The 60,948-nt window shown below is 36.3% G+C and overlaps 3 protein-coding genes and 1 pseudogene across 3 annotated transcripts; 3 read left to right on the forward strand and 1 right to left on the reverse strand.

Moving 5' to 3' along the window:
• The first annotated feature begins 26,922 nt into the window (after positions 1-26,922).
• On the forward strand, positions 26,923-27,100 carry LOC121737504 (annotated as a pseudogene).
• A 1,833-nt stretch (positions 27,101-28,933) lies between these two features.
• LOC121737117 (retinol dehydrogenase 12-like) lies at positions 28,934-29,942 on the forward strand. Its single transcript, XM_042128669.1, has one exon. It carries the CDS (start codon positions 28,966-28,968, stop codon positions 29,935-29,937), a length of 972 nt encoding a protein of 323 aa, XP_041984603.1. The 5' UTR covers positions 28,934-28,965; the 3' UTR covers positions 29,938-29,942.
• A 5,877-nt stretch (positions 29,943-35,819) lies between these two features.
• On the reverse strand, positions 35,820-39,461 carry LOC121737432 (venom carboxylesterase-6-like). The gene is made up of 3 exons (XM_042129110.1): positions 39,310-39,461; positions 37,026-38,284; positions 35,820-35,994 (listed from the first exon to the last, which is right to left on the reverse strand). Exons 1-3 carry the CDS (start codon positions 39,430-39,432, stop codon positions 35,820-35,822), a joined length of 1,557 nt encoding a protein of 518 aa, XP_041985044.1. The 5' UTR covers positions 39,433-39,461.
• A 3,704-nt stretch (positions 39,462-43,165) lies between these two features.
• Positions 43,166-59,254, forward strand: LOC121737433. Its single transcript, XM_042129112.1, has 9 exons — positions 43,166-43,342; positions 44,112-45,448; positions 47,060-47,139; positions 48,357-48,496; positions 48,704-50,061; positions 50,743-50,938; positions 55,380-55,583; positions 57,012-58,348; positions 59,014-59,254. Exons 1-9 carry the CDS (start codon positions 43,166-43,168, stop codon positions 59,231-59,233), a joined length of 5,049 nt encoding a protein of 1,682 aa, XP_041985046.1. The 3' UTR covers positions 59,234-59,254.
• The last annotated feature ends 1,694 nt before the right edge of the window (positions 59,255-60,948 follow it).

Genomic DNA, 60,948 nt, shown 5'->3' on the forward strand with positions numbered 1-60,948 from the left:
CCGCGCCGCGACCGACACAGGGCCCCGCGCCCCCCTACTCGCGGGCTGTATAGTGTAAGTGACAGTCAGGAATTGCGTCGTAGTTTTGTAGGTGCCCGGCGCCGTGGAGTCCTTTTAATATTTTAATGTAACGTTTTAATTATACACGATCGCGTCTATGGTAATCGATAAATGAAATTATTTACATACTTTATTTAGACCTAGCGGGGGTAGAGAGAGGCGCCGCGCGGCGGGGCCCTCCGGGGGCTGTGTCCGACACCGGCGGGGCCCCGGCCGCGCGGGGCACAGTATTTATTTGATATTTTGGTGTTAGTCGCTGTCGGTGTCGTTGGATGTTCTAGTGTATTCCAATATTTTATTGTTTGTATTCCAGTATTTACAGATTATTTATGATAAAGTTTATACGTGCGTTGCGAATGTGCCGTGTTGTTTTCGGTGTTATTTATGTATAAAGTTTACGAATATACGTGCCAAAATAATATTGTAGCTAGCTATGTATCTGACTGTTCCAGTCCTCGTGTTTCCTTGTGACGTCACGTATGACGTAACTCAACCTATACGTTACGGTAGTCTGTCCTAGTAACGTTATATTAAATGTCTTAAAGACTGTAATATTAGGATCAGCCCGCAGGCGGTATTTTAAAGAGTGGTTTAAAATTGTGCTTTATTTGCTGCAAGATAAGATACACAATCCTTTGCAAATGCGGGCGTGCCACTGGAAACTGATTTGACAAGTCATGTTTATGCTAATTTCGTACCTGCCTTCTATAGATTATACATTATTATTTTATTTTAACAGTGGCTACTCTGAAGTGAATTCTATCTATTGTCATTTTCACATTATATTTTCATTTTCTAATTTTTCTACAACGTAATTACTTTCCCTTAAAATATATAAAATTAATTGATACTATGGTGAGAAACATAATTCTAGGTGTAGGTTAGTTAGGTAGGATTAATCAAAATATAATACACGTAAGGTTAACTACATTCAAAATATTATATTTCCGGTGCAAATCTTTAGAGTTTATTAAGAGTTTCAGTTTCGTACAAAACAAAATAAATTTCTTAATTTCATGGTGATACAAAACATAGTAATTTCCGCAAACCGTTAATAAAATGAGATTATAATTATAATAAATATATTTTAAAGCATACAAAATGAATGCCGGAGGACTTTAGCATAATTTAATTAATCGGGCCGCAGGTTTCGTTTATATGTGCATCGTTTAATTATAATTAATTATTATCAACACACAATAAAATTTAACCATCACGGTTTTACTGAATGCTGAAATTAAATTAAGCTATTGGAAAATATTAATGATCTGGGAGTTTTTTAAATTTTGGAATATATAATTTAAAAGTACTTTAGATTAAAGAAAGAGATAAGACAAAAGTTAAAAATTCGCGGTTTCACGTGGATTGTCTCGCTAAAAGGAGAATAAGTCCTTCTCTAATCTCTATACACCTTTTGCATAAAGTTGGATTTATATGCGTCCGCCCTCCATCCGCCCGAACTCGCGGTTAGGCGGCTACAACGCGAGATCACAAGCAATTGTATGTATATCAATACGCGAGCGAAAAACTTTGGATTCCTTTTGACGAAAAATGCGGAAAGTAGGTGATTGAAATTTTGCACAGTTATAATTAAATATGGTGAAAAAGTGCACTGAGCTATAATATTATTTTGAAATTATGCTTTTATCTAGCTTTTATCATACATTTTTTAACAAATAAAACCTCACACACACTACAATGTGCACACTTCCATCTTTTTGAATGACAAGCCTATACATACGCATTATACTCTTTTGTTTATGGTTGAAGTCTGTTGTCAAATTAAAAATGGATTGTTGTTTTTTTTTTTATTAGATCTGAAATAATCAATAGTTTAAACGGGGAGCCAAAAGAAGAAGATGATTAAATTTAAGGTCGAATTTCGACCATTGGGCGATCTCTAGTCTAAGTAAATCTTTATATACGATTGCTTGTGATCTCGCGGTGAAAAAGCCAAACCACGCGTTCACGCGGACGCATATAAATCCAGTCTAAATTATTACAGCATTGAAAGTGTCTGTTTAAAAATAACCATCGTAATTTCACTCTCAAAGGAAATCGAATTTCGAATCAACAGGTTTCAAATGAATTTTTTATTACGTTCCAAATTCAATTATTTTTCTTTGATGGCGTGGAACGTTTTATATTCTTTATTCAAAGGGATCGTTAACGTCCTATAAAATTAATTTAAAATCATTACTTACATGCAAAAAACGATTCGGTACTAGAAACTTTAAATAATATTAAAACTTAAACTCAGCAGTTTGTAATTTATTTGGCAAATGCTGAACAATATTTCTTATTGCGATAATCAATATCACGATTCGTTTTCGTCGAATTACGTATGCGATAAATATCGTGATATAATAATGTTGAGAGTAGCCCTCTTCAAAAAGCTACGGCGTAATAATGCTACGTCCTTCGCAGACCACGAGCTACAGTAGAGCTTCTACGAAATAAGCAAAATAATGATAAACCATTAAGAGCTCACCTGACTCTAAAAATCAAACATCGTCCTTCTCTCCTCACACTCACGCCCGTCTTTCATATGCCAGGTGAAAAAGGACGGCGCGGAATCATCGCCGAGTTAGTTTTACTTGAATAAAAGACGAACTATAATGATTATGAAAAAAGTGTTTTGAGCAAATTTAGGTTTTATCAATACCTTTTTAGATATTAAAAAATATTAAAGAAAAGACAGCAAACTTCGAAGATCCAAGCAAAAATGTGTCTAAAACAAGGTTTTTTGTAAAAAAGAAACTATCGAGCATTTTTTGAGTAATCGTGTTTTCGTCTTGAGCATTTAATCTTTATGAACTGAAGTTACTTGTGTCAAAAAATCAGTTTTCTAGACCTTACAGATTTTGAGATCTAGGTTAAAGTATGTAGTCAAGTTAGGGTCATATGGGCTCTTAGGCGAGCACTTACCTCAATTCCAAAACGATAACCTTGCACACAACCGAAGTCGTGTACGCATCATATTAAGAATAATTTTAGCTTAGCATAAAATTGTAGTTTCGAGGAGCGGATCTTCTCTATATTATTTTTCATGTGTTTTTTTTTTATATATTTGGAAATAAATATAAGGAACAAAATTGTTCGGTTCAGACCTTTTTAATATAGATTCACTAACAATTTATTCAAACAAAATGTATGTTATTGTAGTTAATACTTATATTTCGATGATAAAGATTTTTGTCGGAGGTGAGTTTGTAAATTAATTACAGCCAAAGTATTACGTTTGATTAAAATATTTATGATTTAAACCCTTTTAAATGTTGAGTTTTATCTCATTTTTTTTACTTTTCGTTATTATATTGGAACTAGGTAAACCGATAGTCAATAAATAACAAAATGGGGTTTGTCCCCGCCTTAATATAAACTGATGGACAGATTAAAATCAAATTTTTGGTTTGTGTTCAATGAGTTCAAGAATAACACAAATTCACAATTGAAAACGGCTGGACCGATTTGATGATGATGTGTTTAAATGAGAGGGATAAACAATTATTCGGTCAACTATGTAATGTTTTTTCACTTAATTGCAAATCCATCCTGAGCCTAACAGCATTAAAAATAAGCTATTGTGTCTGCTAGTGATAAAAATAACCAACAAAACAATTATATTGCTATATTTATAATATTTAGAGAATTTGTTTCCTCCGATCATCATCCCTATAGAAGCTCGTTTCTATAGGGATGGGACGGATAAGGAAGATTATTCAAAAAGGTATACAGCGGTAAAGTAGGTATTGTTTTCAAAGTATAATGAGGGCTTAGGTTTATGAGATTAAGTGATAATACCCAACTCGAATAGCTTCTGAATATTTAGAACACAATTTTGTATTTAAACTCGTAAGAAGCTAGATACATAAGGAGGTTGATTCATAGGCAGATGGCGGATATACGTAATTTGGTCGCGTTATGTCAAACCCAGCCACGGATCACGACTTATATTTGTATTCTCATAATTCAACCAAATAACAACTGCCTATGATTAAAGAGCAAGGAACCTAATTGGTATGAGGTATTTTTCAAAATTTCCAACTTTAGGACGTATACCCATAACTACCGGAATAGAGAAACAAAGGCCTGAGCAAGAGAGATGTCACTATCAGTAACACTGCGTGGTAAAAAGAGACGTGTGATACACGACAGCAGCACTCTTTTTTTGACGTCCAGTCGGCACGTGCCGCACGTTGACAATTCAATCATGCTTGTGAAACCTATTTCATTTGACAGCTCGAGATTGTTGCTCTATTCCGCTAGGTATATTAACTTTATGGGTATACGTCCTAAACTTGGAAATTTTGAAAAATACCTCATTTTGGCTTCAAGAGATGAAACATATGTACCAATCGATAGTACAACAAAATATAAACTCTTTGGTAAAATGTCGTAACTGACACTGTTTCGGAATATATAGGAGTTAAAAAAGAGTTTCAATTTTTTTTATTGAATTAGGTCACTGGATTTGAATAATGTACACTGGTCATAATAATATAATCATATAAATATTTATTGCGGTGCTAGTAACGCTAACATAACACTTTGAGTGAGGGCTCTGTAAATAACATATATAACGTCAAATGTTGTATAAATTTTTCACTGAAACACTTTCAAATACACCAGAGGCAGCCAAATGTAATCATTTGTATTGTATTGCATTTTGTATAAATTTTTGCACCTTTACGCGGGGCATTTGACACGGCTTTTAAAATTTTTAATATTGTACAATGCTAAGGAATTCGGAGTTCTGTTACACTTTGCTGCGGTGCTGAATTCAGTGGGTGTAACAGGGCTTTTAGATAAAGGTGACTTTCCGATCTTTCCTACAATTAGTGACCGTGACTGACAAAATTTAAACCAAATGCCCTTTTATGACTTATGCTATAGGTTTAGTTATCTACCGACATTGGTCTAGCGACCCATGCCGCCGCCGCTTCTTTGTATTGGCTTAGAGCCAAATGAAACCTTATAGCCTAGGTCATAAAGTAGCATTTTATTTTAATTTTTGTCGGTCGCGGTAGCATTGTGATCTTAATCGGAACGGAACCTTAACGAATAACGACGCACAACCTACTCAGTTCTAAACTTAAATGTAATAGGTAGATAGCGTGCGGTCTCTTACATTTTAACCGACTTTCCAAAAAGGAAGGTCCTGCATATTATATTATATTATTTATTTAGATCACTGTCATTCACATACAATTGCTTGTGATCTCGCATTGTACCCGCCAAACCGCGTGTTGGGGCGGACGTACATATTACATAGAGCCTTACAAGCCATAACAAAGCTTAATAGTACGATAGACCCACTTTTTCCCACAAAGAACTGGGATAGTTTTTCCCAACTGGCAACATCGTGGGACACTTAAAATATCATCCATCAACTCCCAATCTAATTATGCTAGCCATCTGCTGCTAATTCTTATGCAATGTTGAAAAGGGTTTTGACACTTTTCCCCTATTATTATGTTTCTTATTTACAGAGCGCCATTACAGATTTTGCCCCATTAACTTCTTTTTAAATTCTGTAAAAAATATGCTAAACAAATTTTATTTTTACGGTAACTTATCTCTCAAAAGTGTCAAAACTCACATAAATTGTGCCACAGTTAAACACAGTTTCTATCCCAGTTTTAACGAAATATAAACTCAGGAAGTTACTATATATACAACATAATTATATTATACAACATTAATTATAATACCAATTTTAAAGTGAAGAAAAATGTAATAGACCGCATATATTTTACAATTTTGTAAGAGCATTTTAGAGTTACGCTTACAAAACGTAGCGTAGGATCTGGAGTCCAAATTAGTTTAAATTAAAAGACAATTTATCTTTTACCAACAATTGTATAGTACGGATAGTACTAACATAGTATAGCACTAATATAAAATAGCACAAAACGTTATGTTATATATTTTAAAGAGCTTTTTTGCTGTAATCGATAGTATTCCTAATAAAGTAAAATTAATAAATTATGTTATTTAACAATATTTAAGTATAATTTGTTAAAATTTTATATATATATATATATATATATATATATATATATGTTTTCAAATGTATAGAGTTTTTATTATATAGGCTGAAATGCCTTGACCTAAGTTCTTCGCAAACGGGCGATTGTTGCGGCCCAGCTAAATGACTGCTAAGTCTACTGATAATTTTACTCGTAGTAAACGACGTTACGTGTGAGTGTAACAGGTAACAGGTTATACAAATGTATAAGTTTATTAGAAAAAAAGGTTTTTAATTCCTGGGAATAATATTTTTATACCAGACAACTATTTCACGCGAAGCCACAGGCAAAATGTTGTATATGATAGAGCTGTCGCTTGCCATTAGTATTGCAGTGACTCGTTTGCGCCAAACTTTTAACGAAACAAAGGGTAGTTAGCAAATAATTCTATACAATAGGCTATGTCCAATGTTAGTTTTACAACACAATAGAGTTAAATTATTATCTCTAGCGTATGGCGCTTCGTAATTTTAAATGGCAACACAAAATAGTCGCGGAGTCGTATCGTTAACTGTGAAATACAACATGGCTGGCTTTTCCCTGATATACGGCGGTAATTCTTACTAAATACGAGCAAGCTCTCATTTTGTACATTTCAGACGATTTAGCCCCAATTTCACCAACGACTGTTAAAGTTAACGCCGGAATTAGTATCACGTTACCTCTTTCGATTTTCATATGAATGAATGAGAAGACATTACATTTCAACAAGCTGTTAACACTAACAGACGTTGGTGAAATTGGGGCTAAACTTAACAATTTTATTCGAGTATATTGACGTACAACTTCTGGGGATGTTGCATTCGCATCCATTATAAAAAATCCATTTTTTCATTTCGCTTTTACTCTACAGAATGTAACAAAACGATGTTGAACTTATATTGAGTTCACTGTGAGAGTAGCACTGCTGAAAGAGCAATTTTTTGTGATTTGTATGGGCAAGAGCCCTGACGTCGTGAATTTGCACATACTTTTGCAGTTTACTCTATACAGGCGACTCACACACACCCTTAAGTATTATTACTTTATTTTGTTACATCCTGTATTTATATACCTTTACCTTATAAGGTGAAATTTCTTAATCGAATTTATTCTTTCTTAATCGAGTTTTTCATAACTTTTATCTTTTTCCTTTATTATAATATAAATATTGTTATAAAGTATGCGATGCAATTTTCTTAGGTGAAGCGTGCGATTAAATTTATAACGTTTGTTCAATTATTATGTTGTATGAGCGTCAAACATTTGTCTCGGCTTAGCGAGGGTATTATAGAGTTAACTTTGAATATTTAGATTATTTTCAAGTTCGGTGCAGACGGGCCACAAACCTCCACATAAACTCACAATCCTTTATGATGTTCCAATCAGCAACACGTTTGCGGTCACTAAAAGCACGGAAACCTTCCTAGAACTGCTGAAAGAAATTGCTATTGACATAAGCAGTAATTGAGTGCTGATTCAAAATGACGTATTCGCTAGTTTCGATAACAAAGTTATATGACAAAAATTTGTGGGATTTAAAATAACGCATCACAAGCGTGATTACACTTAACGAAGCGTTATGTCAAATCACATACATTTTTGACATCTAACTTAGATATCGGAAAAAGCGAATGCGTTTTGACTTAGCAATATGTTGTGTGGTCTTTCTTTACTGAGTTTTTTTTCTGTGTTACAATTTTGTGTGTGCAATAACTTTTAAATAAATAAAACAAATAAAAGCATGTAGTTGTAGCCCGTCTGCACCGCACCTCATAAGAGATATAATATTTTGTCTCGTACGTTTTATCTACTGTGGATTTTATTAATGTAAGATTTAGTTGTAACGCTTTTTTTGAAATGTCATGTGGACCATATTGTAATTATGAAATAGACACTCTTTATTTCGTAGGATAACGCACCTACTGTCTTGTAAATAACACTAGTACCTAGTACTTATATACCAAAGTGTAAGTGTATACTATATACAAATATTCGTAATTAAATAGAAACTTATTATATTGAATTCTATAGAGAAATTGTGATTTCATGTTTTCAACTTCCGAAGTGTAAATTATTGTTGTCATGAATGTTATTTAAAAAGTAATTTTAAAATTTATACATGGAACTTAATGGAAAATATATTTATTTGTTGTATTCGTGTGTTTTATTGTACTTTCTTCCCAAACTGAAAAATCTCAACTTAAGCCGAAAAACAAATTTTTCTTGAACTACGTTGAGGTCAAAAGTGTTATGAATTTTTGGTCAGTTTTGAATGTAACACATGACAAGTTCAAATCATAATATTTACTGTTTTACCTTATATTAGGTTCATTTCTAACATATCCGTTACGTTACGATTCGAGACATGACAATAGGATATTATATTACTGCAGTGTTTTCATGCGATACGGCATGCAACACCAGCATAGACAGTAGGTAGACAAAAAGTTCGTTCGAAGTTTGATAACGTTTCTGTCAATATTATATTCTCATAATTATATTATGACGTGTGCAATAAGTCGGATTTTGGTCGGATATTATATTTTATGTTCTGGTAGTGCCCTTTGCTCCGTGACCTTTGCGTAATATTCCCTATTCATATTATAAGGGTCAATTTATAATAGCGTAGAGTCGAAGCGAAGCGAAGCGAATTCCCAAAAACTGATCACAGAAAATTCAACCTTAACTCCAGATACCTTAACACATACATTACTTCTGCGAGGCCAATCAGCGTTGGCCGGGCGAATTCATGCGAATGCGCGCGGATGCGCGCGCCTTTTTAAATTTTGAACGCTGCACCGCGGTACCTGATCTTCCGTGGTTCCTATACATATTACGCCTGACGCACGACAGATTCAACATAAATAATAATATATAATAATACTATACACAATATAATAATACAATAAAATAATAAAACATCATTTATAATACTTAAATAAGAGTACGGTAGCTGCCATTTACGATACGGCACGGCATAAAACCCGCACCTGTGACAACGACATTCCAGCTTCAGGAGATAAGTGCCTATTTCCCGCGCTTCAGTGCCTGAAACGAAGTTGTACGGGGAGCACGCGCGCAGGTGTGCGCTCGCGCCGACCGCCTGTGACCTACATAATTATGTAGGTTAAGTTCATAGCAACTACCGAGTATAGTGCTATCAATAAATAATTAAATGTATACCTACATATAAGACGAAGGGACTATTATGAAATTTTATACTTATAGTGCGGATTATACTATAAAAAGAGTATGGTAAGTGTATTTTACATCAATATATTATATGTTATTAGTGACATGAAATATACTACTTTATTTATTCTGTTTACTCTGTTTATATAAATAATAGAACTATTAGTGTACATTCAGTCAACATTTTCAATTCCTTTCAGGGACCGAAAGTTATGTGAACCCATTCTCAGTAACCAGCAACAACATAAAATATCTATTATTTTGATGCCAAATTTTTAAGCCGGTACACCTGGCAAGCATCTTCGAACTTCCTATATCTCCCGGTTTCGGCTTAAACCACAACCGGTAAGTGATACCTATTATTTATTATATTGATATAAAAGATTATTACAATCATAGACTAAGGTAGTCTAGCCAAACCTGTTTTCTGGACGTTTGAACACAGCGGAAAATCTGGCCATTTTTTTGGGTTTTTGAACGTTCATATCTTATTTAATAATTAAATTATGAAAAAAAAGAAAACATAGGGACATTGTATTAGTGGCCGTAGATATTCAGGAAAAAAAATATAATTCTACTAGCATTATCCAGGGAGGCAACAGGGGACAGCGTTTGTATGGAAAAAAGGGCGGTGTGGACTCCTCTTAAAAGCTATGATATTATATTGCTTACAACTCTGAAATCAGCATTTTCAGCTACCTCGTATAGCTTCGTGTTTTATAATGGATGCTGTTAAGCATTGGTGTGTCATTCGCCTTTATAATATTAGTAGGATATTTACTTATTACCTTTTTAAAAATTCACCCCGTTTATTGCTGATTTTTTTATCTTTACGAGGTTGCCATGGCAACTCCGCTGCCCCGAGATAAAAAGGCTTTCAAGGAATTTACTTAGGTCCCCTTTATTAAAAATATTAGATTTTACGTTTCGCTTAGCGAGGGATAAAAGATAAATTAACTTCACGAAGGGAAAAATCTGTGGTATTCTTGTTGTAATAATCACAAAATGACTTTGGGAATAATATTTGTTGGTAAATAAAATTGATGTCGGAGCAGAGGACTCTACCAGCACATACAGTTAATAATTAATTTAAAAAAAACATAAAAATCTGTATGACATGTTGCACAAGTCATACAGTATAACCGGCCATAACAAAATATTGACAGAAACATTGTTAAACGTCGAACAAAACTTTTTGTTTACTGTATACTTAATTATATGCTGGTGCTAACATTGTAGTAGTATATCATATTAATAAAAACTTCTCATCAATCTTTCAAACATATCTTTTAACTATATTTTCGACAGGCATTCAAAACAGTGATAACTAAAATTGGCTTTTATTCCTGCGGCCTACCGCGGTGAGACATAAACAGGAAGTCATAGGTCAAAACAAGTCCAATATATTGACGCAGCACTTCCGGTCAGTTCACACACTATTAGGCCGCCGTGTTTGTCCGATAGTCAATAGAGCTACTAAATCAACGACAGCGCGAGTCAATAGACGATCCATATCAATAAGACTAATAAAATACAAATAGATAGGAAAGTCCTTGAAACGTAAATGCAGAAGACGTTTTCTATGTTGAGAAAGATATTCCTTGACATGACATGACGAGGAAAAGGATACCAGAGAATCTCTCCCTCAGGTTTGTTTTGAGGCCATTTTGATATTTGAGGTTTTACATTTTTGGAGCTTATCTTGTGTGAAAATTATCCAATAGAATATACATAGGTAACATAACTAAGTTTTAAAATGGGTAGTATTTAATCGAGTGACTGTAAATTACAGTTTTAAGCAATGAGTTTCTAAAATACTAGAGTAGCAATGTCTTACAAAAGATTCTCAGAAATGCGTAACCACTTTTTTGTTCAAAAGACAATGTCAAGTCATATATTCGTTATGTCATTATGTATGTGAGATATGCCTGCAGTCATCTTCGAAGTGGCAACGCGTTGCTACCGTAAACTTCCAATCTAGTTACGTTAGTAACATAGAATATCATTGGTTTTAAGTGTCAAAATTACTAAATTTGGGTTATAGAATTACTATTTGAGCGACTGACTGTGAGTGACAAGAAATTAATAGAACAGCAACTTACAAATTCTTTATTTGAGTTACTTAAAATTCAAAATGAGCAGCTCCATAATATTTGAGCGACCTAATATCTGTTTGAGTGTGAACATTACGTCCTGCATTTTTTTCAATATTTGGCAAATGTATTTTTTATACTGAGCGGCATTTTATCTTAAATGAAGTGTTTCGAATACAAAAATCACTTTGAAAAATACTTTAATGAGCAGAGTATAATGAGCTCACATTAAAACAAAAAAAAATGAATATGAAATAACTATTTGATGAAACACTTTTAATCAGGGATCCCTAGATTTTTTTTTATTACTATCAAGCAAATTTTTGTGAGTAGCTTCATTTAGATAAGAGAGAGAGTAAGCCCCGTTTATATATAAAAATCATTAATAAATTACACACATTATAATCCTTAACGGAACGTCAAAGAAATGGTTAAAATTTTAATGGCGATCTATACCAAAAAAAAATAACTGGCTTCAACTATGAGTCGATGGAGCCCCGCTACGCGGGACTCCTACTTCTGGGTGGTTCACAAAAAAATAACCACGATGGCTAAGGCGGGAGCTTCGCTGCGCTACGCTCCCGGCCGCCTTAGCCATCTAACCTAACCCAAAAAAAGTCGTATTGGTCCGCAGCCCAAATCACCTGACTGCAACGATTCGTCGCTCGGCCCGCATTCGAATTCGCACGCATTTAACAATATATTATGTGGTTTCCATTAAAACACGTATCAATATATAAAATATAAAGCCTCAAATAGAATATCAGTAACCAATTATCAATAATAAAGCAGTACACAAAAGTTTGCTCAAAATGAACTTTTTAGTAGCTCGTAATAAATAACCTCACTTAGAAAAATTTAATCTATATTTAATATTGAAGTTGCCCGCTATGTATTTCCAGTCGCTCACTTAGTAATACAGTCGCTCGGATAGAATTTTAATATCTGAAATAGATTAATCGCAATCCACTTTTTGTAAGCTCATTCTGGATTTTATTATAAATCAATATTAGTCGTTAGTTTAGTTTATTTTTCGCTTAGTCAAATTAATGCCGCTCATGTTATTAAAACAGTATGTTCATCATCAGTCGCAAAGTAATTTTTTATTCGCTCGTTTTATTATTTCGCTTTTAAAATATTTTGCTATAAGTACATGTTTTATATACCAAATAGTTATAATCTAAATCGGTCGAGCTAAGTCAGCACTAAGTGGTAACCGACAATATCTACGCACTTAGACTTCGGTCAGCCAACGGACATAATACCTATGTGTCTAAACACACTATGCCGAAGTTCCGCGGCGGAATTTCGGCTTGATTCCGCCTGCAATGTATTTTAAATTACCGATGACACACTATGCCGAAATTACGTCGCGTTATATTGTATGCGTTTGACATTGCTGACGTAATCATGCCGAACTTTCGCCGCGGAACTTCGACATGGTGTGTTTAGACCATAAAGTTAATATACCTACGTATATTAACTTTATTGAACGGCACTTGTCGACAGCTCGCGTCGACGGCAGTCGCTGGTTTATTTTTCATTGATTTTTTTGATACTTATCGACGCACGGCAGTAGCCGAGTGCCGACTGCCGACGACGCATGCCGTCGACAGATGCCGTTAAGGATCCCACACATTAACAGTCTGTCTGCAGGCTCTGGTCAGCAGGTTGCCTGACAGTCATTGACCGTCGCGTCGATACAAAATCTACAAAATCGTCAGGGGAACTGTGAGTCTGTGGTCTTTTCCGATTAACGGCCAGGCGACGGCCTGCCGGCTGCCGGCAAACTGTTAATGTGTGGGGCCTTTAGTCTGTAAGCGCTTGCGCTCTAAAATGTGGAAAGAATAAAAACAAAACTCAGGGAAAATATCTCGATTTTCGGGTCGACGTTGAACGATTTCGCCGCAGGGGCGATCTCGGATTGCCACACGATAGCGCGAATCGCGATCCATCTATGTCCGTACAGTGTACACACGTAACGTACAACCGCACAGTTCAATCACACAAATATTTACTCCTCTTATTTTGTTCTTTTTTTTTTGCAGGTCTAAGCATTTTAGTGTGTAACATCACATATTGTGCAATATTATTGACCGTCTAGGGTTATTTTTGAACGCCTTTCAATCTTATTGGCAAACTAGCTGTTACCCGCGACTTCGTCCGCGTTAACATAAGTGAAATAATATATCCTCCTCCTTTTCGGAAGCCGGTTAAAAAGTAGCCTAAGTTATTTCTTACTACACCAGCTATGTGCCTAAAAAAGTCTCGTCAAAATCGCTCCAGCCATTTCAGAGATTAGCCGGAACAAACAGACAGACAGACATACAGACAAAAATTGTAAAAAATGTTGTTTAGTTGTGTGTACCCTATATACATTCATATGCATGTAGTAAAAAACGGTTCTTTCAATATTACAAACAGACACTTTAATTTTATTTATATGTATGTATAGAAGATGTATAGATGTATAGATAAGTTGTTGAATAATTAATATTGTTCGTGATATTGCGCAATAAAATTGACCGTCCTGGGACCCGCTAAGACCTAGCATGTCCCTCGGGCTTCCTGAGATCATATCGAAGGTTTGTTGGTTACCACAGTTGGTCCAGGCGACATAGTAGATGCAATGTTGAAATCTGTTTGGCTAATTGATCGCAGTTAAGCATTTTTGTACTCACAGTATATATTTATGCAGTCTTGGTATAAAATCTAAATTAACTAAAGAACATGACCGCATCCAGGGCCTCTATCATGAGCTCTTAAATCCATTCACTTTACGTCGTTATACAGTCAGATAAGGACGTAAAAAGAATGGATTTAAGAGCTCATGATAGAGGCCCAGAACTCAATACGTATTTTTTGTGGGATATACGCATTAAGTGCTTAACACCTTACACCGTCCAATTACAGAAGAAAAAAAATTAAGTAAAAGATGATTTTGTAAACGTGCGTTTCATTCTATATTTCACTTTCAACTGGAGTAAGAATAATGAAGATCTGTAGCTGTAGCGCCATTAATCAAGTTGCCATCGATAATTTCGCACGCATTGCCAAGAGAAATTGTGCTTGTCTAGTACTGTGTCTTTATTGTCGCTAATATTGTTGAGCAAAAACTTTAACGATGTTGGGCAATTTTCGGGTTGATTAAAACATTTGCAATTCTTCTTCAAAACAACGTTAAAACGCGCGGTGGGAGAGTAGACCCGCGCGGCGTAAGTACCATGCCACACGATGTGGTGTGGCGCCTGACCGGTGCCGCTCCGGTTTCCTACATATAAATATGTATGGTATGGCACACGGCGCCGTCCGGTGTGCTCCGGTGCTGCAGCGCACGCGCACCGGAATCGAGACGAGGCGGGGAGGGGTGTATGTATTGGTGGAGCTCGAGTTCGTTGCGGCGCCGCACTCATCGTGTAGCCGGTAGTCCGGCGAGATGATCTCCGGTGCGGCACCGCACCGCGTTGTGTAGCATGGCTGTTTTCATTTATGCTTGCGTTATTTTTTTATATTCAATTTCAAACTGAAATATTTATAAAGCCTTCTATTTCACCCAAGAGCAAAATCACAATAAAACAGATAAAGATAAGAATGTCTCGACTCTCGAAGGACCGCCGACGTTGAGTGATATCCGTTCGTTTTTCACGAACGAGCTATCTCGACACACAACGACACTTCGCGCGAACCATCGTCTGTGTCCCTGGTAATTTACTGGGAACCATCAATATTGGATTGTATCGCTTTTATTGTTACTTTCTTTATTCCTTTTATACATAAGCTGGTAAAGCAAGCCCTTTATACAATAAGCAAAGTCGGGTAAAAAGAAGCAAAAATAACATTTTCCGAAAGAATCTCGGGTAGATTTTAAATTATTTTAAGTTCTCCGTCACGTACAACTCTTAGCGCGATTATTATATTTATTCAACAATATTTTTGATTGTGTCGCATTTATTGTTAATTTTAGCATCGTATATCATTAAATATTATAGGATACTTCCTATAATATTTAATGATATACGATGCTAAAGACACAAAAATAACAAGAAAATTAAAAAACAACCATTTAATTTGATAATTATACACTTTCCTTGCACTTATTCCACTTTATTTTAATATATTTATTACAAAATTGTTAAATACACGACCGGTTTCGAAAAATCATCATTAGGCGTTTCGAAAAAATCATCACACCACCTGATGATGATTTTTTCGAAACCGGTCGGGTATTTAACAATTTTGTAATAAATATATTAAAATAAAGTGGAATAAGTGCAAGGAAAGTGTATAATTATTAAATTGAAGATGAATTTCCACCAAGAAGTGACAGTACATTCAATATCATACAACCATTTACTTGCATGCCAATATACTGCAATTAAAAAAAAAGAGAATAGCTTTTTACAAAACTGCAAGTATTATACTCAGTTGAATCACAAAATGAATTGGATTTCATTCGAACAAAAGTGTATCGGGATTTGAGCGTTGTAGAATGAATTAAAACGTCGCTTTACAAAAGAGATTATCTCCGCTCCTCGTTTCACTCTCAATCTGCTCATTTTATTATGAAAGTGCTGAGGAATTGTGGCAGAAATAGTGTAATTAGCGTTTTAACGTTTTTATAATAGTAAAAATAGAACACTTTTCGTTTTTAATAGTAAGTGTTACTGCAACGATTTTCACGCTAGAGGCAACACCAGCATAGACTGTAAAGAAAAAGTTTAAAAATATGTATACAAGATGTTAGTGTAAACGCCGTTATCCTTGAAACCATCAAATGAGCCCGTCAGAATGAACAACTTTTTCTATAAGAACAATGCTGGGAACTCAAAAAAAAAATGCCGTCTTCATACCCATACGAATGCCCGGATCGGCAATTTGTATGGGTATGAAGACGACATTTTTTTTGAGTTCCCAGCATTGTTCTCACAGAAAAAGTTGTTCATTCTGACGGGCTCATTTGATGGTTTCAAGGATAACGGCGTTCACACTAACACATGAATGAATAATATTCAGTTTATAATTTTAACGCAATTAAGACAGAAATATGTTACATAATCCATACTAATATTCTGTCTGTCTGTTACCTCTTCACGCGTAAATCGCTGAACCGATTATGATAAAATTTGGTATGCAAATACTTGGTGGCCCAGAAAATGGAAAAGGATGGTTTTTGTTGTGGAAAAATGTATGGTTCCGCATGATGAACGAATTTTGGCGGAACGATGTAGGCGTAATCTGGTAAAGTATTATTTAGCAAATATATACGAAAGAAAAATAAATATTCTCTGAAATATAAATACAATATCATTGTCAATAGGAACGTTCCCATCTTAATAATACGTTTCTTTGTGATAAAACTGATGATCACGAAGACTTAACGGTATAATAAGTTCCTCGCAATAATATTAATGGACAGAGCTACCTTATTATTTAATATCTAATGTATTCTGTATTCAGATATTATAATAGTACATGCTACATCGATATTAAAATAATCTTCAAGGGATTTTTTTCGGAGTGTAAAATGGCTTATATGTTAATGTAGAGCCAGAACGAGCCACCAACTGCCGAAACTCTTCAAAATGTCAATCCGTTAAGTAGATTAGTTTTTGCGTAACGCGAAAACAAACCATAAAGTTAATATACCTAGCGGAATAGAGCAACAATCTCGAGCTGTCAAACGAAACCGAAATTGGTTTTCATCTGTGTGAAAAATATGTGTACGTATACACTTACACAAACATGATTGAACATGAATTCTATGAGATTAAATTGTGAACGTGCGGCACGTGCCGACTGGACGTCAAGGCGTCATCACACGTCTCTTTTTATCACGCAGTGTTACTGATAGTGACATCTCTCTTACTCAGGCCTTTGTTTCTCTATTCCGCTAGGTATATTAACTTTATGAAACAAACTAACTCTTTCTCTGTCACACATAAATACACACATTAAAATTGGTACTTTCTATAATTAATACATAGCTTTTTAGGGATATGAATGGCGACCGAAAAGGAAGATCTTCCGACCAAGCGAGATAGCATGCTCAGTTAGACCCACAGACCGAAGCCCACTGACATCATCTCAGAAACTTCGATAGCGCGATGCAGGATTACGGAGGTAATTAGGGTACCGCCATATCTTGTATAGCCCTCTATAGCTTCATCACCTTCACTAGCAACATCACCTTCGATAATCATAAAACATCACGTTAAAAAACGCACACTCGTGCTCTTACTTCATGTATAGCAGATTGGATCACTTCAGGTGGCCCATTTCACATAAAGTGGATAATAAATATCTCGGGCACCGCAATCGACACCGCGCTGGAGTGATTGACAGCCCTAACGAGCGAGACGCCATTTTGATTTCAAATCAATTCAAAATGGCCGCAATCTTTTCGTAGAGTAGATAACTGTTTTAATGTTTTTCGGTAGCCATGATGGTAGTGATTTTGAAAATAAATATTGAGTATTTTGATCATCTTTTAAAATAATTAAAATCTAATGTTATATGATCACTGATCAGACTTTAAATAAGTAACGACCTCTCAAGCCCCAACAATAGAATAACAATTATAAAATAATAGATTCCTGAGAATCTGCGATCGAGGAATTAATTAAAAAATTGAAATCTAATATTAAAATTCTTTGAACTAGACACGTATATATAGATAAAATTTATTAGGAATTTTTAAACTAATTTAAGAAAGAGGAGATGTATTTTCCACGACCTTTCCAAAAAATTTTCCATGGAAAGTCAATTTTAAAATGATGTTAAAAATACATAAAAAGTTAAATAAGGCAGCAATATTTATTCATAAGAATTTAACTAATATAATATCTACACAGTTACATAATATTATACAAATATACTTAAGGCTGCAGTCTTGCAAAATTCACTCGCTGCGAATTATTTACGCATTTTTGTATATTTTTTTCTTGACAAACTAACACTAACTAATAAAATAACACTAAATATTATTATTGCGTATAATATAACTAAAAGCTAGTTTTTTTTTAAGTTCATATATGTGGATAATGTTAGGTAAATCAAGCGTTAAAAACAGCTCATTGTGATTTCGAGTTGTGTTTGTGCGCTTAGTTTATGGCAATAAATACTTAATATAATTTAAAAATCTGTTCAGCGCATAATGAGCTCAACATTCTCACCTTCAAAATGCGCAGATTAGTTTTTCTAATTATCTTTCATTTTCTTAATTAAGAGCTTTATTGAACTCTTGGCATCAAAAAAATCTAATTAATACATACTTACGAGGCATAGTTTTTATGAAATAACCCGTTTATGAAGAGATAAAAACAGAGAATTTTGATGAAATTGTGGCCTCTTAATTGAGAAAATGAAAGATAAATAGAAAAAATCAATCTACGCATTTTGAAGTTGAGAATGTTGAGCTCATTATGCGCTAAACAGATTTTTAAATTATATTATTTATTGCCATAAACTAAGCGCACAAACACAACTCGAAATGACATTGGGCACGAAGAGCTGTTTTTAACGCTTGATTTACCTAACATTATCCACTATTTTTTTTACGTCCGTGATCCACATATTATATGAACTTAAAAAAAATAAGTAGCTATTACTTATATTATATGCAATAATAATATTTTGTGTTATTTCATTACTTAGTGTTAGTTTGTCCAAAAAAATATATACAAAAATGGGCAAATACTTTGCAGCGAGTGAATTTTGCAAGACTGCAGCCTTAAGTACAATGTAAAAATATACAAAGAGTTTTACTAGTTATTAAAACACGAACGACACTCGACAGCTATGACAGTATGGCACTTACTTTTATAATACTTTGATACTGTCACGGGCCACGGAAGACACATTATTGTAAGTCTGCGGTGACACTTAGGGTTCCTTAGTTGATATCAAAGTCACATATAAATTCATCGACTTTACCCACGTTTTCTAGTGTTCAACTAAGTATAACAATAATTCTTAAATATCTGGATGATCGAGCTTCGCTCGGTATAAAAAAAGTAAGGGCCTGCGGGCATGGGCGTACCGAGGGGGGGCAGCTGACCCCCCCCCCCCCCCCCCCCGATCATGTTGACGACCCTACTAAGTATATTATCAGGATAGTACTTTCATGTATAAAAATAACGAATTTTTGCCATTTGTTTGCAATACAACTAAAAATTATTATTTTTTTATTCTTTATAAACACCTAGCTTATAAATATCTGATTTGCCCCCCCCCCTGGCACAGAATCTGCGTAATTTGCCCCCCCTGGCCCAGAACCTGGGTACGCCCATGCCTGCGGGGCTAAAATGGTCGCTTTGAAGAATCATGATATGAATCATAATGATTCATTTTTTAAAATCGCAAAATGCAACTCTGCTTGCAATTCATTTCTGTATTTTTGTACTGATTTGACATTTGTCAGTTTGACAGTTTTGACAATTCATTTGCTGAATTGATTGAGAGGAATTGCTAAATGTGACTACTTTACCCCGCCCCGCAGTTCACCATTTCCTGATAAAGTGCCGAAAAGAGTATTCACAACTTTTTTGACAGATTCTCCATACTTGATCTGTCAAGTTAATTAGTGGATAGCCTATTCGTCACTTATCAGGAAATGGTAAAACAGGCCTTACGTGTTGAATACAAGGTTCCAAAAATTAAAAACAAAACGGAAAAAAAACCTCATCTGTCCCGAGTATTGAACTCGGGTTCTCTAGATTTGAGGCTTTACTTGTGATTGTGACATGACGGTGAAATTTAGGGGCTGTTTCACCACTTCCTGATAAGTGCCGGATACGCCATGCACCACTTAACTTGACAGATACTCCATATTCTATGGAAAATTTTGTTTAGTTGTTTAGAGATTATGTTCCACATTTTCCTGCAACACATTTTCGTTGCCTGAAAAAAACGATTTAAACAAAATTTTCTAAAAAAAAATAGCTACGGAACCCTGACATCTACTGTCCCAACACACGCTTGTTGACTCAATAACCTGAAGGCTGCACTCCGCTAGACACACAACCTGCGCTCCGGTACTTACTGCACAAACGGGAACATTCTATACTTGCATTATGTTTATCTTTTTGCCCGCAATTTCGTCTCCACGGAAATTCGGGGAACCTTAGAGCTGGCGCGCACTACGACTTTTTGTCGCGCGATTATTTTACCGACCAAAATAAATTCAAGTAAAATGCCACTTTATGAAATAGGCTATAGATTTCATTTTCTACCGACATTTGTCTAGCGACCCATGCTGCCACTGCTTTTCAATGGCTTAGAGCAAAATGAAATCTATAACTTATTTCATAAAGTGGCATTTTATTTGAATTTGTGTAATAATCGCGCGACTAAAAGTCGTAGTGCGCGCCAGTTCTTACACTTTGCTGTAGTTTTTTTTAATAAAATTAGAGTTAAACGAGTAAACGGGTCGCCTCATGGAAAGCAACTACCGTCGCTCATAGATAAGACACTCGCAACTTCAGAAGAGGATATGGACGAACAGTCCATAGACGGCCCCAATTTTATAATTAAAAAAAAAAAAACTTCAGAAGAGTTGCGCGAGCGTTGCCGGCCTTTTAAGAGGAGTCCACACCGCCATTTTTCCATACAAACGTAGTCCCCTATTTCCTCCCTGGATAATACCGGTAGCGTTATGATTATTTTCCTGAATATCTATGGCCACTATTAGCATGTCCTTATGTTTTCTTTTTTTTTCATAATTTTATTACTTATTAAAAAAGATAAGGACGTCCAAAAACCCAAAAAAAAAAAAACTAGATTTTCCTCTGTGTTCAAACACCCAGAAAACAAAACTGGCTAAAATATACAAAAAAAATAAAAGATAGGAACACAGCTCAAGCCTTGCTTTAATTCTTAATAAAAAAAGTGCTTAAATCGGTTAAGTTTTGGAGAAGGAATCAGCGGACAACGAATCGAAGATTTTCTGTTCTTTTATTAGAACTTTTGTCGTGTTGTCTCTATCGCGCTCTGCGGTGGGAGACTTGAGATTGGTGAGACAGCAATACAATTTCAAATACCTATTTTTAATTTCTCTCGCCCCTGGTGTATTCTTTTAAGAGAGAATACGCTCTCTTCTTGAAGGTTTGTAGGTCGTATGAGTCCGGAAATATTGCTGGCAACAGTTCGTTCCAGACCTTTACTGGTAATAAAAGAATCATATTATGTCTTTTGACGGGATCTAAAGTATATCCATACCAAATTTGATCAAAATCGGTTAGGCTATTTGAGCATGGAGAAATAACAGAGAAACAGGCACTATTTAAAGTTATCAAAGATATTATAACGGCCACAATAGTTCGGAAACTGAAGCGTTAAAAAACTACAGTTTTAATAAATCCTTTTAGTTCCAAGAGCCGCGCTGTAGTATAAAAAGATAACTTTTATTATACTTTTTAATAGGTCATCATATTAATTGCTCGGTGAAGTAAAATTTAGTTTCTGGAGAGGAAATTAAGATATTATAAAGTTTTTTAGTATGGTATCCATACTGTACTTCTGTCTTTTATCTTTTCATGAAAAGGTCAGGTCACATTTTAGCGGTTTAGTCAGTACGTTTTGCAGCTTTTGCGTAAAAACAAAAATATAGGATAGTTTTGATGTAATGTTAACACTCTTCTTGTTTACTAATTTACTCAATAATATCTATATATTACATAAAACTCAAAGGTAACTGACTGACATGGTGATCTATCAACGCACAACCCAAACCACTGGACGGATCGGGCTCAAATTTGACATGTAGGTAGATGTTATGGCATCCGCTAAGAAAGGATTTTCATCAATTCTACCCCTAAGGGGTCAAAATAGGGGATGAAAGTTTGTATATAATAATACTTGCTATCGCGAGCGAAGCCGCGGGCAAAAGCTCGTTATAATATAAGTACAGCACAGGAGGTGTTCACTATATACAGGGTATCACAAAAATAAGTGATAATACTTTAGGGTTTGTACGTGTTCCTTATAGAGAGTTCACTGTGAAAGTAGCAGCGCTGAAAGACCAAAATTTTTTTTCACTTTTGTATGGGGAAACTCGTGACGCTTGGGCCCTTGCCCATACAAAAGTGAAAAAAAAAAATCGTCTTTCAGCACTGCTACTTTCACAGTGAACTCTCTAGAAGGAACACGTACACACCCCAAAGTATTATCACTTATTTTTGTTACACACTGTAGATTCCAGATATTATGTTCTAGAACAGCACAAGTATCGGCGACAACACACGACTTAGCACATTGTTCGCCAGCCAGTTAGTGCTCGCTATGTTCACGGTAATTAGGGTTGTCAAAATATTATTATAATAAACACAAAAATTACTAAGCAAAAAATGTGAATAAGTACTCCATTTTGATACACCCAGTGAAATTTTCACGGGCAAGACGAATCAAAAAATACATATTGAGCACAAATTTACAATTATTCAGAAACTGAAGCTGACTAAGCAAAAAATTATAATTTTAGCAATATGCAAGTGTATCTTGAAATATTTGTACAGTCTTATGTTTATTTAATAATCGGCCAAGTGCGATTTGGACTCGCGGACGAAGGGTACCGTACCAATATAGAGCAAAAATAGTAAAAATTGTGTTTTTTGTATGGGAGCCCCCCTTTATTATTTATTTTATTCAAATTTTATTGTCAATTATTAAAATACAAATACAGCTGAGTATTTTTGTGTACATTTCAGGTGCCTACCTGTTGTCGTCATTGATACCGAGCAAAAAATGTTTGAAAAATCACGTTTGTTGCATGTTATACCCTTAAATATTTAATTTATTTTGTTTTTAGTATTTGTTGTTATAGCGACAACAGAAATACATAATCTGTGATTACTCTCTAGCTATTACCGTTCTTGAGTTACAGCTTGGAGACAGACGGTCAGTCGGACAGACGGACAGACGGACAGACATCGAAGTCTCAGTAATAGGGTCCCTTTTTACCCTTTGGGTACGGAACCCTAAAAATGAAGTGTTGTACATTACAAAGAGAAATATTACATGCATTAACATGCTTTGCTGGCGGTCTACTATCTCTACGTCTTTAGAATTTTTGATCAGCAGGCTTAGCATGGTCACCATAGAACAGATTTCTTTCTACGGAAGAATAGACAAAGTGACAGATAGATAAAGAAATCCGCCTGTCTGTCAATATGTCCATTCTTTCCCGTTTCTAATGCTGCTATGCCAAGTCTCCGGTCACGAGACTTAACTTGAGTTTTACATTTTATAGAGGTTTAGATAATTCCTGTTTTGACAGCCCTATTAAACGTTGCGGCTCTTTGATCAATGCTCGGAAAGCGTCACCGGAACGGGCGCTGCGCCGACATACAACATACGTTCTATATTCTATAACATATTATTAGCATATTATATTATGCTCTCAACATTACTCAAACAACTAAGTAATAACATAACAGGAGCACCTCCATCGTGGGTATAGCAGACACAATAGATTTTCAATTGTTATGCGGCAGCCGGCTGCCGCTTGGGGATTGATATTGTGTTAACATTCTAGAGGGTGTTGACAGAACGATAAGTAAACCAATGCCCAATTTTTCCGCATGGAAAAAGGTTAAATTATTAAATATATTTGAAGCAAATATTTGTATCTATATTTTTGTATAATAAAGACGAAGAGTTTGTTTGTTTGAACGCGGTAATCTCGTTCGAATGGAAAAAAATATTTTGTGTTGTTAAACGAGGAAGGCTTCAGAGTTGAGGCTATATAGCATCACGCTGCGAACAACAGGAGCGAAGAATCAGAGGAAAACGTAAAAAAAAATTTTAAACGTGCTGATCTCAGGAACTACTAAAGTGATTTTTATGGAATTCAGTACACTTACGAGTATAGAAGAGACCACGGGAAGGGACGTAGGCTCTTTGAGGGAAAATGTATAATTCCGTTGAAATTCCTAACGTCATAGTTACTTAAGAATCCCTGTGTCTTGGTAACACAAATATTAATAAAATAATATTTGTTAGTGTTTTTTTTTTTTTATGAAATAAGGGGGCAAACGAGCAAACGGGTCACCTGATGGAAAGCAACTTCCGTCGCCCATTCGCAGCGTCAGAAGAGCTGCAAGTGCGTTGCCGGCCTTTTAAGAGGGAATAGGGTAATAGGGGAGGGTAGGGAAGGGAAGGGAAGGGAATAGTTGAGAGTAGGGAAGGGAATAGGGTAGGGGTTAGGGGATTGGGCCTCCGGTAAACTCACTCACTCGGCGAAACAGCGCAAGCGCTGTTTCACGCCGGTGTTCTGTGAGAACGTGGTATTTATCTGGTCGAGCCGGCCCATTCGTGCCGAAGCATGGCTCTCCCACGTATAAATAGTTTGCCCCTAAGCTACAATTTAAAAATAATAGTTTATTTTCATCATACAAAAAGCTATATCAATACTATCCAAAAGAAAATAAAAACAATATTATATATTGTAAGTAACCTATTGTTACTAAAGAAATTCAATTCTATAGAAACAAATGAAGTAACATTGTCAAGAACCAACAGTATAAAGGCGAAGTTTTCAAAGTCCAGCGAACTCTCGGCTTCTTATTGTCCGGGAAAGGTCCTCAGACGTAATACTGTTTCACAAATAAATTGGATACCTTTTACATTTAGGTTGACGACGTGTGCCCTTTTCAAGTGTAACTTTATTTAGGTTCAAATGGAAAAAGTACGTGTAAACTTGTAAAGGCTGCGCACAGCTTTAAGATCGTTCGTACCACAGATTTTAGATGTTCTGAGGTTCGTACCGATAGCTTATGTCGTGCACACTCACCCTTAGGTTGGATTTATATGTTTTGTTCGCTATACCGCGAAGTTACAAGCAATTATCTATAATTAATACGCAAGCGAAAAACTTTGTGTCCCTTTTGACGAAAAATGCGGAAACGTAGGTGAATGAAATTTTGCACAGTTATAGTTTATATGGCGAAGGAGTGCATCGAGCTCTTAAGAGGATACACCAGGGGCGAGAGAAATTGAAAATAGGTATTTGAAAATGTATTGCTGTCTCACCAATCTCAAGTCTCCCACCGCAGAGCGCGATAGAGACAATACGACAAAAGTTCTAATAAAAGAACAGAAAATCTTCGATTCGTTGTCCGCTGATTCCTCCTCCAAAACTTAAGGCGAGGATAAACCTCAATTTGTTATTCCGCGACTTCCGGTTTACCTAGTTCCAATATAATAACGAAGTTTTAAAAAATATGAGGTATAAAGCACAATATTTAAAATACCTTAAACCATAAACATTTTAATAAAACTTAATACTTTGGCTGTAATGAATTTACAAACTCACCTCCGATAAAAATCTATTTCATCGAAATATAAGTATTAACTAGGATAATTATACATTTTATTTGAATAAATTGTTAGTAAATCTATATTAAAAATTCTTTAACCGAACAATTTTGTTTCTTAATGTTTATTTCCAAAGATATTAAAAAAAAAAACAAATCCGTTTGAGTGACTTCAGTTTTATGCTAAGCTAAAATGAATCTTATTGCGATGCGTATACGCTTGGTCTTTGGTTGTGTGCAAAGTTATAGTTTTGGATTGAGATTTATCCCCGCCTTAATCGATTTAAGTACTTTTTTCATTAAGAATTAAAGCAAGTCTTGAGCTGTGTTCCTATGTTTTGTTTTTTTTGTATATTTTAGCCAGTTTTGTTTTCTGGGTGTTTGAACACAGAGGAAAATCTTGCCATTTTTTTGGGTTTTTTGACGTTCTTATCTTTTTTAATAATAAAATTATGAAAAAGAAGAAAACATAGGGACATGCTAATAGCGGCCATAGATATTCAGGAAAAAAATCGTAACTCTACCGGCATTATCCAGGGAGGAAACAGGGGACAGCGTTTGTATGGAAAAACGGCGGTGTGGATTCCTCTTAACGGCATTTCAGACGTTGTAAGTATATATATCTTGCCGTTCTCAGAAACTTCGATAGCGCGATGCAGGAATGTTAGACGAATTGTGGGTACCGCCACATCACCCCCCCCCCCTAAGACCTGTGGTATTCTTCGATGCGCTTGTGTTGTCAGGTGTGGGCCGAAGCTACGCGTGTGTGAGATATTATCCGTTTTGGAACATATTTATGAATATAAATGGCTATTATTTCAATAATAGTCTTAAAAGAAATAATTATTTATGTTAACAATGGTCCTTATTAATATATAATATATAATATTATAACATTTTATCTTTCAACAGACAATATTGTTGTGTTTTCCGGTTATGATACTTTTGTTACAAAAAGTAAATGATTTAATTAAAAATCTAATAATTGAATACTTGATTTATGATGATTTTCAGGATAATTGTATTCTATGAATCATTGTGTTTATGATATTAGATCCAAAGCCTGGTAGTCAGACGTGGGGCAGAGTGACACGTCATTGGGGTTGTATATAAAGCGGGTTGTTTGATGGAAGGGGCTCACTATTTCTCTTGTCGTAAGCCTTGTCACTCTGCCTCCTGTCAATGTGAATTGGCTCTGAGTACTTCGAACAAAGATCGTTATAAGTTAAGTATTTAAAGTATTTTATTGGTTTAAACGCTTCTAGGCCTTTTGGCTAAAATCAAAGTGTTAATATCTGTTCTTTTCAGCTTAATAATTGTTTTTTCAGAAAAGTTGTTTCGATTGCTTATGAAAATGAGGAAAAGCTAAGTGAATTGTACTTGTAAAGTATTGTTACGGTACATGGTATACGGACACGTGGTGCCATCTAGCGACAAACCAGCGAAACTTACCAAGGGAGCACAGGCAACATAAATCCCCTACTCAATACTAGATAGCATGAGGTGCGCAAGTACATACTCGAACCTTCTAGAAAAGTCCAACATTTTGTTTACGTGTTTACCGGTTTATTTTGTTTACATGTTTACGTGTTTAGTTGTTTACTTTTATTGTGGTACATGCTCGAGCCTCCTAGAAAGTTCCCATGGTTGTTTACTTGTTTACGTGAATCGGAACTTTCTGGAATTCGTCTCGCCATGTAAAAAGCCGCAGGCAGGCCCGGCAGTTCAGTTCGATCTGAGCGATCTTCGAGGCGACAACAAGTGATTTATAGTGAGTGAACCAGTGAAACCTGCGACTTGGCTACGACCTAGGACAGTGATAGTACTTAGTGATTGGACCTAGTGATTAGTGTTTGGACTTAGTGCTAAGTGTTGTGACCTAGTGTTTAGTGCAGTGTAAAAAAAGTCTTCAAGAGAGTCACCAGGTCTTTCTCTCCAAATCCTTCGAACCCTAGCACGTAACAGTATTAAAGTGTTTGTATTGTATTTACTAGTGTAATAAATCATGTCTTATTACTGGTGTTTATGATTTATACAATACTTTCATTTTACAAGCCTAACGAATTTCTGACACGTGCAATGACCAGAAAAGGGATCCTGTGCTCTGCTTGTTGACCGGTGGTTGTAGCCTATGGCTGCCCCGTTCAAGCCAGACACGGGTTCGACCGGTGCGGAAGCCTAACGCGGCTTATGGTCGAGGCGACCCGGTTATGCTTGATATCTGCTGACGTGGTGCGGATGTTGATGATGATTGGTGTCCAGAAGGATACATGTTCTTGTCGGTGGTCACCAATTTAAAGTTGTTTAATGGCGGCCGAAAAGGAAGATCTTCCGACCGAGAGAGATAGCATGCTCGGTCAGGCCGAAGCCCACTGACCTCATTTCAGACGTTGTATATATCTTGCCGTTCTCCGAAACTTTGATAGCGCGATGCAGGAATGTTAGGCGAATTGTGGGTGCCGCCACAAGCTAATATTATTTTGAAATTATGCTTTTATCACACATTTTTTTAACAAATAAACATTACGCACACTACAATACGCGCACTCAAGAAGATGACAGATTTTTGAGTGACAAACCTATACATACGAAACTCTATAATTTATGGTTGAAGTCTGTTGACAACAAGTTAACAAATTGAAAATGGATTATAGTTTTTTTTATTGAATCTTAGATACTATTAGACCTCAGAACAGGAAAATAAGTATTAGACAATGCTTACACGGCCAGTCTAAGATCAGCTGAGTCCCAGAGACAAGAGTTGAAAAAAATATTAAATGATAAAGTCAATATTTTTTTACAAATTAAACGTAGTAGTCCTAATGTCGTTGAAACTAAGGTCAAATTTCGACCATTGGGCGATGGGTAGTAATTAGTATGTAAGATTTATTTAAATGGTCGCGCTGTCATTTCAAGCTTGTCCTTGCTTGCTGCGATCCAGCCTTACTCCTCCTGACTCTTGAGCCCTGACTGAAATAGAGCTAAAAAATAAACACTGCCATTTTCCATTTCTCTAAATTCTAAATAGGAAATAGTAGTAGTAGGTACCTATGGTAGCAAGACAGTCGGTAATCATAGTCAGATAATATTGATCTGAAAAATATTATAAACCTAATGAAACTGTTTGTAATATCTCGGTAGAATAAAAGTTAAAATGTTTTAAATTAAATCGATATTTGAAAGTCAATTAGTTTAATATTTAAATGTGGTTTCAAAGTTCATTACGCTACGCGTTGCAGTCAGTATTATAACGAGTACGCGTGCTAGCAGGACTTACAACATTTAAAATTTAAAACAATGTATTTACTATTTGTGTCGCTAGAAATAGTCTTATTTATTTTTGCTCTACTATTTTCACTATTCGTCCTCGCCGTGCTTACGTTTAGGTTTGTTATAGAACCTATAAAAAAAGGACGATGTACTTGCAAGACTGATTTAACTGGAAAAGTGGTGATAATAACCGGAGGAAACTCAGGCATAGGTCTCGAAACAGCAAGAGATCTATCCAGACGCAATGCCAAAGTAATAATAGCGAGCCGAGATACGAAGAAATCTGAAGAGGCTGTCAAATCTATAAAGGAAACCTCAGGAAACGATAATGTGGAATACAAATATTTGGATCTTTCAAAATTTTCAAGTATCAGAGAATTTGTGAGTGATTTCAATAAAAATAATAAAAGGTTGGATATACTAGTGAACAATTCCGGCGTAGGGGGATTAAAGAATAAGTTGACCGAAGATGGTATAAATAATCTTATGCAAATTAATTATGTAGGACAATTTTTGTTGACGAACTTGTTGTTAGATAAACTCAAAGAAAGTGCTCCTAGTAGAATTGTAATAGTGTCGTCATACTTACACAAATGGGCAAAGCTTGATCCTAATAACATAGCTGGAAGGAATTTGAAGGCGTCACTAAATTTATATAACATAAGTAAACTTTGTGGTGTACTTTGGACAAAGGCGTTAGCTAAAAGGCTCCCGAAAGAAGTTGTAGTGAATGCACTGCATCCAGGGGTAGTGAAAACGCCAATTTTCAAGAAAATACCAGGATGGAGACAAAAATTATTATATTTTGTGATTAGTTTGTTATTCAAGACTCCGGAGGAAGGTGCACAGACTATCATACATTTATCTGTTTCGCCAAATATAAAAACTTCTGGCGATTATTATGTGGACTGTGAAAAGTCGAAGCCAGCTGAAGAAGCGTTTGACGATGAGTTGGTAGAAAAGGTTTATAGAGAAACTATGAATTTAATAAAGATTTGATTGTGTATTTTTTGTTTTCGTCTTTTATTTTATTTCACTTTTACCTGCTAAGTTTTTATTTCGTTTGTTTATATTATATAAGTTTCGTTATGACGTATTAGGGTGAAGCCAAACGAGCGTAATTTGTGAGTTGTGAGTCGCAGAATTTCGGCTGGCAGAAATTCTGCTGCATTCAGTTTCATACAAAAGTCCTGTTTGATTCACACGAGCGTAATTTTGTGACTCGTGATTTGTATGAAAAGATATTTACGCGACCGAAATTCTGCGACACACGACTCACAAATTACGCTCGGTTGGATTCAACCTTGTAGTCCAACCCCTTACAAACATAGGTAATATTAACCTCAATATTAACATATGAGGGTCAAGTAACTTTTTAATGTGCTTTATTTTTTTATTTTTTTTTTATGAAATAAGGGGGCAAACGAGCAAACGGGTCACCTGATGGAAAGCAACTTCCGTCGCCCATGGACACTCGCAGCATCAGAAGAGCTGCAGGTGCGTTGCCGGCCTTTGAAGAGGGAATAGGGTAATAGGGGAGGGTAGGGATGGGAAGGGAAGGGAATAGGGGAGGGTAGGAAAGGGAATAGGGTAGGGGATTGGGCCTCCGGTAATCTCACTCACTCGGCGAAACACAGCGCAAGCGCTGTTTCACCCCGGTTTTCTTTGAGAACGTGGTATTTCTCCGGTCGAGCCGGCCCATTCGTGCCGAAGCATGGCTCTCCCACGTAAAAAAATATAAAGACATAATATTATAAAAAACTACTACCTAGTATAGATTAGCATTTAGGTGAGTAAATATTTTATTAGTAAGGTGGTATATTTTATAAGAGCTCCAAGTCACATAACAACCAGAGAATGTAGCCTTGTCTTAATAAGTTTTGAAATTATGTGCAACGAAAACATCCTTTTTTATTTACCTTTCCGACTATGATTAAGCCAAATTGAATATTTATAGGGTCAACAATGGCAGCATTCGTTTACCCAATAAATATTCAATTTAACAACCCCACACACAAGTTTACATATCGACGCGGTTAATGACAGTTCCATTTACTGCATTCGTAAAAGTAGCCGTAAATGGCCCATTAGCAGATGAGATCGTTAAGCGTTAATCAAGGTTTAACTGAAGATGTCATTAAACGGCGATTAATAAAACGTGACGCAATCGCCGGTTACCGGAGTTAACGATTCCGTTTCATTTGATAATTAAACGTAATTATTGGAAATCGCGTAAATAGTTCCAGTGATTCCCGTGGCTTCGGAACTTTTAGCCCAAGAGCCAACGACAGCCAGACTTTCGTCTGTATGTGACCAAAAAAATCGACTATTTTTTTTTTTTTTCAAAACCCGCAGTGAAATATCTTCCTAGTAATGAAAAAAGAAGCCTGTGAAAACGGGAGCTCTTAATATCAATTTTGAAAGGTCGCTCATCGTGAATTTCTATTTTACGTTTAAATAACATGGGAATTTTTTTTTTTAAATTTTGAATTTTACAACTCATTTTTGAATTAACATGTCGGGATGAGCGATACATATTTTTGAAGGAAATTGAACGCTCTAAATAAATTGTCTCTTATGTTTTTTCTGTAAGTTCACTCCTTCAAAAGTTATTCGAGTTTAAAATCCAACATGTAATCAATTCAACGTTTTTTTTTTTAATTTTTCTTAAATATTTCATAATTATTATTGAAAAAAAAAATTTGGCTTAAAATATTGAATCATCAAGTTTAACGTCGTTGATAAAGTAGATCTTTATGATTCTGCTATTAAAAATAGTTGACTTTTTAATTTAAAAAATCCGAAATTAATTCTTTATTTGAAGTTTACAAAAAATTTGGATTGTATGTACATAAATTTTGGAATAATGACCAACTGTGGTTTATAGGATATGTAGTGCACTTCTTTACCGGTGAAATAGAGATGTGCTGTAATATCAACTTACTTTTTCGGTACTGTTGCTCAATTGTTGTTCTGGTTCCTAGCTGTTTGTTATAATTACGATTTTGATGTATAATAATTTAAAAATATTTCACTTTTTAATAATTGTATCATTTTATTATAAATAATGGAACAAAATGTATACTTGATTGGTGAAATGAATGAAAATTTTATTGGACGTAAACTGCCCACAAATGGAGAGGTTATGTGGTATGTATGTAGGTATTTAGAACATGATACTCTAAAATTTGATGCTTTCATTTCAATAAATAAAAAAAGATTATTCCTAAAGTGTCGTCTTTTTATTAAAATGTCATTGTTGGATTATTGGTATTCAATTGTTGTTAGTAGCATTTCATTGTTCATAGTTCTGATAGTTAGAATCAAAATCGTAAATTTTATCAACTGAAAATAATCGTGTTAAACGTAAAGCTATCAACTATACAATTAATAAGTGTACAATATTTTTTTTTGAAGATAAGTATTATTATTATATCACAAATAAAGGAAAAAAACGTTGAATTGATTACATGTTGGATTTTAAACTCGAATAACTTTTGAAGGAGTGAACTTACAGAAAAAACATAAGAGACAATTTATTTAGAGCGTTCAATTTCCTTCAAAAATATGTATCGCTCATCCCGATTCCCGACATGTTAATTCAAAAATGAGTTGTAAAATTCAAAATTTAAAAAAAAAAATTCCCATGTTATTTAAACGTAAAATAGAAATTCACGATGAGCGACCTTTCAAAATTGATATTAAGAGCTCCCGTTTTCACAGGCTTCTTTTTTCATTACTAGGAAGATATTTCACTGCGGGTTTTGAAAAAAAAAATAGTCGTTTTTTTTGAACCGGTCTAATGTGACCCCTATATTTAATAATGGCCAGCAACTGTGGAGTTTCGGTCGCGGTTACTTTAGGTCACTTTAGTAGATCCAATTCTGAAGGTCTACCTACTAAAGCCTTATAGGGGGGCTAGATTTAACAGGGGTAAGTATTAACAAGTCTATAACTACTAAATTAAATGACGATACGGTAAGACGTTCAATTCAATGTTTTAAGTTCGGGCGACGTTGGTGAACGATTAGCGACAATTGAGTTGCCCACCGGCCGCCGCATTATGAAGTTATTATACGTCGGTGCAAAAATACCATACGACAAGGCAACACCATACCACCGATGTTCATGAATATTTCCGAGGATAAGATTCAATTTTTGTTGCAAGCGGTCCACTAGAATCCATAGCAGCTCAGGGTGGATGACAAAAAAGGAAATGTATGTTATTTGAGACAAGTTTTTATTGTTATTTAACATTTGTACGTCAAAAAATTATTAAATTACCATTTTATTATTGTTTTGTTTATTACTTCTATGGTTAAATGAATTTCAGAATCACTGTTAACATTTGCCCCCAAAACGGGGCAACTTTTAACTGCTAACTTTTTTTAAAAAAATGCGTCTCCCTTCGAATTCAAGTAATTTAGATGAAGGTTTAGCTTAGTATATGCAAGTCATATAAATTTTCGTTACTCGGGTATAAAAAGAATAACATAAAGTTTTCAAATTAAGAAGATAAATGACAATATTTAAAATCTGTTAGAACTAGCCGCCCTCTCCCCTACTTTATCGAAGGTTAGGCAAGTCTTCAGAACTGGATACCTCCTAATATAAAGTAGGTAACCGCGACCGAAAATCCATAGTTGCTGGTCGTTCTCTCGGCTCACCTATTATAGAGGGGTATAATACAGATTATTTTTCCGACCCAAATATCGGCCAATAGAATTGCACCATTCGACGTCACGTGGTACAACCTACATGGTATTATACTGATAATTTTTTGAAAATTTTCTCTGGTAGTTGCTATATATAAAAGACAAACACGTCAAACTAACAGGTTGAATTCAATTGTGTCTCATGGTGCAATTATATTGGCCGACATTTGGGACGGAAAAATAATCCCCCGAATACCACACGAGCTTCAAAATTATCTGGCATTTCCCTCAAGGTTCCCTGCAAACAAATAAAGTCGTCAAGTTTTTCAGTCGTCAAGTTTTCATAAAGTCGTCAATCCTACATTTGTTTGCAACGAACCTATCGGGAAATACCCGATAATTTCGAAGCTCTTGTGGTATTATAAGTGAAAATTATTCAGCTTTTATAAAATGAATAAAGTCTGGATATCGCTGGCTCTTTCTCTATTTTGTAAATCGCTTTTGATAGTACCTGTGAAAGTTGGGAAATTCAGTTTCAGAAACTTCAGCAGGAAGTATATTTGCTGAAAGGAATTTAAAATAAATTATTGTTATATTTGGTGCCTGTCAGAACATACCGAGCAAAAGGACGATCAAGAATATTATACCTTTCAATTTAATGTAAGTACCTTAAAGAAAAGAGCGTATTCCCTCTTAAAAGGCCGGCAACGCACCGGCAGCTCTTCTGATGATGCGTGTGTCCATGGGCGACGGTAGTTGCTTTCCATCAGGCGACCCGTTTGCTCGTTTGCCCCCTTATTTCATAAAAAAAAACAGTATCATCGAGGAAATTAATTCCTATGACTACGTCATGACAGGAAATCAACTTCTCTGATGGTACATACCAAAAGTGATAGCTAAATAATACAGTATCAAATACTATAAGTACTGTATAGAAATATTAGGGATAGGGGAAATATCACATTCTGATAAAGTCCCGACTAGGCCATTCACAACTTTTTTGACAGATTCTCCATACTCGATCAGTCAAGTTAATTGGTGGATAGCCTATTCGCCACTTATCAGGAAGTGGTGAAACAGGCCCTGAGACTTATAGTTCTATGAGTCAGGTGAAAAACTTATTTTTTATGGGAAATAACTGCTTTAAAATTAATTATAAGAATTGTAAATACGGTGTTATAGAAGATTACATCAAATCAAAATATGTATAAGTAATTAATAATATTATTAATGTGATTAAAAGGTGCATTCATGCAGGTGCATTATATAATTTCTCTATGATTCAATTAGTAATATTCGAATTTCGAACAATCCCGTTGTACCACATTCGCGTGATGTAATAATGGTAGTATAATGACGTCATAATACAACAGGCAACAGCTGCACCGGTTTCTAGCGGTAATCAGGGTATTGTTGTACCGACCCGTACTTAATATTATAAATGCAAAAGTGTGTCCGTCTGTCTGTCTTCTACCTGCCAGAACCGCTGAACTGATTTTGCTGAAAGGTATGGTGATACCTTGAGTCCCAGGAAAGGACATAGAATACTTTTTATCCCGTACGGTTCCCGCACGCAAACGAATTTTGAATATAGTCCTCTAGACCAGAGGGGTTAGTGCGAGTTTTATTCGATCATACGCATCGAGCGCGTAAACGCGAATTTATATGAGATCAAAGCAGTATCCACGTTAGCCAGTAGATGGCGCTGCTTTGATCCCATATAAATTCGCGTTTACGCGCTCGATGCGTATGATCGAATAAAACTAAAACTCGCACTAACCCCTCTGGGCTTCCCAAACATATTTTGTCTACTGCCCACTTTGAAAACAAATTAATTATGTTTTAGCGCCCCCCCCCCCCATTGTTTCAATTTAAAATGCATCCAGGTGAAATAAATCACCCCCAAGCCTCTACACAACAACACCATTTTTTTCTGGATCCCACACCCTTTAGACCTTCAGCGCCCACAGGGGGGCGTTATCTCCCACTTTGGAAAAGGCTGAGCTAGACTATAATCCATACTAATATTATAAATGCGAAAGCGTGTCTGTCTGTCTGTTACCTCTTCACGGCCAAACCGCTGAACCGATTTTGCTGAAATTTGGCATGGAGATACTTTGAGACCCGGGAAAGGACATAGGGTAGTTTTTATCCCGGAAAAATGTACGGTTCCCGCGCGATAAACTAGTTTTGGCGCAACGGAGTTGCGGGCGTCGTCTAGTAATTCTATATTTTATCGAAAAAATCCCTTTTTAAATCGTCCCAGAATTTGAGTCGTTTTAACTCCGGTACATTTATCATTTTGATGTGACGGCTCAGCTGTAACGCTTGGCATCCCGTATCCATTGGCATCCATTTTATATTTCCCAACACATCATCCTCTTTTTCTGGCGTTGGATCCCTGAAATAATTTTTCAATCATTAATTGTGCGGGAGTTTTGGCCCGCCGGTGTAGTTTACCGGAGGTTCCGGGGGAGGCTCCCGAACGAAGCGCGCATCACATCGCCGAAAGAGACTTTACGTGATAAAGTGTAGTGTGATTGTGTGTGTGAATGTGTAAATAATGTACATATATTAGGATAAAATTGTTCGGCGTGCATCTGTTGTCTGATTGCCATAACACAAGTTTTTACTTAGATTAGGATTAGTCGACGTGATGTACGCTACCTAGCTTTTATACTATTGTATATTATTGTATGCTTAATAAAGAATTTGAATTTGAATTTTCTCCTTTCAAAACACACGAACCATTTAACATTTTCAATCAGCGAATAACTAATTAATACAAGGTCTGGTTGTCTTTTAAATCTGGTCTAAAAGAAAAATCACTTGATTATACAGGATGTGTATGAATTTCCTATGTAGAGTTCACTGTGAAACTTTTGTGAGAAACTGAGTAACTTTTTTTTACTTTTTTATGGAGAAATTGATAACGCTACTGTGAAAATTTCAACTGCCTTTGTCATTATTCATATCAAGCAAAAAAAACCCAAACAAATCACGTTTGTTGTATGGGAGGCCCCCCAAGAGTCTGAGTGCCATCGCAGTTCTCATACAAACGTTATAATAAGATAATTTCCCATACGAGAATATTGTAAGACTCGTATGGTATCTTGGTATTACGTTTGTATGAGAATTGCGATGGCACCCGGACTCTTAAATATTTATTTTATTTTATTTTCAGTATTTATTGTTATAGCAGCAACAGATATACATAATCTGTGAAAATTTCAAAAGTCTAGCTATAGCAGTTTTTGAGATACAGCCTAGAGACAGACAAACGGACAGACAACGAAGTCTTAGTGTCCCGTTTTTAAAGGGTAAAAACGGGTACGGTACCCTAAAAAGACTTCAGGCAAATTATTGAAAAAATATATTAAAATATCCACACTGTAGCAGCGTGAATATTTTTATTAGTAAACCAGTATTTACCCATATCTGACGAAATTTGCGAATAATTTAACAATTTTCTTAATAAACCGTCTCTCGTTCGTTCCGTCGTTTGTGTACGCCTCATCTGCGAATTTACATCTGAATAGGTAGCAGATTTCGTCGCCCAAAGTGGCGCCCTTCCATTTCAATTCCGGCGTAGATAAGTCCCAGCCGAAATTCAGAGAGCCCTTGAAAGAAAATCTACACAAATATGAGCCCTCGTGTTCCATCGCCTGACGATACACCGAATATATAACTCGGTCGGACAGGTATTTAGTATATCTTCTGAGACTTCGATCGGTGATCGTTCCGTTGAGGAAATAAAACTCTGTGATATTATTTTGTATCTTTCTGTATCTTTTCGATTCGAATTCGTCGGTCGTTCCCTCGAATGGTAGCATGTACTGGAAGTTGTACTTGAGGTACTTTAGTAGATTTCGATTCTTTGAAAAGCGCTGGAGTCGGTATAAAGATCTTAAGTTAGTGTAGCCAAATATCACTTTTAGTTTGTTAATTTTCTTATCGCAATACAAGTCGATCGGAGAATTCCTTAAGAAAGCGTTCCTAGACGTTTCCCTCGATAGAGTAAAACTTTTAATGGGTCTCTGATTATTTCTCACTTCGCTGCTATCGTAGAGATTTCGCGCCAACACCACCAACTCGGACGCCGACATGCTTTTTAACTTTTCGTATAATTCCCCGCGGTCGAATTTATCAAAACGTCCCTTCATTTTACAGTACAACTTATTTAGTATTTCGAAATTGTGAAATCTGTAATTTTCTGGACATAAAACACTTCCATCTAACACAATGGCTCTCGAAAACAAATCTTTGGCGATCGGAGACACGAGCAGTGCTGATACCAATACTGCAGAATTACTGTGTCCCAGCACGGTAATTTTATGTTTATCCCCTTTGAAATAGGATATATTTTTCTGTATCCACTTTAACGCTGCAATAACGTCCTTCGCGCCCATGTTGCCCTCAGCAAAATCGTCGCCAGTATTCAAGAAACCGAATATGCTCGTTCTATATCTCACTTTGACGACTACGATTCGTTCTTCAATGAAGAAATCTGGACCAAAATCGATTTTGTTGTTGGTTATCCACACTAAAACGGGATATTTGTCCGTGGTGTTAATCATAGGAACGTAAACAGAGAGGCGCAAACAATCTTCCAGATCAAATACACTGTCACTGTAATATTCGCTATAGTCATGAATCTGTTGACCCAACAGATCAGATTTTTCCTTTGGTGGCTGTAATATAGATTGAGATTAAACATCATTAGTAAGAACTAAGAAGTTCACCGTAACTTTATTGCATAGCAAGATATACTATGACAAACTTTGCAAATAATACTTGTAGGGTTTTGATCTATCATGGTTAGGGTCAATTTATAATAGCGCAGAGTCGAAGCGAAGCGAAGGGAATTCCCAAAAACTGAACACAGAAAATTCAACCTTAACTAATACATTACTTCTGCGAGGCCAATCAGCGTTAGTCGGGCGCATTCACGCGAATTCGCGCGGATGCGCGCGCCTTTTTAAATTCTCAGAAGTAATAAAGTGCTTTGGAGTTAAGGTTTAGTTTGTTATTTTCAGTTTTAATAATTCGCTTCGTGCGCTTCGACTCTGCGCTAGTATAAATTGATTCTTATTGTCTATGACAGATAGATGTACTATCAGAGAAATAAGTTCATAGGCAGGTGGCGGACCTACTTAAGTAGGTCGCGGTATGTCAAACCCAGCAGACAGATCAAGATTATCATTGAATTGATAGAACCTGACCAAATGACGTAGGACTGCATTTGCTCATAAATAAATTTCTACGATTTAAAAAAACGAGTCTCTGTAATAGGGTTCCCTTTACACCCTGTAAGTACTTAAACTCTCACTCTCACACACACACTATTCATTTATAAGTATAGGATTTTCATTCGAAAATTACAAAATTAAGCTGTCCCGGCAAACGTTTTTCGCCCGTTTGCCATATAAAGTATTTCGCCCGTATTAATTTATTGAAGTGACTAAATAAGTATGTAACCATGGCAACTTCCATCGCTATCCCGACGCACAAACAAGGGTCGCCATCAGTCTCGAGTTGTAATAATTTACTATTATTTATTCAACAAATGCACTTATCAATAAGTACCCAGTACCCGATTCTCAGAAACACTGAATATGCATATAAAATTTGGTTAAAATCAGTAAATGCGTTTCAGAGGAGTACGCGGCCTAACATTGTGACACGAAAATGTTATATACTTACATAAGAAGATTACCTTAAATCTCAAATCTCCAACTGGTACGTCCGCGTAAGGGATATTATAAAACGCAGCGTACGCATCCTTGTTGAAAATCGTCACAAACTTTTTACCAATAATAACAGTCTTATTATTCTTCATAATATGCACGAAGGCTGTACAATAAATAACCTCACAGAACACAATACAATACACTAGATACATTACTATAAGAAATTATTGAGGTAATGAATACAATTATTGAGTTAGGGCATTGGGACACGTCAGTACAATAATAATATCCGTAAAGTTGTTTGATACGCCAGATTACAAGTTTTACAAATATTTAAGTGTTGCGTGAGTGCAATCATCATCACAGGGCAAAACCATCGTGAACCAAACAGCACACAATCCTGATATTGAAGTTTCTGTAGCTCTACCATGAGTTTAAAGCTATTTTATATATTTATCGATATGGATATATTTATCGAAAGTCGATACCGACTACATAAATATTTAGTATGGCGATGTTAGTTCCGCAAGTGACCGCTAGAGGCGCTGTAAAATTTGCGAGTATCGATAAAAACTATAGCTTTAAACTCATGGTAGAGCTACTGAGATCAACGCGATACAATATTCCAGAAACATCATCCCACGTCGCTTGGCCTGAATATCTTCCTTTGCAGGCTCCCTCAACATACACCTATGGAGAAGCTTTTGCTCTATTTTTGTGTTGTGGATTTTGGCTTAGTTACTCGTACTACTTACTCTATCCCAACCTTTCCCAAAGTGGGCGATAACGCCCCCTTGTGGACGTTGAAGGTCTAACGGGGGGGCGGTGTGGGCAAAGAATTCTATTAAGTTTAAATAGAAGTCTTTGGGTGTGGGACCCAGAAAAAAATGGGGGCGTTGTGTAGAGGCTTGGGGGGTGCTTTATTTCATCTAAATACATTTTAAATTGAAACAATGGGGGCACTAACACAATTTGTTTCCAAAGTGTAGATAAAATAAGCTCTATCCCATAAATTGTTACTTAAGAGGATTCCACACCGCCCTTTTTTCCATACAAACGTTGTCCCCTGTTTCCTCCCTGGATAATGCTAGTAGAGTTATAATTTTTTTCCTGAATATCTATGGCTACTAATACAATGTCCCTATGTTTTCTTTTTTTTCATAATTTAATTATTAAATAAGATATGAACGTTCAAAAACCCAAAAAAATGGCCAGATTTTCCACTGTGTTCAAACGTCCAGAAAAGAGATTTGGCTAGATTATACAAAAAAAGCAAAACATAGGAACACAGCTCAAGCCTTTTTTTAATCTTTAATGAAAAAAGTACTTAAATCGGTTAAGTTTTGGAGAAGGAATCAGGGGACAACGAATCGTTGATTTTCTGGATTTTCTGCAGTTGTCTCTATCGCGTTCTGCGGTATAGGCTTGAGGTAAGGGAGACAGCTATAGATATTACACGTACTTTTTTTTCATTTCTCTAGCCCCTGTTGTATCCTCTTAATCTTTACCATACCAACATGTTCTTCAAACTACGTGTTTTTTTTTTTTTAATACGTAGAACTTACATGAATATAAGCTCAACATTATATATTATGATTTATGTGGGTTTGTTTATTATTAAAACGAGTATTTCACGAAACTTTGTTTATTAAATTTAATAATTAATTACTGTACGGTAGAAACGCAAAAGTTGCGACGTCGCGTCCTTGGAAGTCGGAAATTAAACGCATCAAGAAGTACTTCATTATAATGTTTTAATAATAACTAGCTATTTGACCGAGCTTTGCTCGGTGTTCGATGAAAATGACATTTTCTAAAAATGATTCCTAGCTAGATCGATTTATCGCCCCCGAAACCCCCTTTATTATATGGACACACTTTTCCAGGACTCAGTCGTTGGGTCAGGTCGCCCGCCCTTAGAATGGTGTCGATACTTGCCTTATTTATTCATACACGAATTGCTCGTTTAAAGATATAAGATAATATCACGTCCCCGTGATCCAGTGGTAAAGAATTTGGCCCACAGAGGGTCTTGAGGTTGACAGAAATAAGACGACTCTATGTAATAATTACTTACTCAAAGGTTAGAAATATCAAAATTAACTGTTAATTAACATTAAAGATTATGGTCATCAGAAGTCAGGGTAGTTAAATAAAAAATATATAGACGATAGAATATGTTTATTGTCGGTCCAAGGCCCTACCACTGGTTCAGTGACCTTCCCACCGAGAAGAACCAGCAAGAAACTCGGTGGGTCTAAATATTCTTTTCAACAGTATAAATTACAATATAAAACACAGAACATACAACAATCAAGTCACTAACAATAATAGCAAAGGCATAACCAATAATCAAATAACATTTAAGTAATATTATCCACCTAATAAACACAAAGCAACACAAATACAATAAAATATGGCGGATAATAATTACAATAGAAAAGTACTTAACTCACTGTTCAGCCGTCTCCAGGTCACCAGGGAAAAGTGACCCAATTACGACTTTCTATGGCTTATATATCCCGGGTTTGGCTTTGACCAGGGGATATTTCCATCTATTGGCTAAACCCATTGACCAATCAAAACAAGTCAATATTATGTCTTGTATGATATTTTAATTATTAAATATTATTTTAATTTGACCGGAAATATTCCCTTTATCCAATCAGCCAACCATAACATTTCTATTGGATAATACAATGTGTGAGCCCTCTAAACGTTTTATTTCTCATTTAAGTATTTATGTTCGAAATATCCTAGATATTTCGAACAATACATTTATAACATATCTCTAATTGCAACAATATTATAAATAACAACTTCTAACTGAAATAAACATTAAGTGTCGATAATTAGATAAATAAGTATCTAAATGAACCAAAACTTCCTTATCATGTTTCACAGATAATAATCATTTTTATCTACTTCGAGGTGCATATTTCACAGAAAACAAATACTTTCATCTTCTTCGAGGTACAGCTAAATAACCTAGTTATTTGCTACATTTTTGATAACCTTACTTTTCAAATTATTGTAATTTCTTTATTCCTTTGTTTAATTGTTACTATTATAATCTCAATTCTATATTCTTATTTCATTTTCTAACAAGGTCGATTCCGGTTTTAGAAAAATGATGTTTCCAATTTAGGCAGTGTAATAGGATTTAGGGAATAAGGCAAGTATCGACGCCATTCTAAGGGCGGGCGACCTGACCCAACGACTGAGTCCTGGAAAAGTGTGTCCATATAATATGTTACGAATTAGTATAATGAAGGCTGATTGCCTAATTTTGTATCAAAAAGATGATCATCGGAAAAGTCTCAGACGTATTCGGTTATGTGAGGCTTCTGTCATAGCTCTCTAAGGGCCCGTTTCATCACTTCCTGATAAAGTGCCGGATAGGCTATCCACAACCTTTTTGTCAGATTCTCCATGCTCTATATGTCAAGTTAAGTGGTGGATAGCCTATCCGGCAGGAAACAGGCCCTTAACCTCTTAACCTATCAGGCGCGGTCTGAAGGGAGGGGGGGGGGTCACAGGGGACATGACCCCCCCCCCCCCCCCAAAATCTAAGGTCAAATTGAAAAATCTTAAAATCTTGCTAAATAATAAAAGGAAATTTCTAGCTTTCCCCTAACCACCACTGCGTCCGACCTTAGACAGCTCTGTCTAGTATATAAACTATTTAGTGTAGTGACTAGTGAGTGACCTATCGAAAGTAACACAAGTTTTCTGTAAGTTATATCCATTATCTCCGATGAAATCGCCTATGTATATCAGGTATGTCAATGTGCCAACGATTAGCCCTCCTAATCCCACAAGTTTATTGCTTGATAACAAGAAACTTATCGATTTCCTTCAGTAATAATCATCGCGTTTAAAATGTTAGTTTATTTAATAGTTTGCTTGTTAACTGTGAAAGTAACAAGTGAAGTTGTGGATACGTCTCACGGCAAAGTAGCGGGAAAACTATTCAAAAGTCTCATTAAAAATGTAGAATATTATGGATTCCTTGGCATTCCTTACGCCGCGCCGCCTGTGCAAGAACTACGGTTTAAAGTAAGAATTATTTATTCAGAAGTTATGTAGCTATTTTGTGTCACAGAGTATTTCAAACATAATTGAAGAAGTAAGGGGTCCTTCCACACAACGTTTTTTTTTACGCTCGACACAAACGCAAATTGAACGCTCAGCAAACGCAAGGAAGCCGACACGTTTTAACCTTTACACATGATCCTTATTTTTGTATCGATACAAACGCACATTTTCGAACGCAACTAGGACGTGCTGTAAGCGCGCGCTTGTATCGCATCTGTATCGCGTTTAATTCGCGTTCGTGTCGCGGTGGGGGACGTAAGAAACGCGTCGGCAGCACGCAAAAAAAACGTCATGTGGAAGGGCCCTTACAGTGAAACGCGCGTTTGTATCGATACAGACGCAAGTTGAACGCTATTGTAACCGCGACACGAACGCGATATTAAACGCGATACAAGCGCGCGCTTACAGCATGTCCTAATTGGGTTCGAAAAACATGCGTTTGTATCGATACAAAAAGCATCGTGTGTAAAAGTTAAAACATGTTGGCTCCCTTGCGTTTTCTGAGCGTAAAAAAACATCGTGTGGAAGGGCCCTTTGTGAATGAAGCAGGTATATAAAAGATTTGATGAAGATGCAGTTTTTTTTCACAAATGGAGGCTTTAGGACCAGGACAATGATTTGAAATAAAAAGTAGTTTTATTTATTTTAATAACTCGAGTTAAATATAAACGGATAACATCATTTAAAGCCAATTTCTTTGTAATATTATCTAAACATTACTAAATTTCAGCCTCCACAGGCCATTGAACCGTGGGACAAAGTGCTAACAGCAAAAAAAGAAAAACAAGCATGTATACAGTTCAACACCAACTTATTAAAAGGCCAACGTCTTGGACAATATGGCACCGAGGACTGTCTCTACCTTGACATTTTTACCCCGGGAACTGACCGAAACGAACGACCGGTTGTAACCTTTTTATACAGTGAACGTTTTCAGAACTCATACAATAAGACCAAGGACTATGGACCTGACTTTTTCATAGAAGAGGACGTTATAGTCGTAAGTATAAGCCATAGATTAGCCGCATTCGGTTTTTTGTCGCTTGAAGATGCTACGGTACCAGGTAATGCTGGATTGAAGGATATAGTTAAAGCATTAGAATGGGTCAAAAATAACATTGGTAATTTTGGAGGAGATCCAAACAAAATAACTTTATTGGGTTCACAAGGTGGTGCTGTAGCGATAGACCTTTTACTACACACAGAAGCTAAACGTCTTATCAATGCAGCTATACTACAAAGCGGGACTGCACTTAGTCCGATGTATTTACAAAATAACGCAGCGGAAAGAGCATTTCTCCTTGCGGAACAACTAGATATATTCACCAAAAATAAAGAAAAACTGTTGAAAGAACTAAATCAGGTGTCAACTTCGGACATACTATCGAAAGAAGTGAGGGCAGCTCCTAAAGAATTCTACAAAGAGAATCAAAAAAGTGTTCTCACCTTTGGACCTGTAGTTGAAAAAGATTCTAATGGTCTTGTTACTAAGTACCCGGAAGATTCAACAGATAAGATCGATATTCCCATAATGATAGGACACACTTCCCGAGAGGGTCTCGTATCATCATTAAATTACCTAACAAGACCAACAGATCTCAGATACATAAACAAAGACTTCCCATTTTTACTGCCAATGAGATTAAAATACAAATTCGACCCAAACTACGACGCGTACTACGAAGCTATAGAAGACATACGAAAATTTTACTTCACCAAAAACAAAATAACCGAAAACAGTATATCTGATTACATTACTTACGTGGGCGACGTCCTGACCTACTATTCCATGAACAAAATGGCCGACATGTATTCCAATTCATCATCGAGGGTGTACTATTATAATTTCGACTACTATAGCGATCTGAATGAGAACAAGAACAATATATTGAGGATATCCAACATTGAGGAGGGTACTTGGGGAGCGGCGACCGGAGATGAGTTGTGTTACATCTTCAAATGCCCGAGACTAAAAGATAAGTACTTGAGGTACGACCGCTCGGGATCCGACGAAATGACCACTCAGAGGAAAATGACAAAAATGTTCGCGAACTTCGCAAGATTCGGGTGAGACTTTCATATTTTATTGTAACTAGTTCTCAACGTTTGAAATTGGATTGGAGAAAAACGGTTTCTATTATTTTTTATCGACCATCCTTGCTGCCTTTTGCATTGTATTAAAATATAAGAAATTGTTTTACAAACGTAAAGGAATATTTCTCTAGATGAACTCAACTCCGTTGCGCCAAAACTCGTTTATCGCGCGGGTATCGTACATTTTTTCGGAACAAAAAGTGTCCTATGTCCTTTCCCGGGACTATCTCCATACCAAATTTCAGCAAAATCGGTTCAGCGGTTTGGGCGTGAAGAGGTAACAGACAGACAGACAGACAGACACACTTTCGCATTTATAATATTGTATTAGTCTACGTGTCGCACCTGCACTGATCCATGACGGTCGAAGACGTCGTAAACTACATCCGCGAGAAGACCACCTACACCTTGAGGGTGGAGCGTCTGCACTCTCGTCACAAAGTGAATTTCAGTTCCTTTGTGGTGAGAGTGCCGACTCAAGTTTTATCCATCTTCGAGGTGGAGGAGTTCTGGCCCGCCGGTGTAGTTTACCGGAGGTTCCGGGGGAGGCTCCCGAACGAAGCGCGCATCACGTCGCCGAAAGAGACTTTACGTGATAAAGTGTAGTGTGATTGTGTGTGTGAATGTGTAAATAATGTACATAATATATTAGGATAAAATTGTTCGGCGTGCATCCGTTGTCTGATTGCCATAACACAAGTTTTTACTTAGCATGGGATTAGACGACGTGATGTACGCTACCTAGCTTTTATACTATTGTATATTATTGTATGCATAATAAAGAATTTGAATTTGAATTTGAAATTAGTACATATTAGTATGGATGTGGATTTGTTACTTTGTAATTATTTTCCACTTTTCCATTTCTACCTCATTTTACTCAACTGAGCTAGAAGAGAGGTTGTGTGTGAAATTAATTTTATGAAATGATGTTTTTCGTGCATTTTATTGAAATTTTATAGCGACACTATAGAGCACTTAGCTCGTACAAAGATTTGCACTCAAAAGCTTTACTTCGTCATCAGTCCTGCACGAAAAACTGTCATGACCCGACCAAATAGTTTATTAATAGAACAATATGAATTACTTACTGGAAATTTAATTTTACTTTACATTCAAGTCGGTCAGTAGTAGCAAAACTGTTCAAAGCAAACAAAAAATTATGATAATATTTTTTTTTATCATTATAATAAAAAGAATAAAAACATTTTTCCCGTTCGTGACTACGTACGTATAAATGTCGAAAATGGTTCTTATGCTTTCCGATTATACAGAATGTAACAAACAAAGCAATATAATATTTTAGAGTTTAATTATAATGTGTATAAATTTAGTTAGCAATATTTTCGCGGAATATTGCTAAAAATAATAACAAACTAAATTTAAACTATGGATTTCCGCAAAGTAACGCCTGATTCCATTAACTATATAATGTGTATTTTGTAAAGATACTGTAAAAGTAGCGCTGTATAATTTCCTTCATTTTATCAGTCTTTACACAGTGGTATAAAGAATTGAACATTTTTCTGTACCCCAAAAACCACATCAAATATGAAATTCCTTATTAAGCGTTCGTAATTTCAGCAACCCGACGCCTGACGCTAATCTCCTGGGCACAATATGGCCGGCTTACAGCTCGGACCGGGAATATCTGAACATCGCCAGCACAATGGAAGTAAAAAACTATTCGCCCAACGACAGGATCCAATTCTGGGACAGATTTATTGAAACGTGGCAGACGAGGGCCGAGAAAGGAGTTATTGGGAAACGCAAGGACGAATTATGATTTTCGTTGTCTAAGTGATGTAGGGAATAAAACTGTTTAATACTTATGTTATTGCTTTAATTTTATATGCATGAGAATTTGAAGAAAGACTGAAACTATTTTAAACTAGCTTTTGTCCGCGTCTTCGCCTGCGTTATGAAGTATTATTATATACAAACTTTCATCCCCTATTTTAACCCTTTGGGGTTGGAATTTATCAAAATCCTTTCTTAGTGGATACCTACGTCATAACATCTACCTGCATGCAAAATTTCAGCCCGATCGGTCCAGTGGTTTGGGCTGTGCGTTGATAGATCACCATGTCAGTCAGTCACCTTTGAGTTTTATACATATAGATGATGACAAAAATATCTATTATACAGAGTGTAGCAAAACAAAGTGTACTTTAGAGTTTGTATGAGTCCCCTGTATAGTTTACTTTGAAAGTAGCAATTACAGTTGTATGGGCAAACTCATGACGTTGGGCGCTTGCCCATGCAAAAACAAGAAAGTATTAAGAATTACTTTGTTTTATTAAACCCTATGTAACTTAGAGCTGCTTACGGATTTAGTGTCAAATCAAATGAAATCAAATCAAAATTGTTTTATTTCTGAATAAATTTAAAATAAATGTTTTCAGAATGTCCTACATGATGCTTACCACCGGTTCGGGAACTAACCCGGCGAGAAGAACCGGCGTAAGAAACTCGCACAAGTGTGCAGTAGATATCGAAGAAAAACTGTATAAATAACTACACTACTATTTCTCAATTTTATTATTTCTCTCAAGTTTTATATTTATAATTATTAACATTTTAAATTTAAAAAACAATTATCATAGTACTTTCCACTGGGATATATATTTTATAAAATGTTATAAATTAAAATAGATTAGTAAGAAACACGTAGGCTCCTTATCAGCTAAAAGAATTACTGACCAAGTATTAGTTAACCAAGTAATCTATTTGATATCATTAGAACAGATTACGTATCTAGAAGACACGTCAGTGTTAAACATTAATAAACTACAGTGTAATGTACAGACAATACTGTAAACAATCAAAAATATGTTAGCGAACGTGAAATATGTATTAGTGGTAGTATGTTTAAGTTTAGTGAATGGAGAAGTGATAGTTGAAACAGATTCTGGTAAGGTGGCCGGTAAAGAAATAGCATCTGTGATTGAGAATGAGAAATATTATTCGTTTTTGGGGATCCCGTATGCTCTGCCCCCTGTGGGAGATCTGAGATTCAAGGTAAGTTTAATTTTAAAAGAATCTTTAGATACATAAGCAAAACACTAATCAAAAACAATTGCACAATTTACAAACTACTTCAGTATCAGAATATGAACATTTGAAGCAAATTGCAAACTTTTGTAGTGAATTTATAATTATTGAAAAATTGTGAATGATGTGTCACTAAACGATTACTAAATAAATCGTTATTTATGTATTTTTCAGGCACCACTACCCCACCCTGGTTGGGAAGATGTCTTAGAAGCCAAAAGAGAGAAAAAAGCATGTGCTCAATTCTTTTTACCGGCAAGGCCTGTTAAAACATACGGATTCTTTGGCGACGAAGATTGTTTACATCTCAGCGTCCATACTCCAAAACTACCAGAAAATAATGAGTTGAATCTACCAGTGATAGTATTTACCTACAATGAATTCTTTAGGAGTTCTTTCAATGGATCTAAGGAGTATGGTCCAGATTTTTTCATGAATGAAGATGTAATTTTAGTAACAGTTAACCATAGATTAGGATCGCTAGGATTTTTATCTTTTGAGGACGACATTTTACCTGGAAACAATGGTATAAAAGATGTGATATTAGCATTAAATTGGATTAAAACTAATATAAGAAGCTTTGGAGGAGACCCATCTAAAGTCACTCTAATGGGAAATCAAGGCGGCGGAGCGCTAGTAGATATTTTAGTCCAATCCAAAAAAGCAAAGGGGTTATTCAGTGGAGCTATTCTTCAAAGCGGTACGTCCTTTAATCCTATGTATTTTGGTAAATCCCCGAGATCCAAAGCCATAAAGCTATCTGAAGTACTCGAAGAGAGAGCTAGAACGAGTCAATCTCTGCTGGAGCGTTTCTCTGGTGTTTCGGTTCAGAAAATAGTAGAATCAGATTCGCTTACTGTCCACGCTGACGATGCTCGAGCAATCCAAAGAGGCATAATACCCTTCGGTCCTGAGGTCGAACACGATCATCCTGATGCAATAATCACCAAGTTACCGGAAGAAGAACCCATAGAAATTGATGTTCCTATTATGATCGGTTTCAATTCAAGAGAAGGAATAGAAATGACAGAGCGCTTTCTTCGTAAACCGCAGTACCTGACGTTCGCTGACAGAGATTTTCTGCTATCACTGCCTAAAAGAACAGACTTCCATTTCAAAATCAACGACCACATATACTATGAAGCTGTTCAAGACATTAAAGAGGAATACTTTGAGGAGGCATACATCAAAATTAGTAGACCGGGGGAGTATATAACTTATATAGAAGATGTCATGTCGGTTTTCGCCGTGGATAATACTGTACGAACATACACTAAGGCTACTAACACTCCGATATATTACTACATGTTCGATTACAGTGGGGACCTGAATTTTAGAAAGAAACTAGTGCTAGAGAAGGCCCAAACTATTGATGGTACATGGGGTGCGACGACTGGGGATGAACTCTGTTACCTATTCGTCTGTAACAAACATAGAAAGGTATACAAGAGTCTATTAAAGAACGAAGATTCCGAAGAAATTAAAGTTTTACGGACTATGGTTAAAATGTGGACTGATTTCGCTAAGACTGGGTGAGGTTTTATCAATTTATTTTCATTTTAATCTTTCGCATACTTTGTGGTTAGCGTGGGCGGCCATTTAATTATGCTGCCTGTCACTAGCATGGCACAAAGGTTATTTTTTGCCAGTAATATTTTTATTTAAAAGCTATTAGGTATGAATTTATCTTTGAAGACTAGCATAGATATCACTATCATAGCATAATGCAAGTTTTTAGTGTTTACTAGATGATACCCACAAATTCAAATAAAAATGTGCTGAAATTCGTTTATCGTGTAGGAAACGAACACTTTTCGCAACAATGTCCTTTCTCCTTACTCGTGTCTCAATTATGTATCTTCATACCGACTTTCATAAAAATCGGTCCAGTCTTTTTAGTGTGAAGAAATCAGAGACACACTTTGGCATTTATAATATTAAGGTTATTCAATAAGAAAATGTTTATTTCATCTGTTACATAATATTATTATGATGAGTATGACGTGTTTTAATATTTTCCTCGTTCGAGTTTCTTACGCCGGTTCTTCTCGCCGCGTACTTCCCGAACCGGTGGTAGGCACCATAGTGCCACCGTTCAGAAAAAAAAAATACTCTGAATAAAAATTATTTGCTTTGATTACGAAACTGCTAAGTTTAAGGTCCCAACAAGGTCGAGACTTCACCAAAAAGTAAAAGTTAATAAATATTTACAGGAATCCGACGCCGACCGGGGAGTTTGTTTGGGCGCCGGCGACGAAGGAGAACAAAGAATGTCTAATTATAAGCGAAGAATTAAAAATGCAATCAAAACTTTACGACGACAAAGTTCGGTTTTGGGAGGAATTCCTCGAGAAATACGCCGCGATGGCCGTCGACGGCGTCGTCCGGGATGAAGTCAAAGACGAATTATAACTTTATGAGTAAATAATGTACTTTAGTTGTGCTTTCATTTTATACCGAAACACGAGGCTAGTCACAAAAAATAAATGATATTTAAGGTTCGCGCACACTTTGTCGGCGCGTGCCGGGGCGGGTCGGCGCGCAATGCATTGACGGATTTCGAGCCGAGGCTTGCCGGGCCGCATCGCATCACATCCGCGCGCCGCTTGCTATAGCACACTGTTGCCGGGGCGCAGCGGGTCTTGGCGGGGTGCAGCGGGTCTTGTCGGACCGTGTCGCATTGACGGAAATCCGCCGAGCAAAAATCCGCACCAATGCGCCCCGGCACAGTGTGCGATACGCGCATCCGCTTCCATACAAATTGTATAGAGGCGGATTTTTGCGACACGCCCCGGCACGGCCCGTCTCAGTGTGCTCACTCCTTTATATGAAGTTTACGTGGCTTGCTCCGTGGCGATCACAGATATTTACCGTGACTTTATCCACGAAAAAAACTGGAAAATGAAATAGAAAACGTGCAAAAATCAACATTTCTATTGAAAGCATAAGTTTATGAAAGCATAAGTAAAAAAAACAGGTATTCATGGGTAAAATTATTAATTTAATGTGCACCCTACACTTTTACTATCAACTTGTCAGACTAATTAACTCAAAAGAATGTTTAAAGGTTAAAACACAACGTTTTTAAAAGGCTTGTAACAAAACATGAAACAAAACTCTAAAGTAAGGTAAGGTAGAATATTAAAATATCAGTCTGCCAAAATTCCCTCACGTTTTCAAGGGAAATACTGCCTTTAGGTATAAAGCAAGTCCGTAAATCTGACCACTGTCTATATCCCTGTTACAATTTCCAACAAAGACTTTCGCATCTGTGAGAGCAGTCAAAGATTAAGTGCCCATTTTACGAACGTTGGTTAAAAATCTTTGTTTGGTAAAATTATGTGTATGTCTACCATGATGAGTAGTAAGTAAGTAGTAGATGCAAAAAGTGAGAAAATAAAATTAATTAACTAGCAATTTACCGGGGTAATTGGAATAAAACATTTTGATCCATTTTTAGGGTTCCGTACCTCAAAAGGAAAAAACGGAACCCTTATAGGATCACTTTGTTGTCCGTCTGTCCGTCTGTCAAGACCCTTTTTCTCAGGAACGCGTGGAGGTATGAAGCTGAAATTTATATCAATTACTCAGGTCTACTGTCCCTTGAAGCTGTGAAAAAATCAAACTTCTAAGCCAACGCAATCAAAAGATACAGCCGTTTATGCCGCAAATTTTCGACACTTGCAAGGGAATCAAAACCTACAGGGTGCTTCCCGTGAACTCAGAATCTTGAAATTTGGTACGAAGCAACGTCTTATAGCATAGATAAAGGAAAAATTACGAAAACCATAAATTTTTAGTTACATCACATAATATATTTTTTTTTAATAATTTTAAACTTACTACCCATTTCCTCATAAACGCGTAGAGGTATTAAATTGAAATTCATACCAAATACTCAGGTCTATAATACCTTTAAGCTGTAACAAAATCAAACTTCTATGTCAACGCAATCAAAAGAAACAGCAATTTAAGCTGCATATTTTGAAACTCGCAAGTACTCGCAAGGGAATCAAAACCTAAAGGGTACTTCCAGTCGACCTAGAATCTTGAAATTTGGCATGAAGCAACGTTTTATAGCACACATAAAGGAAAAATTCCGAAAACCTTAAATTTTTAGTTACATTACAAAATATATATTTTTTAATAAATATAAACTTATTACTTTTTTCCTCATGAACGCGTAGAGCTATCAAGTTGAAATTCATATCAAATACTTAGATCTAATTGACGAACTGTGTAAACCTTGCAGGTTTGTACGGAACCCTCGGTGCGCGAGTCCGACTCGCACTTGGCCGGTTTTTTTACTTATAGCGGCTGATTCTGTGTGTGAAACACGCAAATATAAATGTATCTAATGATCAAAGATATTTTTTGAAAATCTGCCATCCAAAGCCATCAGATCCTGGTAGACCCATACCTACCTTAGTTTAGAATATAAACTTAGCTCCTAAATGGGCACCAGGGCCCTGATTCACAAATCACAATGCACAATAATTATTCGACTAGGAACTTCGCCGCGCGTCATACAATAAACGCTCGCCGCGCTCGGCATTGGCCAAACAGCACGTTAAAATTTCCGAATCTGTAGACCTACTACGAAACCATTCTGAGACTCAAACAATCGGACGAGAATGCAGCGTCCTATTCTAACAACGTCATTTCACGTTTATTAGAGTAGGACGCAACATTCTCGTACGATTGCAGTTGCATTGAGTCTCAAAACCGTTTTGTGGTACGGGCCCCGTGTCGAACGGGAATCGTGAATCGCCCTGCTGGTCCACCGGGTAAAAAGAAAAGGCGAGAAAAGTATATTTTCCGCAGGCTACTATTTAGCTACAATCTACGCTTTAAACTGTACATTTTTTTCGTCTTAAAAAACTATCCTGTATTAAGTAATTACCAGTTACTCAAAACTCAAAGTATTTCCATACCTACTAAATTAATCGCCCCAGGTTTGTAAAGGTAACATACAGACTTTCTTTCTTTAATATTAACTGTATGGATATTATGAGCACAATTTACAAGCACAATATTCCCAGTAAAATACACTTTACCTGGTATTATTTATTCAAACGTGCATCATGTTGCTGTGACAAATGAAAATAAGAGGAGAGAGACGACCCGAACGATATTACATTAAACTTTTATAGGGAAAACGCTTTAACGCGGCTCCTTTTTAGGGTTCCGTACCCAAAGGGTAAAAATGGGACCCTATTACCGAGACTTCGATGTCTGTCTATCCGTCTGTCTGTCTCCAGGCTGTATCTCAAGAACGGTGATATAGAACAGATTATGTAAGTATTTCTGTTGCCGCTATAATAACAAATACTGAAAATAAAATATATCAAATATTTATCACATACAACAAACTTGATTTTTTTTTTGGCATTTTTGCTCTATATCAATAACGGCAGCTGGTGCCTGGTACGCACTTGATATTTTCGCAAAGGTCTTTAATATATTTATATTATGTCTTCTTCAATAATTATTAATAATAACAAAATAAAAAATTAAGGGGGGCTCCCATACAAAAAACACAATGTTTGGCCTATTTTTGCTCTATGACGGTAAGGAACCCTTCGTGCGCGAGTCCGACTCGCACTTGGCTGACTTTTGTAAAGGGGTGTAATGAGAAACTTGGCCACTAAAATATGAATATTCTTTTATAACGTTTCTTCGTTAGTAGTGGGAGATAAAAGATAGTGTCAACATCAAAATAATAGCTTTTAGCCCTGGATCGAACCAGCCAGCACAAAAATATTAGGTTTCTTTGACACCCACGATAGCCATATACACCATTCCGTTCAGGCTATCACTTTTTCGTTAAAAGCGTTCGGTACCCAGAGGGTAAAAACGGGACCCTATTACTGAGACTTCGATGTCTGCCTGGAGACAGACATACAGACAGACAGACGAACAGGACGTCCGTCTGTCTGTCTGTATGTCTGCCTCCAGGCTGTATGTCAAGAACCGCTATAGCTAGACTTCTGAAATTTTCACGGAATGTGTATAACTGTTGCCGCTATAACAGCAAATACTAAAAACCAAATAAAATTAATATTTAACGGGGGCTGCCATGCAAGAAACGTGATATTTTTGCCCTTTTTTGCTCGTAATCAATAACGGCAAATAGCTAATCACTTGAATTTTTCACAAAATATTTAACTATATTTGTACTTTTATAATTAATAATAAAATTAAAAGAAAACAAATATTTAAGGGGGACTCCCAAACAAAAATCACAATTTTTGGCCTATTTTTGCTCTATAACGGTACTGAACCCTTCGTGCGCGAGTCCGACACGCACTTGGCCGATTTTTTTTACATTATTTTTAGTTTTTTAAGGTTCTGTAGCCATTATTAATAGACACCTAATATCTCCATTTACTCAGACATCTTTAATACACAGACCTTTCTATAGTTTTATTATATTTGTAGACTACCTAGTTGATGAACGAATTTCGATTTTCAAAGAATTCGTTTATCGTGCGAGAACCGTAATTTTTTCCGGAAAAAAAATATGGCCTTTCCCAGGACACAATGTATCTTTATACGAAATTTAATCAAAATCGGTTCACCGGCTTGGGCATGAAGAGGTAACAGATAGACTCATTTTCGCATTTATAATATTAGTGTGGAATGTGGATATTCAAGAAGAAAAACCCCAGATAAATCAAATTTCAAATCTAAAAACCGAGCAGAATCGTCGTTATATTGATGAATATTTTATTACCTTCTCACTGTTAATTTTGTTAAGCATTTTATCAGTCTTCAAACATTATGTGGAATTACCAGAAGTCGGCTAAGACAGGATTAGATAAGCGATAAGTCTTATCATTTACATTAGTGTCAATACTATCAATTAAATGGAACAATGAAAGTGTGTATTGCGATTGTTTTATTAGTGACCAACTGTGTGGGCCATGAAGTGAATATAAAACAAGGGATTTTGTTGGGAAGTGAGGAAACCTCTTTTCTGAGAGGGACCAAGTATTATGCCTTCAAGGGTGTCCCATATGCGGAACCACCTCTTGGTTCCTTGAGGTTCCAGGTATGTTGTTACCTGTTATTTGTAAGAGTTTTTTTTAATTACAACATGAGTATTCTATGGACATAGAATAAAGAAGAAGAGACATTATAAAGTTAATCTAAATTTAATTGGTTCATTTATAAGGTTTAGTAAAATCAATCAGGACATTTCATCATCACACACATTTTCATCATTTTATATATTTTGTGTCTAGAACCTAGGTAACCTAGGTAGGTAAAGGTTTGGTGAAATATAGATTTTTTTTAATAATTCTCTTGCGGTGTACAGTATCAGATGTCAAGACAAAACATTTTTGTTGTACAAGAAATTTCGTTTGGGCAAACCATTGGTTTTTTTTTTTACTTTCATGACAATAATAATTATTGTTCTTTTACCTACACGTCTCTACTCTCTACACAAAAAGTCCACCTTTTTGTGTGGTACTTGTTTGCCAAAGATGTTCCAAATAGATCTTCCGAATCAGTAGGTTTTTTTTTTAATGATATAAGGGGGCAAACGAGCAAACGGGTCACCTGATGGAAAGCAACTTCCGTCGCCCATAGACACTCGCAGCATCAGAAGAGCTGCAGGTGCGTTGCCGGCCCTTTAATAGGGAATAGGGAAATATGAGAGGGTAGAGAAGGGAAGGGAATAGGATAGGGGATTGGGCCTCCGGTAAACTCACTCACTCGGCGAAACACAGCGCAAGCGCTGTTTCACGCCGGTTTTCTGTGAGGACGTGGTATTTCTCCGGTCGAGCCGGCCCATTCGTGCCGAAGCATGGCTCTCCCACGTAATAACCCACATAACATGATATTTTGGCAACTATACTTCCGTCACTAGAATTTGTGAATTTTAGATTTAGAATAGTATTATTGTATTATCATGAGATATAGAGCAGAATTCCATTTCACACAACATAATAATTAGTTAATAATATAATTATTTCAAGTTGCAACCTATTTGCAACTAAACGTACTTACTCCAATTTTGATTCTCAGTATAGTTGAGATCCGAGTACCTCTACAATAATTAAACACGATAATAATTCATGTTTGTTAATTATTATTTCTATATGCAGTACTTAATTAATTTTACAATATATAGATATTATAATTTGGATGATAAGCCTTATGATGTCCTCCTGTGATTCAAATGACCTCCTTTTTTTAAATCGGTTAAAAAATTATGGGAGTAGGTTTATATGACTGAGCGGGATGATAGAATACACGTATGATATTTTTCTTACAAAAAGAAGCCTTTACTGTTTTCTACTCTATATATTATTATATTTTCTACTTTTAGTCAAAGTCGGTTCAGTCGGCATTTAATGCAAACAAACCTATTTTTATTGTTTTTCATGTTATTAAAAATAATAATAGACTCGAAACTATTCTAAAAATATTTGTTTTATAAAATGTTTAACTTACTTATTAAAAAAAATTTCAGCCATCGATACCTCATACAGGATGGAACAGCAGCTACCCGGCACTCGAAGACAAGCCCACTTGCTACCAATACAACGCCAAAATGAGGAATGATGAGCCCTTCGGCATATCAGGGTCGGAGGACTGTCTGTACCTTAGCGTCTTTACACCAGACACCCAAGGATCCTTCCCGGTGATAGTCTTCGACTACAACGACAACTTCAGAACTGGTTTCAATGGTACTAAGACTTACTCCCCAGATTTCTTTATGGAGGAGAACATAATAGTCGTCACCATCCAGCACAGACTTGATATATTCGGCTATCTTACCACCGAGGATGAGGTTGTACCAGCTAATTCGGGCATCAAAGACTTTATGCTGGGACTAACATGGGTGCAGCAGAATATAGAAAAATTTGGTGGTGACCCGAGCCGAGTTACTCTCATGGGCAGCAGAGGTGGAGCGATCTTAGCCAATATTTTGTTGTACACACAAAAAGCTAGCGGACTCTTCAGTGGGGTGATCCTTCAAAGTGGCACCGCCATGGAGCCGATTCTCTTTGGAAGCGAAACTAGGGATGTAGCATTTAAATTAGGAGAAATACTAGGTATAGAGACAAATCACAGCAAAATACTGCTAGACGAACTACAAAAAATTGACGCTGATACTTTACTAGCAAAAGAAGGTGAGGCAGTGAATGCAGATGCTGTAAACACACACCAAAAGAGCACTTTCCCTTTCTCTCCGGTGGTCGACAATGATGTCCTACCGATGCTACCAGAGAATTGCAAAGTCGTTAACGACGTTCCAGTATTAATCGGCATAAACTCAAGAGAAGGGTTAGATCTGGCGTCGCATTATATCTTCGAACCGAGACTTCTGACTGACATGGCGCAGGACTTCCTATTCCTATTCCCGATCCGAACGAACTTCAGATTTGACAAGCAAAGCTCAGAATACGAGGAGGCAATTAAGGAAGTCCAAAACTACTACTTTGAGGAAGGATACCTATATCATGATAACATTCTCGAATACGCTGTCTATCTGGCTGATGTTCTACACAATTATGCCTTGGAGAAGACTGTGAAATCGCTTTCTAATGAAATGGAGTCCCCGGTATACTACTATCAGTTCGACTACAGAGGTTTGCTGAACGAGAACAGCGAATACATGTCAAGAAGGGCCAGATTCAGTATGGAGAATTGGGGTGCCACTGTTGGAGATGAATTGTGCTACTTACATGTCTGTCAGCGAATTAAGAGGAAGTATGAGGAGCTGAAGAAACTCGTAAGCGAGCAGCAGGAGATTAAAGTAATAAAGAAAATGGTCCGCCTGTGGGCCAATTTTGCCAGAACCGGGTATGTAAATATTTTTTAAAAGTTATTGGACGTTGAGGGTTTTTTCACAAATTCATTACGCCGAAATTAATTTTGCCGTACATTTTTGGAATATAATAGACGTAGAATTTGACGACCTCTGTGGCTCAGTGGTGAGCGCGTTGGTAGCGCAAGCCGGGGGTCGCGGGTTCGAGTCCCGCCGACGGAACAAAAAAGTTTTCAAAGTTCCTGGGTCATGGATGTATATTAAATATGTGTATTATATAATAAAAATATTAAATATATGTATAGTATAAAAGTATTAAATATATTTCCGTTGTCTGGTACTTGTAACACAAGTCCTTCAGGTACTTACCAGAGGGCCAGACTGACGTGGTGTGAAGCGTCCATAGATATTATTATTATTATTAATAGAATTTTTTTTCATGGACCTCTTAGCGACTCCATAATATCAAATTTTTATCGAAATCCACCTAGCACCTAGGATTGAAAAGTAACGGACAACTGTGTTATAATAGGGCTTACACAACCACCATACAAAATGTATTCACAACAATTGAATATTTAACGAGTGGATAAGTTATGGACAAAATACGAGTATATATTTGGCTCTATAATAATACTATTTATTCTAATCTTAACATTTACATTGAAAATCCTAACATTTTATGATTTTACAATTTCAGTAATCCCACACCGGAGGATGACGCAGTGATTAAAAAATTTAAATGGCTGCCAGTGAATAAAGGTTCCAACGAAACCAATTATCTGCACATTACAAAGTCTCTCCGAATGGATACCAACCCTCTGGGGGAGAGAGAAAAGTTTTGGGATGAATTCCTAATGAAATATTCACAAAAATCTGTCGATGGTATTGTTGGAAGTCCTAAACATGATGAATTATAATTTGGTTTTTATTAATTGGTCCTCTTCATTTCATTTTAAGCGCCCTTTGGAATCTTCGATGATTAAGGGTGGGTTGCACCAGAGACGTGGCTAAAGTTAAAGTTATGGTTCAAAGTTATGGTTATAGTTAAGGCTAACTTTAACTTTAACCTTAACTTTGACCACAGAATTTGACAGATGATAGCTGGTCTGACAAGGCTTGAAATGAACGTGGGCGGGGGCGCTGCTTGTAAAGGAGAACTGTCAAAAATTGCGTTTTTGTATGATGACAGCGTTATTTCTTTTTTTCGCCACGTTCATTTAAAGCTTTGTCGAGCTTAAGGTTGTCGTCAAATATGGCGTCCATTATTGATTTTAACCAAAGATTTGACATTTTGCATTTTAAGCTAGGCGGTTAAAAGGTTAAAGTTATAGTTAAAGTTAGAGTTATCGACTATTTTCGTTTTTAGGGTTCCGTACCCAAAGGGTAAAAACGGGACCCTATTACTAAGACTTTGATGTCTGTCCGTCTGTCCGTCTGCCTGTCTGTGTGTCTCCAGGCTGTAACTCAAGAACGGTAATAGCTAGAGAGTTAAAATTTTCACAAATTATGTATATCTTTTGCCGCTATAACAACAAATACTGAAAGCAAAATAAAATTAATTTTTAAGGGGGGCTCCCATACAACAACGTGATTTTCTCCGCCTTTTTCGCTCTATATCAATAATGGAAAGAGGTAGGCACATGAATTTTTCACACATTCTTTTGATATATATGTACTTTAATGTTTAATAATAATATTTAAATAAAATAATAATTTAATGGGGGCTTCCATACAAAAAAACACAATTTTTGCTCTATAACGGTACGGAACCCTTTGTGCGCGAGTCCGACTCGTACTTGGCTGATTTTTACATCCTCTCTGTTATCAGTTTGTGTTGTATAATTTGCAAATTAAAATTATATTAAATAGTTAATTATTTTCACTATACCATCTATCGTGAAGTGTAATAAACATTAAGTTGCCTATTGTGCTCTGCGTATGCATAATATGAAAATTCTACTTTGACACCTAACGTTTTAGTACCAATGAGTCTTTACAGATGGCGCTTTTGATATACGTTAACACTTTTGCCGAGTTCTTTTCATTAGGGCGCTTTTCCTGACATGCGTGTTGTCACCCACGCGCGGGTCTAGTCCATCCACATGCGGGTGACAACCGCGCGTGTTGCCCACGTGACAGGAAATACATAAATATTCTATGAAATGATACGATGCGGGCATTTACTTGGCGTGGCAACTGGCCACTGACCAGCGGGGCTAAAATGATCACATTTAGCAATTCCTCCCAATCAATTCAGCAAACGAATTGTCAAAGCCATGACTGACAACATCTGACACTATATTGTTAATCGCGGTTCATATAGAAAATGACAAGTGACAATGACCGCTACCGCCATGTTTCGCTGAGTACAGTATAGACATGAATTGCAAGCAGAGTGACCATTTTGCGAATGAAAAAAATGAATCATATTATGATTCATAATATGATTCTCCAAAGCGACTATTTTAGCCCCGCTGATCCGCGCGCGGGCGATGACACGCATGACAGGAATATAATTGCAATTGCACTGAACTCACATCGGAATGGCAGCGGCGAGCAAAGAATTCTATTTCAGTTTAAATAGAAGTCTTTAGCGGCGAGGCGAGCACTTTCAGTGTCATATGATTTTAAA

The sequence above is a fragment of the Aricia agestis genome, chromosome 20 (assembly GCF_905147365.1).
Source record: "Aricia agestis chromosome 20, ilAriAges1.1, whole genome shotgun sequence".
In the NCBI taxonomy this organism is placed as follows: domain Eukaryota; kingdom Metazoa; phylum Arthropoda; class Insecta; order Lepidoptera; family Lycaenidae; genus Aricia; species Aricia agestis.

Bases quoted from the DNA above. Each gene is read 5' to 3' on its own strand.
- LOC121737117 (XM_042128669.1), top strand. From the start codon at position 28,966: ATGTATTTACTATTTGTGTCGCTAGAAATAGTCTTATTTATTTTTGCT.
- LOC121737432 (XM_042129110.1), bottom strand. From the start codon at position 39,432: ATGAAGAATAATAAGACTGTTATTATTGGTAAAAAGTTTGTGACGATT. The intron at 38,285-39,309 runs GTAATCTTCTTA...TCTATATTACAG, and splicing joins TTGGAGATTTGAGATTTAAG to CCACCAAAGGAAAAATCTGA. The intron at 35,995-37,025 runs GTAAATACTGGT...AAATTATTTCAG, and splicing joins GCAAATTTCGTCAGATATGG to GGATCCAACGCCAGAAAAAG.
- LOC121737433 (XM_042129112.1), top strand. From the start codon at position 43,166: ATGTTAGTTTATTTAATAGTTTGCTTGTTAACTGTGAAAGTAACAAGT. The intron at 43,343-44,111 runs GTAAGAATTATT...ACTAAATTTCAG, and splicing joins TGCAAGAACTACGGTTTAAA to CCTCCACAGGCCATTGAACC. The intron at 50,939-55,379 runs TAACTTTATGAG...CATTTACATTAG, and splicing joins ATGAAGTCAAAGACGAATTA to TGTCAATACTATCAATTAAA.